This window comes from Podarcis vaucheri (assembly GCF_965113315.1).
Source record: "Podarcis vaucheri genome assembly, chromosome: 2".
Taxonomy (NCBI): domain Eukaryota; kingdom Metazoa; phylum Chordata; class Lepidosauria; order Squamata; family Lacertidae; genus Podarcis; species Podarcis vaucheri.
Window position 1 is genome coordinate 17531651 of NC_138760.1, and position 67874 is coordinate 17599524.

The 67874-nt window shown below is 46.6% G+C and overlaps 1 protein-coding gene and 1 pseudogene across 3 annotated transcripts; both read left to right on the top strand.

Moving 5' to 3' along the window:
* Positions 1-311: 311 nt before the first annotated feature.
* Positions 312-670, top strand: LOC309525866 (small ribosomal subunit protein eS21 pseudogene; annotated as a pseudogene). The gene has a single exon. The product of its transcript is annotated as a small ribosomal subunit protein eS21 pseudogene (transcript).
* A 19946-nt stretch (positions 671-20616) lies between these two features.
* Positions 20617-57275, top strand: SP7 (Sp7 transcription factor). Of its 2 annotated transcripts, XR_014216759.1 has the most exons (3): positions 20617-21022; positions 53560-57143; positions 57186-57275. XR_014216759.1 is itself a non-coding variant. In XM_082212742.1 (2 exons), exon 2 carries the CDS (start codon positions 53722-53724, stop codon positions 54817-54819), a length of 1098 nt encoding a protein of 365 aa, XP_082068868.1. In that variant the 5' UTR covers positions 20617-21022; positions 53560-53721; the 3' UTR covers positions 54820-57275. The 2 variants fall into 2 exon arrangements, 1 of the variants encoding a protein (XP_082068868.1); XM_082212742.1 differs by having other exon boundaries at positions 53560-57275.
* The last annotated feature ends 10599 nt before the right edge of the window (positions 57276-67874 follow it).

Genomic DNA, 67874 nt, shown 5'->3' on the forward strand with positions numbered 1-67874 from the left:
AAGTGGAAAAATTCCTACCAGGCCCCTCAATGGCGACCAACCAAGGTCCATAGCAAGGTCAAAAAGAAAACCTTATAGGGCAGGTAGCAAAGAGGGAGATCCGCGGCCGCGTCCTGCTTTTATAGGGCAGGCCCCACCCCAGAGCCAGCTGATTGGCTGACTAGGGGGTGACACGGCCAGGAATCCCCCCAATTGCGTGGGGCCGTTGCGTGTGTGGAGGGGCCGTGAAGCCCGCAACCCCACCTCCTCCTTAGTGCAGAAGTGGCTTTATCAGCACCACACTCTAACTAACTGAGCTGTCCAGGCTTTCCGGCCTGGGCTTGCGGCGTGTGAGGAGGGATTTCTGGTTGCATGTCACTTGTGGCAAAACCCTAGAAAAACACAATGCAGAACGACGCTGGGGAATTTGTGGACCTCTATGTTCCATGTAAATGCTCTGCTAGCAACTGGATAATTGGTGCTAAAGACCATGCCTCCATCTAGATGAATATTTCTGAGGCTGATAAAGTCACAGGCAGTGTCAATGGCCAATTCAAAACGTACGCAATTTGTGGAGCAATTCGCAGAATGGGGGATTTCTGATGACTCAGTCCTGCGCCTTGCAAAGAACGATGGTATAATATCTAAGAATTTCTAAAGCATGATGAAGCAGCATGATGTGAAATTCGTTATAAAAGGTCCGTATAGTAAAAGCTATGGTTTTCCCAGTAGTGATGTATGGAAGTGAAAGCTGGACCATAAAGAAGGCTGATCGCCGAAGAATTGATTCTTTTGAATTCTAGTGCTGGAGGAGACTCTTGAGAGTCCCATGGACTGCAAGAAGATCAAACCTCTCCATTCTGAAGGAAATCAGCCCTGAGTGCTCACTGGAAGGACAGATCCTGAAGCTGAGGCTCCAATACTTTGGCCACCTCATGAGAAGAGAAGACTCCCTGGAAAGGACCCTGATGTTGGGAAAGATGGAGGGCACAAGGAGAAGGGGACGACAGAGGACGAGATGGTTGGACAGTGTTCTTGAAGCTACGAACATGAGTTGACCAAACTGCGGGAGGCAGTGGAAGACAGAGGTGCCTGGCGTGCTCTGGTCCAGGGGGTCACGAAGAGTCGGACCCAACTAAAGGACTAAACAACAGCAACAGCAAAACTGTTGGAAAGCAAAACAAAAAACAAAAACTGAGCTGTCCAGGCTCCTGAGCTTGAAGACCAGTGGGGCAGACATGCTTAAAACCCCAGATCAGGCAGACTTGGGCCCAGCCCTGACGGAAGAGGCACGACATGGCAGCTACGCATTCTGAGAAGTGGTGTGGCTTCCCAAGCGTTGCTGCCCATGCGCCTTTCGGTTGCCTTGAGCATCTCAGTCGAGGCTGAGGGAAACGCAATGGCTTCACTTCGCAGCAGGGCTTGTTCCCCCCTCCCCAAATCTGCAAATGCCCCACTGAAGCCATTGCTAAATCAAACCCATCCGCCTTGCAAGCTGAGCCGGTTGGCAATTCCCACAGAATGAACATTAGAAGGTGCAGGTAATCGAGTTAGTAGCTGTCAACCCGGCGCTGTCTGCTCCAAATTGGATTCCACTAGAAATCTAATTTACAAAGTATACCCCGCACAGAACACTCCCTTCAATTATATTCCCTTCCCGCGCCACCCGCCCCCCCCCCCGGGCCCCCTACCACCCAAAGATGTACCCTCCACAGTCCTTGCCTCCCTTGGAGAGACCGGAAATTGACAAAGAGGGAGGAAGAAAAGTCTATTCATTGTTGAAACCAGAGAGTCACATTTGGAAAAGCGGACAGAATTAGGGCATATCAGATATGCACATCCCATGCATGGGTTGAAATGCCACATTTTGAAAAATAAGGGACATATCAGAGGTGATTCGGGCATCTGTAATAAAGGAGATTCACTGAGTTGTATGAAACTGCAGAAAACCAATGGCAGAAATGTATTGTAGTCTGCTAAGGGTGCTGGGAATTATAGCTCTGTGAGATGTAAGCGGCAGTTCCCAAGATTCCTTGGGGCAAGCCATGTGATTTAAACGGAGTAGTTGTGATCCAATTCTTGCTCTAGTGTCCTCTAACAAGCCTTGGCAGAGCAGAAGCCTGGGCAATTTTTAGGGGAACTCTAGTGGTAAGAGAAGCAGTGTCATTTACCACTCTGAAACAAGTCCCGGTCGACAAGATGTGCAATATAAACACACACCCACACACCCTGCCTGGACAGAGCTTTGCACAGATGTAAAATTTTCATGAAAGCTGCTGCAATACATTTGTTGTTTAGTCGTTTAGTTGTGTCCGACTCTTTGTGACCCCATGGACCAGAGCACGCCAGGCACTCCTGTCTTCCACTGCCTCCCGCAGTTTGGTCAAACTCATGTTCGTAGCTTTGAGAACACTATCCAACCATCTCATCCTTTGTTGTCCCCTTCTCCTTGTGCCTGGCTGAGGCTCCAATACTTTGGCCACCTCATGAGAAGAGAAGGCTCCCTGGAAAAGACCCTGATGTTGGGAAAGATGGAGGGCACAAGGAGAAGGGGACGACAGAGGACAAGATGGTTGGACAGTGTTCTTGAAGCTACCAGCATGAGTTTGACCAAACTGCGGGAGGCAGTGGAAGACAGGAGTGCCTGGCGTGCTCTGGTCCAGGGGGTCACGAAGAGTCGGACACGACTAAACGACTAAACAACAACAACAACATTAGCAACATGCCATTGAAGCAATAATAGTGAACTAGTGATGGATTTAGACTGAACTCTCCAAACATCATTCAGCCTTATTAGTTGTTCTGCTATGCTACCCCAATGCTATCACGTTGTCTGCAGGGGCTACACTGCAACAAAAGCAGGGCAGAAAATGAAGAATTGGGGGCATAAAAATTAGAGGATTTCAGCAGGAAGTTACAAGAGACACATTGACCAGAAACAAAGCTGCCACTCCGCCCTCAAACGTGTTGAGAGTGGGAAGAAACCAGAAGCTTTTCTTTTAGGAATATTAGGTGCGGAGATACCAAAGGACCAGAAAAAACTGTTTATGTATGTGACCACAGTTGCCCGGATATTGATAGCCCACAGATGGAAGGAAAATACAGTCAGGAAGAATGGCAGATGGAAAAATTGGACTATGCCAAAATGGCAAAACTCACAGGAAGAATTAGAAACCAGGAAGAATCAATTTTTAATAAAAGAGAAAGTATATGATCTATTTGAAAAATTACTGTAAACAATTAAATTCTTTAGCAGGATTGATTTAAAATATGTAGTTAAAATTTTGAACTGAAGAATAGTTAAAAATTGGAATTATAAAGGCGATGCGGGGAAAAAATTATAATGGAAGGATCCACAAAAGGGGGGAGGGAAGTCAAAGGGGATATGTATATTGCTTTCTGCTTTTATTTGATGTTTGTAAAATTGAAATATACAACCATAAAAAAGAGAGTGGGATCACATATAACCGCTTCAGTACCTTCATGAGCACAATTAATCATGAACGCAGAATAAAAAGGACTTCCAACAGTTCCAAATATCTCTTTACTGGCATGGAACAACAGTATCGAGGTAACTGAGATTGGCTCCGCTCGTGGCCCTGGGAGTCGGGTCACCCAAAACACAAGATGCTAAAATAAGAGAGCAAGTTTCCTGCACCGCCAGACTGCGGCTCTGCCCTGTAATCAGCCAAAGGACCTAAATGCTGTGTTTATTTATAACCCTTTCATTTCTCCTCAGCTCACTCCCTTTGGTCGGGTGACCGCAAAACTCTGAATGGACCAAAGGGTCCCATAGGAATCGCTGTTGGTGGCTGCCATCTTGGTTGAAGTTCTAGGCGAAGGGAATGGCAAGAGGTGCTAGGAGACTTATGGAGGATAAGGGCCTCAAGGTCTGATTGGCAGAGTTGTACCTAGGGGCCCTTGTGCCCTTGGCCCCCCACCCCCAGGGGGGGGAACCCCATTTTACTGTGATAGCCACATAGCTAGGCCTTCAACACACTCTTATTTTATTGCAATATAACTAGACTGAGGGGGAAACCACACGGTAGCTGCAATTGGAAGAAAACTGCAGGAGCCTGTGGCCAAACGGCATCAACTTAAGCCTTTAGCATACACAACAGCTACTGGCCTCAGGGGTGCCAGCTTGAATGAAATATTTTTATTAAGTTTTCATTTCACAATATTTAAATACATCCTTATTATTCACATTAATTTTGCTCATACGAGCTGATCAACTTCCCTCCCTCCCGCCTCACAGTTTTCATAATTCCTTTCTAAGACATAGCATGTGTTCCTCTTCCTGTTTATCTTTCAATCATTCCAATTATCGCCTTTTAAAATAAATATAAAAAGGTATAAATCATATACAAGTCTTCTTAAATCAATCCTGCTAGGGTGGTTAATTGTTTGCAATTGTCCTTCAAATGTTGTACAAATTTACCCCAGCTTGATCACGCTGGTTTCGGATTTTCCCGGTCAGTTCCGCCAATTCTGCATATTCCATCATCTTTGCCTGCCATTTTTCTAAGCTTGAATAAAATATTGGAGAGCCCAGGTAAGCCCCTCCTTGCATAATCGATCACAAGGTGAGGTGCGCACACATCATTTGAATGGCAATGCCCGTCAACTTTGGGGGTGCCTGGCCCCTCGGTATTTTATTGGGGAGGCAAATGGATCTCAGCCCCTAGGAGTTGGCTTCTATGACTGGCCTACTCTCGAGTGGTAGCAACTCTGAAGTAACAACTGTTTTCCTCCTTGTGGCAGAGGACTGGGAGCACCCTTCCCCATCACCTCAGGTGAGATGTGGGGCATCAAACCTACAGGCTCTTGTGCAATGAGCCCATTTGTGTCATAATTCACGTGGCAGAGAGAGAAGCTGTGCAACCCTTTCTCTAGCTTAGGAAGGGAACATGGTGCCTGTGGTTTTGATTAGTTAGTGCTTGGTGTGTGTGTGTGTGTGTGTGTGTGTGTGAGAGAGAGAGAGAGAGAGAGAGAGAGAGAGAGAGAGAGACCCGGCTTCTGCTACTTGATTTAATCAGTTAAACAATAAGCAAGGTGCAATGGTTGAAGGGCATTAAGATGTATCTAAAGGGGCCCCTGATGGTTAGGTCCAGTCGCGGACAACTTGTTAGGATATTTCCGTTCCACCTTAAAAGGGTGGCTGTAAGTCACAGAGTCTGCGTATTTCCTGTTTTCACAGGATGTTTCTGTTGTGTCTTTGCTTTTGTTTCACTCTCTGTGCTGGAGACACTGACGCAGGCAGTCATGTCTTTCTTTGTTCTGATCAACGCTGAATAAAACTTGTAAATAATGCTCTCCTGAGTGCGACTTCTGGCTGTGCATTATCTGCTGATAGAGTGTACATGAGCTCTAGAATGTGGCAAGATATTTTCTAGAAACTCATGTCGCTAATTGCTGATACTGCGTGCCTACGGGAGATCGATGGATCGTCCGGCAGACGGCTTGGGGCCATGATGGACTTTGTCTCCCTGGCAGTATCCCAACACAACTCTGGGGTTGCGGCGCTCATCTTGCTTTACTGGCCAAGGGAGCCGGCATTTGTCCACAGACAGCTTCCAGGTCATGTGGCCAGCATGACTAAGCCGCTTCTGGCGAACCAGCGCAGCGCACAGAAACACCGTTTGCCTTCCCGCTGGAGCAGTACCTATTTATCTACTTGCACTTTGACATGCTTTCATGTCAAAGTGCTAGGTTGGCAGAAGCTGGGGCCAAGCAATGGGAGCTCACCCCGTTGCAGGGATTCAAACCGCCGACCTTCTGATCAGCAAGCCCTAGGCTCTGTGGTTTAGACCACAGCACCACCATCCCTAAGATGTAACTAGTCCAAGCTAAATTGTTCTGAGTGCACCCCTTTAAAGTAAAGTGGCCATTCTACTTTACAGAGAGCTCAGTCCCCTGTTTGAAAGGATGTCAGTCCTCTGTTTAACAAAGATTTCTAATTGAAAAGCTACCCAGTCCAGGACCACAAGGCAGGAGAGGCCTTGAAGTTGCCCATGAGCAGTAACTTAGCAGCTGGACAGCAAACTGAGCAGGGAACACAGTTCGCCTGCACAGTCTTCCTCGCTATAACAGAGAGATGCGTTTCTAAAAACTGCATCTATGCATATAAATTAACATATTCAAACCTGTGTCCTCTTTTTCTTTTCTTTTTCCCCATGATGCACGGCCTGTCTTCTTGCTGAAATGTTTTTACCTGAAGGAGCAATCCTGACTTTAAAAATGAATAAGAACTTTCTTCACACCACCAGCATCCTCTGCAAGTTCCTCAAACCGCCCTTAGCTATTTGGGAGATATTCCTTTATTAGCTGCTCTGCTCCCCAACCTCCCATCCATCCTTTTGTTAAGCAGGAATGTCTCTTTGTCATGCATTTTTGCCCAAGGCCTATCTCACCTGTGGAGCCTTTTGTCTTCTACCTCCAAAACCAGGAACCTGTGAGGAGGATGGATTTTCCTCATCCAGGACCTTGTTGCCATGGCGCTAGCACAATGAAGGAGGGCATGGAAAGGGGAGGGTTTGAGTAGAAGGGCCCCACAGCAAACAATGACATCCAAATGTTGCCACAGGAGGTAAGGGAGTCGGTGGTTTCAACTCCTGAGGACACAACCTGAAGAGTTACACTCTCAAGCTAGGTGCAGAGTAAGCATGTCTGTATTATCTTAAGCCTGGATGGATCTACCATGATCAAAGTTTGGTTTGCACTCCAAGGGTGCAACTAGAAATATAAAGGAGGAGGGTTAGTCTAAGGCTTCAAGAAGACCAGCCCCTGCAAGCTCCTTAAATCACACCCATTTAACTTGCCATCTTTGCTGTGCCCATTCTTTCAAAGTAACAATTTAGCTCCAAAAAGACTCAGAACCAGAGACAAAACGGTCCCACGCCTTGCTTGCTCCACCGAGAAAATGGGCCTATTGCAAAAAGCAGAGACATCACCTTGCCAACAAAGGTCCGTATAGTTAAAGCTATGGTTCTCCCAGGAGTGATGTATGGAAGTGAGAGCTGGACCATAAAGAAGGCTGATCACCAAAGAATTGATGCTTTTGAATTGTGGTGCTGGAGGAGACTCTTGAGAGTCCCATGGACTGCAAGAAGATCAAAGCTCTCCATTCTGAAGGAAATCAGCCCTGCGTGCTCACTGGAAGGACAGATCCTGAAGCTGAGGCTCCAATACTTTGGCCACCTCATGAAAAGAGAAGAGTCCCTGGAAAAGACCCTGGTGCTGAGAAAGATTGAGGGCACAAGGAGAAGGGGACTACGAAGGACGAGATGGTGGGACAGTGTTCTCGAAGCTACCAGCATGAGTTTGACCAAACTGCAGGAGGCAGTGGAAGACAGGAGTGCCTGGCGTGCTCTGGTCCATGGGGGGTCACGAAGAGTCGGACACGACTAAATGACTAAACAACAGCAACAATTCAACAGCCATGCCTGAAGAGTCATATCAAAGGTGGACGGTTGCCAAGGAGTACACAAAGAGGGTCTTTGGAAAATCTGTTCCGCTACCTAGAGGATATTTAGAAACAGGCTTTCTTTATCCCTGATCAGAGTCAAGTGGAGGCACACCAAGACACAAACACATGTTTCCCAAAGCTGGTAATTTCTGCCCTCCCTTCCCCACAGGTGGGCGGGGTTTGTGGCACCCAGCGGGGCTCACCTGGGCGGGTGCCACCCACCTGCTTGGGCTGGCCTTTGACCCACCCTCGGCCAGGGAGGACAATGGACGACTGGCCGGGGGTGAGGCTAAGGTCAAAGAAAAGAGACTGACCCTGTTGTCCAAGCCTCTTTTGGTGTTCTTCCTTCCAGGATCACCCACCCACCCTCCCTCAAATTAATAATTTCTTGCCTCCATAATTTCATCCTAGGTCAGCGGTCCTCAAGTTAAAGATACTTTTCCTTACAGGCTAATATTTTGCGTTCCAGGTCAGCGGGCGCTGCTGCGGTCGTAAGATGGTTGCTGTATTCAGAACTGGGAAGGAATTTTCCCTGCATTGGCAGGTTTCACCTTCCCCGTAGCATTTTGTCACAACTTTGGCGGTTTTAGGCCTTGGCAAGGTATCCTTTAGTCTAACATCAAGTTGGGGGGCGATGCATTCATGCTCCCTCCCCATGCGGCGGCGCTTGCAGGGCTCGTTAAAGGGGAAAACCGGGAGTCCCTGGCCCTAGAGCGGTGGCATGTAGGTCAAACTCCTGGGACGAGGTCGGTGGAAGGGCATGCTGTGTACGTTTGCTGGGCTTCAACTGCCTGCATATCCTTAGCCAGGCGGGCTGAGAGGGTTACCTGCCAAAGGCTGTGCCAAGTTTCCCACTTCTGAAGCTCAATAAAGTTGTGGCCAATTTGAACCCATGCTCTGGTCTCTTGTCTCATCATTTGGGGAAAAGGGGTAGGCAGAACAGACAGGGTTTAGCGCGTGTGCCCGCAATTGTAGTTACATACCACCTCTAAACTTTGCACTGGTATTCTGGCACAACCATTAAAAGATGTAATGAATGGGATATTAAACACAGGGAGGGTGCCAGATTCTTGGAAAGACGCCTATATCACACCTATCCTGTATTTAACCCCTGGCAAAATTAGCTAAAATGTATTAAACAAGATCAACTACATGCTGGAAATGTAAGGAAAAAGGGGGCACCTTCCATAAGTGGTGGACTTGCAAATTGGTAAAAGAATTTTGGGAGATGATATACAATGAATGGGGGTGTGTGTGTTTAAGATAACCTTTTCTAAAAAAAAAAGAAAGCTGGAAGCCTTTCTTCTAGGAATTGTAGGTGCTGAAATTCCAAGTGACAAGAAGAGACTTTTCATGTATGCGACCGCTGCTGCCCGGACACTATTAGCCCAGAGATGGAAAAAAGGCAAAGTCCCTACCAGAGAAGATGGAAGATTAAACTGATGGACAAAACTGGAGATGGCAAAACTGACCAGAAGAATTAGGAATCAGGTAGACCAAAATTTCAATAAGGAATGGGGGAAATATATAATTTACCGTACCTAAAAGATTAGTTGTAAACAATTGAAATTATTAGTAGGACTGGAATGATGCTTGCAGTTAAATATTGGACAATGGTTTTATTGGAGATTTAATAGTATTGGATTAATAGAGAAGATGCAGGAGAAAAAAGTTAACATAAGGACCCACAAAGGGGAAGGAGGAAGTGCAAGGGAACTTATGGAAATTATTTTATTTGTTTGCTTGGTGATTGTTTGTCAATTTAAATAAATTTAAATGAATTTAAATGAATAAACTTTGCACTGGTTCCCTTCAAGGACTCAGCAGGGAGGAGGATGGGAACACATTTTGTTGGTTCTGCCTGTCATTGCTTCAGGCTGCACCTACCACTGGCTCTGGCGCCACCTACTGTTGGGCTCCTTGCCTTCTGCCCTAGCAGCACTGTTCGGCTTATTACACCAGCAGTAACTGGGCGGAGAGGAGGCAGAGAGGCTTCAAGAGGGTACCGCCTTGCCCCAGCTACTGCACCAGTGCTAAATCTCTGGACACAGCGCAGATCCTCAGCCTGTTTTTCTTAAATATAAGAAAAAGACTGAATACCAAATAAAATATCAAAGTTATGATTGCGCAGGGAAGAATAATAAAAAGTTAATGTGATTCGGCTTACATGACTTGGAACAGCTGCAGAGATATTAAATACTGGGGCAAGATTGTATTGATTATCTTCATTTTGTTCTGATGTTTACAGAATCTAATAATGATTTTTATAAAGTATCGGGTACATTTTCCTGCCTTATATGGATGCCTTTTGGGAGTTTTGCCATTTCAGCAGTTTTCCAAACCTTGCATAACTGTTCTTTAATACTTAAGTTGGGAGTTTTAGATGTATCCTGTTTTGAGGCCACTGGTATATTAGATTATGTTTAAGTCCCAATCAGATTGTGGTGGTCTTTTATTTATTTATTTTTTTGCTACTCCATCCAGAAGGCCTGGTACAGGATTTGTGTGTGTGTGTACTCCAGTCTTATTTTTTTTTATAAAATGTTTATTGAGATTTTACACAAAAGAAAAACAGTGTGATAAACAATACAAAAAAAACAGACATTCAAAAAAGTAGAAAAAGAAGGAAAAAAATCTTTAAAAAGAAATAATCCATTTTTCAATATCTTTAGGTTCATTTGCTTATTTCCTTGACCTCCTCACACCTCCCCTTTTTGTATTCCCGTTTACAAAGTCCTTTCAGCAAATCCTTATCCTCTTTCATTTATCTTTACTCTATATTCTTAACCTATTATAACTATAAATTCTCATCCAAATAACTATCTATATTTACATATTCTTATAAGCCTTAATACCAAAACCACTTATTTTCAGTCCAACATCACTTTAACATTCATTAATTTTACAGTATTTCTGTAGATAGTTTTTAAATTTCTTCCAGTCTTCTTCCACCATTTCTTCTCCCTGGTCTCGGATTCTACCAGTCATTTCTGCCAATTCCATATAATCCATCATCTTCATTTGTGTGTACTCCAGTCTTAGCAGTGCCACAGTAAATCCTTGGGTTACACCAGTTGGACAAGGATATGATCGTATGCAACGTCACCTTGCGTCATACTGGCTGGGAAATAAACTATGCTGGGGTAGCCAATGGTGTTGCCTCCAGATATTGTTGGACTCCAACTCCCATCAGCCCCAGCCAGCAAGGTCAAAGGCCAAGAAATCTTGATCTTCATCAACAATTCATTGTGGGCTGTCTTTTGGCTCCTTACTGAGACTTGCTTCTTGCTGGCTTTCAAAATTGTATCTAGATACTTAAACAATAGTCGACAATTTTTATACATTTTTAAAATCTGTCTGCATATACAGTCATACCTCATGTTACGTCCGCTTCATGTTACGTTCTTTCAGGTTACATCCCGCGGCGACCCGGAACTACCGGAAAGGGTTACTTCTGAGTTTTGCCACTCGTGCATGCGCAGATGCGCAAAATGATGTCACACGCATGTGCAGAAGCGGCGAATCACAACCCGCGCAGACGCACCGCTGAGGGTTGCACTCTTTTCATGTTGCGAACGGGCCTCCGGAATGGATCCTGTTCGCAACCAGAGGTACCACTGTACAGTGGTACCTCGGGTTACATACACTTCAGGTTACAGACGCTTCAGGTTACAGACTCCGCTAACCCAGAAATAGTACCTCGGGTTAAGAACTTTGCTTCAGGATGAGAACAGAAATCGTGCTGTGGTGGCGCAGCAGCAGCAGGAGGCCCCATTAGCTAAAGTGGTGCTTCAGGTTAAGAACAGTTTCAGGTTAAGAACGCACCCCCGGAACGAATTAAGTACGTAAGCAGAGGTACCACTGTACAAAGATTTTGGAGGGTAGCTGTGGACAAAGTCAAAGAAAGGCCAGACTATAATATTCCATTTGGTCAAACGATACCCCTTCTGTTACTGACTTTCTTTGCTAATGCTGCAATAATGTAAATCCACACAAATTCCTACAATCTCAGTTTGATTTAAAAAAAAACCCAAAACCCTGGAATATTGCTTTACCGATAAAGGAGACTTCTTTTTCAAGCAGCTACTGAAGAAAACAATTTGATTTCTTGAAAAACATTCTCTGGTTACCAATCTTTGCAACAATAATTTTAAAGATAAAGTACAGCCATATGCTTTTCCCCCCTACCCCATGTTGCGAATGCAGTCTGGTTTGGTCCAGTTTATTTTCTTTCTTTCTTTGTAAATATTTGTTGCTCTCAACATTTCAACACCACCAGCAGCCCTCCTCCTGCTTTCGTGAGTTACAGGTTTTCAGTAGCAACATGACTTTGGCTAATAACTTATTTCCTTCTTTTTTACTCCTCCGTGGACTCACATGTGATATTTCCTATGAGTGTGCCTATATCATGCCAGATTGATGCTGCCACCCCAGATGTTGGAGGAAGGGGGTGCGTATTAAACCAGCAAGGCTCTGTGCTCACACACCCTTCCCCCTCCGTACTGCCCTCAGGATGGAGAAGGCAGATCAAACTGATTAGCTGGGAGATAAGCCCATGGAGGAACCAGTTTACTGTTTATCCTTACATCAGTGGATGGGGAAAGAGGTGAGAGAGCAATGGCGAGGTCTCCTTTACCCAAAAGGTGCTAATGCTGCTCAGCAATTCTTCTGCGCTCTGTGCTCTTCTAAACTCCATCTTTCCAGCTCGCAACCACTTTGGGGCTGCCTTCACATGCCACCAGGGTAAGCCATAGTCAATGGTTTATTGTACATGTGCACGTGGTTCCTGGGACGCGGGCGGCGCTGCGGGTTAAACAGCAGAGCCTAGGACTTGCTGATCAGAAGGTCGGTGGTTCGAATCCCCACGATGGGGTGAGCTCCTGTTGCTCGGTCCCTGCTCCTGCCCACCTAGCAGTTCGAAAGCACACCAGTGCAAGTAGATAAATAGGTACCGCTCTGGCGGGAAGGTAAACGGCGTTTCCGTGCGCTGCTTTGGTTCGCCAGAAGTGGCTTAGTCATGCTGGCCACATGACCCGGAAGCTGTACGCCGGCTGCCTCGGCCAGTAAAGCGAGATGAGCGCTGCAATCCCAGAGTCGGTCACGACTGGACCTAATGGTCAGGGGTCCTTTTACCTTTACCTTACATGATTCCTGCTCCAATCTTTCCCTAGCAACAGTGGCGGGTGTGGCGTCCAGCGTGGGTGGGGGACGACAGCCGTGATGGCACCCCACTGGGATCTCGCTGCCGGGGCCGGTATGCTCCCCCCGCACTCCTCTTCCTCCGCCAGTGCCTAGCAGGAGCAACAAACCATGATCCCTGGCTTATCGCTACTTCCGAACCAGAAAACTCCAGAAAAACCAAAGTCAAGTGGCTACCCTATTGTGGTTTGTTGCTTCTGCTCACACTAGGAGAGCAGCGAAACGGAAGCGATCTCCTTGATCACGGTCAAACCATTAGCCATGGTTTACTGCAGGCATCCCCAAACCCGGCCCTCCAGCTGTTTTGGGACTACAACTCCCATCATCCCTGACCACTGGTCCTGTTAGCTAGGAATGATGGGAGTTGTAGTCCCAAAACAGCTGGAGGGCTGAGTTTGGGGATGCCTGGTTTACTGTAACCTGCAAATGGGGCCTTTGTCTCTCAGGTCGCTTACAGACAATCTGTTTATTGAGCAATCCTCCTGTTTCGTTTTGTTTTTTGCGGAGAGGTTTTTACAATGCTGGCTGTAAAGGTTTTAACCGACGTGCAACAAATGAACAGTTGCAACCTGAATTTGCCGGTATGCAACTGAATTCTGCCACATAAGAGCAACAGTCTGGAAGGGGCCTTATTCCAGGACTCCTCCCTTGTCCCAGCCAGACCTGCAACTCCAAATGGAGTCTCTGTCATCCTGGATTTCAAATTCCTTGCCTCCCTACCGTCTCTGCCCTTTTTGACTCATGCAGAAAGCAAAACCAACAAGGCTAACATGTACTCAGTTGCATCCTAACATTTTTTAAATTACATGGTCCAAAGGTATCTACTTAACAGGTACAGTAATGATTTTTTAAAACTATCGAAAGGGTTGTTGTTTATAAACATGGAAGGAAATGGCTTTTTTGTGTCGTTCCGTTGCAGGTCCAGACCAGTGGATTGCATCATCAGCTGTGGGGCACACTTGCATGCTAACTGCTGCTCCCTTCCTGGAGAAAGGGGTTGCAGACAGAGGACCTTACCCATATTTTTTTTAATATAAAAAAAAGATGAGTCAACACACGAAAACTAAATAAGGAAAAATAAAAATAAAAGCCAACCCGCCAGCCAGCAGCAGGAAAACTAAGCACACAGATTGAATGGGATAAATTTGCACAGCGGAAACTCAGAGTCTCAGATATTTAGGCTGTAATCTTAGCCCAGTGTACCTGGGAATAAATAAGCCCCGTTGTATCCAACAGAATTTACTTAGTTAGGATTTACATGGTTAGGATCACACTGTAAACTGCTGTGGAAATGGCATCTTTTAAATATGCTTTTTTGTGGGGCAAGGCTCCTCCAAATAAATCAATGAATGAAAGGGTGGCTAGCAGCATCTTGCCTCTCCCCTCCCAATTCTTTCTTCGCACAGCTGCCCAGACACAGCCTTCCCTCCGAAGAGCCATTTCCAAAGGAAGAATTGGTCCTTGCAGTGGCCAGTGAGTTGTGCTATGGTCACTTCCACACTATACTTCTCTCAAAGTATCCTGGGAACTATAGTTTGTTAAGGGTACTGGGATATTGCAGCTCTGTGAGGGTGAGGAGTAAACTACAGTTCCCAGGATCCTCTGGGGGAAGCCCGTGTGCTCTAAAGGTATTGTGTGGATGTGTCCTTAGTCTACGTGGATTCAAAGCGTTGCTCAGTCCTGGGTAGCCTTCAGCCAGTCACCCTTGTTCAGCCTAAGATACCTTGCAGGATTATTTTGAAGGCAAAGTGTAGGTCTTGTCTGCTGGCATCTGGGATCATTGTAGGCAGGGCAGGATTAAAATACAGTGGTACCTCGGGTTAAGTATTTAATTCATTTTGGAGGTCCATTCTTAACCTGAAACTGTTCTTAACCTGAAGCACCGCTTTAGCTAATGGGGCCTCCCTGTGCCGCCCTTGCATGATTTCTGTTCTCATCCTGAAGCAAAGTTCTTAACCCGAGGTACTATTTCTGGGTTAGCGGAGTCTGTAACCTGAAGCATACGTAACCTGAAGCGTATGTAACCTGAAGCGTATGTAACCCGAGGTACCACTGTACAGCTCAAATATATGTTGCCTTCGGTGGCCGAAGCACAAAACTTTTGTTATGTATTGAAGTTCTCACACAACTTTTATTCGGCTTTTGAGTAAATAGAACACATAATAGTTCAATTCCTTCTTTCCCAAGACGCCACAAAGCTCTCCAGGAAAGTGTTGAGTGGGCAACAAGAGCAGGGAGTGGACAGCCTTTGGACGCAGCAGTGGTAGGGGATTCAACTGAAATGAGTATTTCCCACTCTGTCAACGTGTTCCCTGGGCTGGGTAGTCCCCATCTTTGCCTTCCTGGCTGTGTTCTCTCTCTCTCTCTCTCTCTCTCTCTGTGTGTGTGTGTGCACGCACACAAGCATTTTTTTAAAAAAAAGCTTTAATGTCATGCTGGAAAATCAATTTGAGGTCAGGAGCGCATGCCACTGTGATCTTTGATTTCTTTTTCCTTCCACCAATCACTGCTCTCCCCGCCGCCGCCGTCCCCCCCAACTTCAGATGCACAAAAAACTAAACACTTCCAAATGTTAGCAAAGCGCAGACTCCAAATGACCACAAGAGCTGCTGTATCTTTAATTAGTGGCTTTTCCTTTTCCTAACTAAGGAGAAAATACAAGCAAGGGGAAGGCTCATTGGCTCCACAGCAAGGTCTCCTGTGTCAGGCAGAGGGGATGAGGGCAATCATAAAGAGAGGGGGGAGAGATGAGGGGAAGAAACGTTATATTGGTTAGTGCTGCTCATATATGGCAACTCTGGATAGGAACATCCAAGGGACTTTCAGTTCATGTTAAAATAGAAGGGAACAGTCCCCCAGGAAATTCAGCTGAAACGTGCCAAATATACTACGGAAATTATTATTGCTGCTATGCTACTAATATCCCATGAGTAATCATTATTATTACCTGCGCTGTGAGAAGAGTCAAGTTGGCTCCCCCCAAAGAATCCTGGGAACTGTAGTTTACCCCTCATAGCGCTATGATTCCCAGCAGCCTTAACAAACTACCTTTACCTTTTTACATGCTTTAAATGTGATTTAAAATCCACGGTGCGGGTGTGACTTACACTGGGGAGAATCCCTGCTTGGCCAGGACTTTGCTTAGACCTATTTATTTATTTAAAATATGTATAAGCTGCTTTTAAAGATAAATACCCTCTCAAGCCTCAAAGTAAGCCCCCAAATGCAAGAAAACCGTAGTACTAAAAATGAAAAACAGATAAGAACCATCCATAACACTAAAAACACAGCCAGCCCAATTAAAGCACGGAGGTTCTATAAAGTATCTCTACTAAAACAATGTTATAAATTCAGCAACCTTATAAAGCCAGTTCAAGAGAATGTAACAGAAAATAAACAAGCCTTCAGGACCTTTTCAAAAGACCTGCAGTGACGTAGTCCTCTTGGCAGAGCTTTCCACAAATGCCCAAAGACATACCCTCCAACATTTCTCCGATGGAAATAGGGATGTCCCATTCCATAATTTGACTATGTCTGTCCCACACATCTTACTGGGTTGACCCAGCCACTCTAGGCAGCTTCCAACATATATAAAAATGTAACAAAACATTAAACATTAAAAAAAAACCTTCTCTATACAGGATAATAGGGCGCTGTGGGTAAAACCTCAGCGCCTAGGGCTTGCTGATCGCATGGTTGGAGGTTCGAAACCCCGGGGCTGGGTGAACTCCCTTCTTTCAGTCCCAGCTCCTGCCCACCTAGCAGTTCGAAAGCACCCCTAAGTGCAAGTAGATAAATAGGTACCACTTTATAGCGGGAAGGTAAACAGTGTTTCCGTGTGCTGTGCTGGTGCCGGCTAGCCAGAGCAGCTTTGTCATGCTGGCCACGTGACCCGGAAGTGTCTCCGAACAGCGCTGGCCCCCGGCCTCTTAAGTGAGATGGGTGCACAACCCTAGAGTCTGTCAAGACTGGCCCGTACGGGCAGGGGTACCTTTACCTTTATACAGGATTGCCTTCAGACAGCTCGGGGGTCAGATAACTCCGTACCCCCCAACATTTATCCAATGAAAAAGGGACGTCCTAAGGAGAAAAGGGGGTGCAGGTGGTGCTGTGGGTTAAACCACAGAGCCTAGGATTTGCTGATCAGAAGGTTGGCAGTTTGAATCCCCGTGACGGGGTGACCGCCTGTAGCTCGGTCCCAGCTCCTGCCAACCTAGCAGTTCGAAGGCACGTCAAAGTGCAAGTAGATAAATAGATACCACTTTGGCGGGAAGGTAAACGGTGTTTCTGTGCACTACTCTGGCCACATGACCCGGATAAACTGTCTGCAGACAAATGCCGGCTCCCTCGGCCTGTAAAGCGAGATGAGTGCTGCAACCCCAGAGTTGTTCGCGACTGGACTTAACTGTCAGGGGTCCCTTTACCTTTAAACCATATTTAAAGGCAACCCCATGTAGAGCTCATGGCAGTAGCCCAGCCTAGGTGACACCGGTCCATGGAAAACTGAAGATCACTGGGTAACCTTGGTCCAGTCACTATTTTTTCACAGGGGTGTTGTTGAGGATAAACGGGGAGAACTATGTACAGCACTCATTGGAAGAATGATGGGACATAAATGTAAAAATATCATTTGCCATTTTAGCCTCTCAACAGCCCTGCAATGTTGTTTAGGAGATAGCAATTAGCGGTAGCCCCAAACTACCGAATGAACTAAGAAGCGGCTGATTTGAATTCTAATCTCCCTGTACACTGTGGACAGAGTTCAGCTCTGCAGGATCGATCAATCTATTCCTATTTACTAGAATCTCATGATCCACTGACTGGAGCTAGGCTACATACAGGTACACGCTGCCCCCTCAAAGAATTCTGGGCACTGTCATTTGTTAAGGGCTGCTAGAAATTGCAAGTCTTCTGTGAATTGTTAACGGCAGTGTCCAGAATCCTTGGGTGGAAAACATGCGCTCCGAATGGACTTTAAGGGCATGGCATGTATGAGGTCCCAGGTACAAAACAATGTGCATGTGTGCGTGTGTGCTGGAGCCAGATGTGACCTGCATATACAGGTACAAAATCTACAACTGAGTTACCGCAGATCAAAACCTCTAGCCCAGTTTAGAAGGGAGGAGGAGCCTCTTTGTTGCTGTGACTGTTCCTGAGAGGGTTTTTTTAACGAAAGAAGCCCTTGTTGATTCTCTGCAAATCATGCACCGCCAATCCACCACCACTCAGTTCCCTGAGCATCTTTCTTCTGTGCTTCCCTCCACCACACACCTCCGCCTTCCTATGAAGAAATATGATGTTTGACTTAATACTCTCTTCTAATCTGAACCTAGAGCCTCTTCCTCTTAACAGCTTTTCTCTAGGATGAACATACCCAGAGCGTCTTGTTTGTCTTCAGGCCCTCTGTTCTCCTGGAAGCTCCCTTCTGAATCTTTGGACACATCTTCCTGGAACTGTGATGCCGAAACAGCATTAGTAGCAAAAGCTCCAGGCAGCTGCAGATGACAATTTTTAAACTGGCCTTGCTGCCACACTTTTTTCTTTTCTTTTCCAAACAGACACCCAATGTACATGGATTTAGATCGCACAAACCCATCTTCTACTCTTGTTTTTGCTTTATTATGCATTTTGTGTTCTCATTGTGCATTTCTGTGATCTTCAGATGAGGGGTGGTACACAAATTTAACAGATAATAAAACAATAGTAATAATCCTTCTACTTTGCTTGGCCGAGACCATGGAAGAGTTCAGCTAGAGAGGGTTTCCTCACTCCTGAGATTTTCTTTTCTTTTAAAAAGTTTTTTATTACTAAAGATTTTCTTGTGTAACAAGCAAAGAAAGAAATAAATAAAAGTACATATAGTATCTCCACTTTTGTTTCATAGAGTCTTTTTCACAATCCATTTACATGCAGTATGAGGCTGCTGGAACCTGGGACTCTCTGTACTCAATCTCCTACTGAACAATGGCCCAAGAAATTGCAAAGGTTTCCCTAGAAGGTAGATCAAGCAAAGTTTCGCCTGCTAAGTGTCTCCATATCAAGCTGCTGGCCGGCAAAAAAGAAAAGAAAAAGGAAAAAAAGCCAGCTGTGGAATATCCTTGCCAATCAACACAAACAATTGTATTTGTGCTATGGCATTACTGATTATGCCAAGTGGCTCGCTCAGTCCCAAGGCGGAGAAGATGAGAACATAAAAAGCTGCCTTATACTATGTTGGGCCATTTGTCCAGTTTAGTATCATCTACTCTGATTGGCAGAGACATCATCTTGCCAGCAAAGGTCCGTATAGTTAAAGCCATGGTTTTCCCAGTAGTGATGTATGGAAGTGAGAGCTGGACCATAAAGAAGGCTGATCGCCGAAGAATTGATGCTTTTGAATTATGGTGCTGGAGGAGACTCTTGAGAGTCCCATGGACTGCAAGAAGATCAAACCTATCCATTCTGAAGAAAATCAGCCCTGAGCGCTCACTGGAAGGACAGTGAAGCTGTCACCTGAAGCTGAGGCTCCAAGACTTTGGCCACCTCATGAGAAGAGAAGACTCCCTGGAAAAGACCCTGATGTTGGGAAAGATGGAGGGCACAAGGAGAAGGGGACGACAGAGGACGAGATGGTTGGACTGTGTCCTCGAAGCTACAAACATGAGTCTGACCAAACTGCGGGAGGCAGTGGAAGACAGGAGTGCCTGGCATGCTCTGGTCCATGGGGTCACGAAGAGTCGGACACGACTAAACGACTAAACAACAACAACAACTCTGACTGGCAGCATCTCTCCACACAGAAATCTTCCTGGTCCTTCCTGAAGAATCCTGGGATTAAAGTTAAGGCTTTCTGATGGCTCTCTGTCTTTTAAGAGTGGACAGAGCAGAACAGATTGATGGGCTCAAGGAACAGAAGAGAAAAAAAGGAGAAAACCTGCATTTTGAAATGTTGGAATGGAATTTGTTTATCACCTTACAAGAGCACGTAGGCAATGAGTGAAGTTCTAGGTTCAAGCCTCAGTGTGAGCTCACTGGGTGGCATTAGGCCTTATCTGTAATAAGGGGCTAACAATACTGGTCTACCTCACATGGCTGATGTAAGGAATACAGAAAGGTTGCAGATAATCAGTTATCAGGTGCAATCACAGTGCAACTTTGGCTGAGAGCCCAACATTGCTCACCGATGGAGCCACCTTGCGGAAGCCATGCCTGCTTGGGTCTTGTCACAGCCGGAATGGAAGACTGCCTGGGAATCACAGCTTCACAGCTGCCTTAAAATTCCGCGATGGAAGAAATGTGGGATAATTGATGTACTTAAAAAAACAACAACCCATCTTCGGTGCCAATCGGCAAAAAGATCTACCAAAAGAAATATACAGTGGTACCTTGGGTACCACTTGGGTTACATACACTTCAGGTTACAGACTCTGCTAACCCAGAAATATTACCTCGAGTTGAGAACTTTGCTTCAGGATGAGAACAGAAATTGTGCTCCAGTGGCAGCAGGAGGCCCCATTAGCTAAAGTGGTGCTTCAGGTTAAGAACAGTTTCAGGTTAAGAACAGACCTCCAGAACGAATTAAGAACTTAACCCAAGGTACCACTGTACTATGAATAAATCTGTTTATTATTCATTGGAGCTGCAATCTTAGAATCATAGAATTTGGAGAGTTGGAAGGGACCCTAGTGGTCATCCAGTCCAACCCCCTGCAATGCCCGAATCCTTCCCACAGCCATCCCTGGGTAGATTTGCCACTGGTAGCTTTCTTAGCTACCTGTCCTGCTTGGCCACTCGTGGGCTTCCCCGCTCCCCCTCTTGGACCCTCTTTTTCCTTCTTTACCTTTCCAACTTTTCGCCCTTTGCTCCTTTCCCTCCCTCCCTGTGCTTTTGTTTCCCCATTCTTCTCTTTTTAATCCCTCTCTGTGCCCGCTCCCCTCCTCTTTCTCTCCCTCCAAAGTCTGGGGGAAGGAGGGAGGTGGTGGTGGTGGTGGAGGAGGAAAACCCAATCTGAAGATGTTGACTACATCCCCTTCTGCACCACAGTTCCTCCTCTTTTATTGGATACTAGCGGGTCCTCAAAGGCTCCCAGGCTGTAATTAGAGGGTGGATCTTGTAAAGCAGAGGAGCTCTCTCTCTCTCTCTCTCTCTCTCTCTTCCAACTACAGACCAGCTCTCTCTCTCTCTCTCTCTCTTTTGCTTGTCTCTCTCCTTCCTCCTCAAAACTCCGCAGCTAACCCCTCAGGCTCGGACAGCGATGGCATCGCCAGTGCTGGAGGTGATCTCCCTGCTGTGCGGGATCAGGGGCCCCAGAGAGCCCTGACTTGAAGAAGCAAGAGGGATCTTTTGTCAGACCAGGTGGGAACCAAAACCCAGAGACCTCAAGCAGCTGAGGAAAAAGTAAGGAGTAATTTTACTTCTGTTCCCTCCACCCACCCACCCACCCGTTCCCTCCTCCGTTTCCTTTTATAAATGGGCTTTTGCAGCTTTCTAAATAACGCAACAGGCAGAACCTGGAGTTTAAGGGGTTGGGGGGAAGGTGTGCAATTGTGCACAATAAAAGCGAGAGTCGATCAGAGGTTAGCAAAATAGAATAAGGATGGGGTTTTCCCCCCTGAAATTTTATATAGAGTCCATTTGGTGGTCTAGGGGTACAGCTCTCCTGAACTGCCTAGTATTTGTCATCTGTATTTAGTTTGTCATGAAGGGATACTTGAAAAAAACACAAAAACCAACTATTCCATTTCCTGATATGTGTTTATATGTGTGTTATTTCCTCACCACCAGCAGCACACACACACAAAAAAAGATTAAATAGACTGCAAATGTTTCACCAATCTGATCTTGAAAGAGAGGAGTTTTGTTCCAGAGAAATTGATTCTGTTTTGAGATATCTTTCCCCACCTCCATAGCTTCTGGAGTGAGGATTGAGAAACACGCAGAAGAAAACCAACTGTTCAGCCACTGTATTCACAAATATTTAGGTTTCGGTTGAGGACAGAATCTTAGTTCAGGGCTATTTTCAGATTTTATTGGCTACAGATATTTTCTTTCCCCCCATCCTGCTCTTCTGTTTACAACTTTGTTATTAAGATTTGTGGGTGGCTTAAAAAAAAAAAAAAGATCCAGCCATGAAGCAAAGTAAAGGTTTGGGGTTTGAGGACCTGAAAGAGTTAAGATGATAACAAGCCATTTTAATTAAAAATGGAACTAATGATTGACTGGAAAATAAAACCAGCACTGAGCAGTTCTTTCCCCCCCTTTTTCTAAAGGAACGGCAAGTCGTTTGAAGTTTGATTTTTTTAAAAAAAGAAAAGTTGTGAGCAATACAGTCTGGAAATAGGTGCATTAATAAGGTCATGTTCCACATTAAAGAAAAGCCTAGAGACAGACGCCCCTTCCTTCAATGCTAAAATGTTCAACTTTGGGAAATGGAGAAGAAGGGGCGATGGACTTCATCAAGGTAGTGGCATTTGAACGGCCACGATTCCATTCTTAGATTTTGTCTTAGGTGCTCCAAGTTAAAAAGAACGGCTTGTTTCAGGGAACTAAATAAAATTATCTTGTAAGTATTAGGACTCTTAAGCGATCACTAAAAACATTTTAAGTCCACTAATAAAAATGCACATTTAATCAGCTCTGGCATAGAAGATGGTTCTGTGAAGGATCCTTGTAGACACACACACATTTTGAAATAATGGTAGGAATCGTTGAAACCACTCAAACCATTCAGAAATCTGATTTTAGTTATCAGGATTATGTTGGCATGTTTGGTCCATTTGGCAAAACCATCTCCCTCCTTTCCAGAGGTTATTCTGTGCATTTCAAATAGTACCAATAATCCTTAGCATCTGTACAACAACCCTGTAAGCTTGGCTAGTATTATTTAACCTCTGAGTCGAAGATGGGGAACTGAGGCTGAGTGATAGCAGCTTGCCCAAAATGGACGTAAGATTTAAGCGGGAGTTTTTCCTGTCCCACGCAGATCAGCTCCTCTGCGTCTCTCAACTCTGCAAGGAAGGATTTCTTAGTGCTCAGTTGAGGGAGCAGGCCAAATGTTTAAGTATAAACCAGGAGCAATGCAACAGGAGACGCACAAACTGCGTCTAGAATGGTGATCCATTCTTGGTTCACTGGAGCGCCAGATTACTTGTTGTTGAAGATCATAGTATCTCTGCCGAAACTCAAGCTAATTAAGAGCTGGCTCCAACATTTTGTGGGTACATAGCATGTTCAGCACCTCCAACCCGAAAAGAGCGAGATGCAAAGTGAGGCTGCACTGGATCTCCTGCGAAGTGGAGATGGTACTGTTGTTAGGATGGTGGTCCCTCTGCTGGTCTTGGGGACCTGACAAATGCCCACCATTGCCACCTTCTGTGGCTGCTCCTGTCTTGAACAACCACTGAGGGTTTTTTGAACATCTGGTGTCTTGCACTGCGTCAAGTCTTTGGTCTTTATAACCCCAGAGCTGTCTGCTCTGGCTGGTGGTTTCTCTCAGGCAAGGCTTTCCCCCAGAACTTGCTACCTGACCTGATCACGAGCTGGAGACATGGAGGACATGGAGTACACCTTCCGAGTATCCCTGTTTTCCAGGGAAAGTTCCGGATTTGCAGAAGCCATCTCGGTTTCTGATTTGATCCCGGAATGTCCTGCTTTTCCTTCAGACATCCCTGTTTTCATTGGAGAAATGTTGGAGGGTATGGAGTTATGCAACTCTGAAGCCAAGGAGATAAGTAACTACAGTCATACCTTGGTTTTCAAACAGCTTAGTTCACAAACAACTTGGAACTCGGATGCCACAAACTTTGAAGTAGGTGTTCTGGTTTGCGAACTTTGCCACAGAAACTGAACGTCCGGCACGGCTTCCACTGCTTCCGATTGGCTGCAGGACGCTCCTGCTGCCAATCAGAAGCCGCGCCTTGGTTTTCGAACATTTCAGAAGTCGAACGGACTTCCAGAACACATTTTGTTTGAAAAACAAGTACAACTGTATAAAACTTTTAGAAGATATCTATTTTTTTTTTTAATGTTTAATGTTTTATTATGTTTTTATGCCTGTTGGAAGCTGCCCAGAGTGGCTGGGGAAACCTACTCAGATGGATGGAATATTATTATTATTATTATTATTATTATTATTATTATTATTATTATTCTTGAATAGGGCATCCCTATTTTCATTGGAGAAATGTTGTAGGGTATGTCAATGTGGGTCATGTCCATAGCACACATTTAAAGCGCATAACTTCTCCCATGAAATCCTGAGAACTGTTGTTTGTTACGTGTGCTAGGAATTATCGCTCTTTGACGGGGAAACTAGGGTTCCCAGGATTATTTGTGGAAAGTCATATGCTTGAAATATATGGTGTGGGCGTGACCTAGGGACCATCTATGTGCAAGCACATACTCTTCCAGTGAGCTAGGGACCCTCCCATCGATATTCCCCCATTTCAACGTGAGGTGAGCAATTTACTTTGGAGCAGAGTCCTTCAATAGCAGAAATTGTTCTTTTTGCAAGGGAGTTAACTGGTGGTTGAAAGTGGCTTTGTTCTCTTGGTGTCTGTGGGGCTAAATCAGCCGCTGTGGTAAATTGCCCTTGTGTTAAGGCCGGTTTTGCTTTACTGGAACCAATGGTAGCAATGTGAAGTAGCTTCTCTTCTCTCTGTAATGAACTAGATGGTAAAAAATGAAATCACTGCAATGGAACCAAGAAAACCCTCTGCTTCGATACCGATTTTGGGCAAAACGAGACATTTTACTTATTATCGCACTAATATGCCACCTTTTCTCCAAGAAGCTGAAGTTGGTGTTCATATCTCTCCCTCTCTTCATATCATCTTCACAACAACCCTGTGAGGGAGATTAGGCTGGGAGCGAGTGACCCAGTTAGCTTTATGGCCTAGGGAGGATTTGAAACACTGGTTTCCCAGGTTCTTATTAAACCTGGCATCGTTTTGTGGGTTTTGTGTGGGTTTTGCTGCCTGTCCGGCAGCGTGTGAACTGGTTTGGACTGTGCGATTGGAAGAAGAAGGCCTTTAACCCTTTATGCTGCCACGGTCCTAATCTAACTGGGTGGGTATGCGGTTCCACACCTGATGTTTGCTTCCATCGGCAGCACTCCTGTCAAATTCCTTGTGAATAGGACCCAGTGCCCTCCAGGATAGCACAGTCTGGGTCTGAAGTGTGTCTTGAGGGAAGGGGTGATGGAAGTAGCAGCCCCAAGTGGGGTCTTCTTCCCCAATACAGCTTTGGGATTGTGCCCCACAGAGTGTCCACGAAGCAGTCTTCTCAAAAGCAGCACATCGTTCTAAATTTTGTTTTGCATTCTGCGCCTGGATCCTTCTGGGCAGACTTCCTCAACCTCAGCCCTCCAGATGTTTTGGGACTACAATTCCCATCATCCCTGACCACTGGTCCTGTTAGCTAGGGATCATGGGAGTTGTAGGCCAAAATCCCGAGGTTGAGGAAGCCTGCTTTTGGGATTCCGATGCTAACCACGTGAGTTGCGCAAAACCTTTCAGGTTTCTAGAGATATATGCAGGTTTGATCCTTCCAATTCTACGATTACCGTTGGACACGGGTGGCACTGTGGGTTAAACCACAGAGCCTAGGACTTGCCGATCAGAAGGTCGGCAGTTCGAATCCCCGTGACGGGGTGAGCTCCCATTGCTCGGTCCCTGCTCCTGCCAACCTAGCAGTTCGAAAGCACATCAAAGTGCAAGTAGATAAATAGGTACCACTCCGGTGGGAAGGTAAACGGCATTTCCGTGCGCTGCTCTGGTTCACCAGAAGCGGCTTAGTCATGCTGGCCACATGACCTGGAAGCTGTACGCCAGCTCCCTCGGCCAATAAAGCGAGATGAGTGCCGCAACCCCAGAGTCGGTCACGACTGGACCTAATGGTCAGGGATCCCTTTACCTTTTACCTTTTTATGATTACCGTTGCTGCATCTGCTGGGCTCATCTGCCTGGGAGTTGCTGTCATGGTATTTCTTCTAACTTCTCATGGGTTACTGAGGTCCAGGCGTTCTAGAGCAGTCTTCTGCTGCCCTGCCTTAGATATATGTGGAGGACTCATGAGGAGGGAGAACAGAAAGGGACTGACTCTTGGGGATATCTCTAATTAGGACTAATACCTACCAGCTCCTTTGAATTTACCACTTTCTGAAATGTCCCCTCACGAAAATAAACACTGGTATTATTTTTTGGCTGTAATCTGCCTCAGCAACACGTTGAAGGGCAAGGTAAAATAAGCAACACTGATTTATTTCATAAAATGTACACACCATTTGACTGTAAAAAATAAAACCTCAAAGCAGTTTACAAAAAAGAGAGAACAATAAAATCAATATGTGAAGGGTACCAGTTTTGCCACCCCTATATGTGTAGCCTGCCCTCCCCCAAGGGTCTCAGGGCAGCACACAGTAAAAATTAAAGTACTGTATTTTTTGCTCCATAAGACTCACTTTTCCCCTCCTAAACAGTAGGGGGAAATGTGTGTGCATCTTATGGAGCGAATGCAGGCTGCGCAGCTATCCCAGAAGCCAGAACAGCAAGAGGGATTGCTGCTTTCACTGCGCAGCAATCCCTCTTGCTGTTCTGGCTTCTGGGATTCAGAATATTTTTTTTCTTGTTTTCCTCCTCCAAAAACTAGGTGTGTCTTGTGGTCTGGTGTGTCTTATAGAGTGAAAAATACGGTAATAATTAACCATAAAAATCCAAAACAAAATAAGCCACGCAGTATTGCAAATTTTATAACAATCACAGATAAATCATAAATCACAGATAACAATCACAGATAATTTGCTTCTGCTGATTTATCACCATGTATTTCACTTCTCCTCAAAAGGTCTAGGCAAACAGGTGCATCTTTAAAAAAGCATGCCCAAAAAAATCAGGTTGACCATTTGGTCATTGTCCATTTAGTCTACACACTCCTGAGAGTGATGGTCACCAACCTGGATTAGTCAAATTCATGCACAATAAGGTTATCAATGGCTACTAAATGTCAGGTGCTGTGCTAAGTGTTTCCTTAAGGCTCAGGTTGTGACCATTGGACCACCACCAATCAAATTGCAAGGGGAAAGTGGCTACTTACCTGGTGGAAAACAATGTGGGATCCAGATGCTAAACCACTGCACAGCTGGCATCTGGATGGCTCCCGACTCCTGTGATAGATAGAGGTGCATATGGTGATGAATGGTGCAGAGGAAGAGAAGTGGGAGAAGGCACCTCACTGTCCCTCGATACCGGGGCTTAGCCACACTTACACCTGGCTGTTGCTCCCCACTGCTCCCCACCTGAATCAGGGGAAACTGCTCTTTAGCGCTCAATCGGAGCAAGCAGCAATTTTGATTTTCTCTGGATTGACGTTTGCTCCAATTTAGCACTAAAGAGTGGGTTTTCCCTGGGAAAGGAGCGGAGGGAGGGGGGAACTGCTTGGACCCTTGCCTTGTGGGCACAGGACAAGTGGAAATGCTCACCAAATCAAATTTCCTGGCAATGGCAGCAGTAAAGGTAAAGGGACCCTTGATCATTAGGTCCAGTCGTGACCGACTGTGGGGTTGCAGCGCTCATCTTGCTTTACTGGCCGAGGGAGCCGGCATACAGCTTCCGGGTCATGTGGCCCGCATGACTAAGCCACTTCTGACGAACCAGAGCAGCACATGGAAACACCGTTTACCTTCCCGCCGGAGCGGTACCTATTTATCTACTTGCACTTGATATGCTCTCGAGCTGCTAGGTGGGCAGGAGCAGGGACCGAGCAACGGGAGCTCACCCCGTTGCAGGGATTCGAACCACCGACCTTCTGATCGGCAAGTCCTAGGCTCTGTGGTTTAACCCTTAGGTAATTTTTAGGTGCCTGCCACTGTTTTGTGGAAGGGATTCAGGTGCATCCCGTAATATTTAGGCTTGTGCAATTGAAGCGGATTAAAGTGTTCTGCCTTCTCCTGTAGTGTGCATGGATTGACTGGCTAGAGTCACCTAGAACAACTTCCCTGACCAGACTGCCCCGTGAAACCTTGCTTTCTCCTCATGCACTCTGTGGTCTGAGTTGTATAGGCAGATAATGGCCGTTGGCCCTGTATTTGGGGCCTAGGTTTGACTAGGGAGCCACTGCCATTTTTATCCCTTTCATCTCCTATGATTATGTGATTCTGATGAAGGAAGGAAGACTCTTTGAACTCACTGGGATTTACTTCAAAGGGGACGTGCTTGGAGGATGGGTCAGGAAATCTGATTGAAACTAACTAGATGGTTGAGGTAAACATAGTCCTGGGAATCTGGGCTGCTACGAAGTGATGGTAGAATAAGGGGGGTAATTTGGAGAAGAAAAGAATACACGCAGAGACCTTGTGGGAATTCCTTGCAATGACCACAGTGTTTGGAGACAGACAGAAAGGTTGTGCATCCATAGCAGTGACCAGAAGAGGAATGGCCGCTGGGGGGAGAAGAAATGCCATTGCGCATCTGCAGCAGTACCATCAGTAGTAAAGGTAAAGGTGAGCGGTGGACTTGTAATCTGGTGAACCGGGTTCGATTCCCCGCTCCTCCACATGCAGCTGCTGGGTGACCTTGGGCTAGTCACACTTCTCTGAAGTCTCTCAGCCCCACTGACCTCACAGAGTGCTTGTTGTGGGGGAGGAAGGGAAAGGAGAATGTTAGCCGCTTTGAGATTCCTTAGGGTAGTGATAAAGCGGGATATCAAATCCAAACTCTTCTTCTTCATCAAATCCATTAGGTCCAGTCGTGGCTGACTCTGGGGTTGTGGCGCTCATCTCGCTATATTGGCCGAGGGAGCCGGCGTACAGCTTCCGGGTCATGTGGCCAGCATGACTAAGCCGCTTCTGGCGAACCAGAGCAGCACACGGAAATGCCGTTCATCTTCCCGCCGGAGCGGTACCTATTTATCTACTTGCACTTTGACATGCTTTCGAACTGCTAGGTTGGCAGGAGCAGGGACCGATCAACGGGAGCTCACCCCGTGGCGGGGATTCGAACCGCCAACCTTCTGATCGGCAAGCCCTAGGCTCTGTGGTTTAACCCACAGTGCCACCCTTACCATCAGTAGAGCTGGGCGATAAATCAAGAAATTCAGGTCACTATACTGGTTTCAGACTTTTCCAGCTGCCGATACATTGCAGCTCCCCACCCTCCACCAGCACAGTGCGCCTCACTCTCGTCTCTCTGCCTGCCTGCATTGTGCTAGCGCTGGCCGGGGACCTGTGGTGTATCGGTAGCTCGAAAAGTCCACCTGTGCAAAGGCTGCGCACCTGCTGCCTCTCAGCTGATCTTAGCACAAGGTGGGGGCTTCCTTAAACTGCTATGCTGAGAGTCTGCCCGCCCCCCAGCTGAGTGTTTTAAGGAAGCCTCTCACCTCCAGCTCCTGAGAGCCAGAGTGTGGGGCTTGATCAGCTGAGAGGTGGTGGACATGCAGCCTTCGCAGAATGGGCAGGTGGACTCTTCCTCTTGGTTGGTCACTCCTGGAGCAACTGACTGGCAGGAACAGGTTCCTCGGCCGTACGACTGCCTCCGCCTCCCCCCCCCCAATCCCTCTGGCTTCTGGTTTAAGAAAGCACACACCCCTTCCGGCTGAAGTGTGCCAGATTCTTTTGTGGGGCATCAACTGTGGGGCATGAGAAACTGCCCGCCCCTCAGTTCACCTAGCCCCCATCCTGCTCTTGCTCACGCGAGTCAGAGCAGTACAGCGGTACCTCGGGTTAAGTACTTAATTTGTTCTGGAGGTCCGTTCTTAACCTGAAACTGTTCTTAACCTGAAGCACCACTTTAGCTAATGGGGCCTCCTGCTGGTGCTGCGCTGCTGCTGCACGATTTCTGTTCTCATCCTGAAGCAAAGTTCTTAACCCGAGGTACTATTTCTGGGTTAGCAGAATCTGTAACCTGAAGCGTCTGTAACCCGAGGTACCACTGTACGGGGTTGGGGACATATCTCACCTGCTGCTTCTTTCCTTAAAGTGGTGAAGAAGAGGCCGCCAAGATACATTTCCGATATTGTGATATATCAGCAAATCGCGGTGTTTAGCTGCTGATGTTTAGCGCAGGTGGCGCTGTGGGTTAAACCACTGTGCCGCTTGGGATTGCCGATCAGAAGGTCAGCGGTTCGAATCCCCACAACGGGGCGAACTCCCGTTGCTCAGTCCGTGCTCCTGCCAACCTAGCAGTTTGAAAGCATGCAGTGCAAGTAGATAAATAGGTACCGCTCTGGCGGGAAGGTAAACAACATTTTCGTGCACTGCTCTGGTTTTGCCAGAAGCGGCTTAGTCATGCTGGCCACATGACCCAGAAAAAACTGTCTGCGGAAGCAGACGAACGCCGGCTCCCCATTGTTGTTCGCGACTGGACTTAATTGTCAGGAGTCCCTTTACCTTTATGCAACAATGTTAACAACCAGGTATCACCCAGCCCTAACAGCCAGACACCTTCATCTGCCCCGGCCGCAACAAAACATGTCTGTCCGGGATCAGTCTCTACAGTTGGAGCAGGCGCTTTAACCTTCTAACAGTTTGACTTCATCCACAAAGACACACTCCTCCAGGGTCTCCCAAGATGGATGCAAACCTGGGCATATGGCCATCCTGTCTGGGGCTGATGAAAGTTGAAGTTGAACACCATGTGGAAGGGCATGGATTCCCCATCTCTCATCTTGTCCACTGGATCTTTCCATATTTCAGTATATGTCTATTACGCAGGAGCACAGTTCTTATATATCTGCCTACATAGTTTTTTCTCTTTTGTCCAGAGTGTTCAGCAGTTGATGGCGGCTACAACATCACCCAGATTTAACTGTTCCTAAGAGATTTCCAGCAGAGTAGTCTGTTGTTAAGCTGGCTTTTCTCCTATGGAAGTTAAGCCTGTGTACACGCTATGCATTTAAAGCATATGACTTTCCCCAAAGAATCCTAGGAACTGTAGTTTGGTGCTGGGAATTGTAGTTCTGTGAGGGGTTAAACTGCAGTTTCCATGATTCTTTGGAAAAAGTCACGTGCTTTAAATGTTTGGGGTGCACAAAGCCAAACGCTCCTTTATGGGGATTAATAAAATCAATGCCTGCAAACATAAAAATATATATAGAAAAAGTAAAGAGAGGCCTGCCATTTACGCTGTCTCTTGAGGAAAGAAGCAGAATGACTTTTTAAAAAGCAAAGAAGCAATTGACCTGTGGAACTACTTGTTACAGGGTTTTGTGAGTTCAGAGATATAAAATAGTGCACCAAAGAGACCACTAAAGGTATGGAATATAGGACGATAAGGAACTCTTGACCGAAAATGTGAAGAGACAGAAAGCTGTTCTCAAAAATCCGATTTCTGCAAATGGCAGCAAGCAAAGGGAGGAACAGATCTCTCCCTAAATGTTAACAGTCCATCGAGTGTGATGGATTGTTCAGGCCATCCCTACGAGAAACCCGTCCTGTTGTTCATCCAAAGTGAATTGGAACAGTTGAGCACTGCATAATCATCTCAGTGTGGATCCAAAGAATGCTTTATTTTTCTCAAATAGCTGCCTCTCTCGGCTGCATGGCAAACTGTTTTTGAAATGAAGGGGGAGTTTCGAAAACAATTCGTGATATGGCACGGTGGCCAGCTGTTCAAAGGAAAAGGAGAAAAATAAATTCTGCTGGGGTAGCACAAGGCCCTCGTGTCAACTTAAGATGCTCTCTGGACCCTGACCTGTGTCATGAATACATTCATAGGAATTGTCCGATTTCTCTGCATTTGAGATGTTGCTGTATCTGTGTTGATGGGCAGCTGAAATTGGGAACTCTGTGTCGGATGTCGTGATGTAAAAATCCTGTCTGTTGTGTTGTGTTCTGAATGCCACAGTCTATTCCCATAGGCAGCGGGTCAACTGATTTTGCAAGGCACTGAATGATCAACAGATCCCCACATAGGACCCAGTCTTACGTCTTTATGCACTGAATGATCAACAGATCCCCACATAGGACCCAGTCTTACGTCTTTATGTGGTGCAGTTCTGCAGTGATAAGGTGTTGTTGTTTTTTTGGTCTTTTTAAGTCCAAACAAGTAGTGACTGGCCATTTCCCCCCTTTTCTCGGGGCATCTTCTTGTTGTTCACCTTCCTTTTGATTTCTTGAGATGGAGAGCTCCAGGCTGTTTAGGAGGCCAGAGGTCAGAGCGCAGGTGTGAGTCTATTCTCCTCACCCCACACCCCATCCTATAGACACCTCCCTTTGATCTCTCTCCGAATTTCCCAGCACAAAGAGTCGAAGGAATTCCCCAAGGAGCAATGGCACCATCCCTTCTTGCCAAGATTTTAGAAGTGGGTTTCTCAACTCACGGGTCACAGACCAAATATGAGTCAACAGGATGCGAAAAAGGACGGCGCTTGTTGTGTTTTGTTTTCCCCAATTCCTTGGCTGTGAGAATTCGGCTGGGTTTTCTACGCGGTACCTGACTCCAGAAAAACAAAGATCAGCATTAAGTGGTCTAGATTCCAGCACAATTTGATGATACTTGAATTAAGTTTCATTCAGGGCAATATACTTAAGTAACATCATCTCAAGGAAAGCTACAGTAGGAATTTTTGCGAGGGTTGGCCCCAGTCTTTAGGTTGGGTGACACAGCCTGCCACAGATGGTGGATTTTGGGGGAAGCATTAAAGACCAGCACCTAGACAGCATCTTAAAAAGTAGAGACATCACCTTGCCAACAAAGGTCCGTATAGTAAAAGCTTTGGTTTTCCCAGTAGTGATGTATGGAAGTGAGAGCTGGACGATAAAGAAGGCTGTTCGCCAAAGAATTGATGCTTTTGAATTATGGTGCTGGAGGAGACTCTGGAGAGTCCCATGGACTGCAAGAAGATCAAACCTCTCCATTCTGAAGGAAATCAGCCCTGAGTGCTCACTGGAAGGACAGATCCTGAAGCTGAGGCTCCAATACTTTGGCCACCTCATGAGAAGAGAAGACTCCCTGGAAAAGAACCTGATGCTGGGAAAGATGGAGGTCACAAGGAGAAGGGGACGACAGAGGATGAGATGGTTGGACAGTGTTCTCAAAGTTACAAACATGAGTCTGACCAAACTGCGGGAGGCAGTGGAAGACAGGAGTGCCTGGCGTGCTCTGGTCCAGCGGGTCACGAAGAGTCGGACACGACTAAACGGCTAAACAACAACATTAAAGACCAGCACTTTTTAATGGGGGGTACTATTCTTTACAGTAATCATATTCATGTTTACTCACGAGTACGTTCCACCGAACTCCCAATTACTGTATAAGGAGCCATGGTGTTTTTTTATTACATTTTACTGCCACTGGAGGGGGCACCATATGACTTCTAGCTCAGTCACCAAACTTTCTTGGGCTTTCCTCTCTCTGACGCCCAAGCAACACTCTCTCAATCTGGACTCCAAGCAGCGAGGAAAAGCACACACGCCCTTTTTAATATGAGAAAAGCTCCTCGTGTCAAGTGTGGATTGTGACCTCATGAGACAGTTGGGTATTGAACCTTTCCCAAGGAATTTTTGTTACAATCTCAGAACTGGACATAGAGACTTATTTAATACCTAGACAGAAAGAAGGATATAGGTAGCATGTGAAGTAACCCCTGTCAGTGTAGAGAATGCAGTCATACCTTGGTTGTCAAACACCTTGGTATTCGTCTGTTTTGGCTCCCGAATGTCGCAAACTCGGAAGTGACTGTTCCAGTTTGTCAATGTTCTTCGGAAGCCGAACATCCAACAGGGCTGCCGCGCCTTTCCGAACATTTTGGAAGTCGAACGGACTTCCGGAACGGCTTCCATTCGACTTCTGAGGTACCACTGTACTGAGTTAGGTGGACCTAATGATCTGATTCAGCATAAGGCAGCTTCTTATGAAGAACCTAAGTGGTTTGGCTTTGGTACACAAAATGGCTGGAACCTGGTCAAGAAGAATATGAGTCCTTCTGTACGTTATATCAAGTTTCACCACATTCTGTTTCAAAGTACAGTACAGAGAACATCCTGTGAGGAGACTAGACAATGCAGTCTCATACTAAAACTGCAGCTCTGAGGGAGGATCTGTGTTAGACAACTTGCCAGAAAAAAGGCATAGCATAAATATTGCAGTAAAGTTGCAAATCTATGGCAGGGATAGCCAACGTGGTGCCCTCCAGATGTGTTGGAATAAAGGTGAAGGTAAAGGGCCCCATGACCATTAGGTCCAGTCGTGACCGACTCTGGGGTTGCAGCGCTCATCTCGCTTTATTGGCCGAGGGAGCCGGCGTACAGCTTCCGGGTCATGTGACCAGCATGACTAAGTGACTTCTGGCGAACCAGAGCAGCGCACGGAAACGCCATTTATCTTCCCACTGGAGCGGTACCTATTTATCTACTTGCACTTTGATGTGCTTTCGAACTGCTAGGTTGGCAGGTGCTGGGACCGAGCAACAGGAGCTCACCCTGTTGTGGGGATTTGAACCGCCGACCTTCTGATCGGCAAGTCCTAGGCTCTGTGGTTTAACTCACAGCGCCACCCGTGTCCCCTATGTGTTGAACTATAACCCCACTATTCTTGACCAATGGCTGGGGTTGATGCGCTTTAAAGCCCACAATTTCTGGGCTTTAGCCTAAGGCTTTTCTATATAAGAGCTTGCAAGCTTGAAAGTTCATTTGCTCAAGGGAGAAATGTGGCAAAGTATAAGGACTATAGCTCTAAGAATAGACTACAATTTTTGCATGTAAAAGCCCCAGGTTCAATCCTGAACCTCTCCCAGTTAAAAAGAATGGGAAAGACCTCTGCAGAAGAGATGCAGCAAATCAGGATAAAAGAAGGGCATTTTTTCAGCCAAAATTCCAAGGAACTCAGTTGGGCGCCATTTGCATTCTAAGAGAATGATAGAGGTGTTCATGTTGAGTTACCTCGCTTCTTTTTCTGGAAAAATAACATGGGGTAAATGGTACAAGGGGAGATGGAACAATGGTCTGCCTCTTAAGACAGCGCCTTTTATCTAGGACCTATAAAAAGGAGGTTGTGCTGCCTTTCCTGTTCCTCTGATCAATGATAATAATAATAATAATAATAATAATAATAATAATAATAATAATAATAATTATACCCCACTCATCTGGCTGGGTTTCCCCAGCCACTCTGGACAGCTCCCAACAAAATTAATGACGATGATAATGAAGGGATAAAACATCAGACATTAAAAACTTCCCTAAACAGGGCTGCCTTCAGATGTCTTCTAAAAGTCAGATAGTTGTTTATTTCCTTGACATCTGATGGGAGGGCGTTCCACAGGGCAGGTGCCACTACCGAGAAGGCCCTCTGCCTGGTTCCCTGTAACTTTGCTTCTCGCAGTGAGGGAACCTCCAGAAGGCCCTCAAAGCTGGACCTCAGTGTCCAGGCAGAATGGTGGGGATGGAGATGCTCCTTCAGGTGTACTGGGCTGAGGCCGTTTAGGGTTTTAAAGGTCTACTGCCTAGACCAAGGATGGGGTGTGAGAGAGAGAGATCCGATCTATTGCTGTGTGGCTTGAATATGCCGAATTATACCTGAGCCTCATCAAAGGCTCTCTGAGGAAAGGTTTGCTTGCACTGGAAGTTACCTAATTCTACTCTACCTGCTTTGGATGAGTTGTGCTTTACAAGGCGGCCTATTCCATTTTAAGAATAAAACAATAGTATGATTTGGGTTCCTTTGGCTGAACAGAGTATCTGCATTTGGTTGTCTGCATCTGCTCTGTGTTGTTCTTCCTTATGTTCATATGGTGTATGGATCCCCCCTTTGTTTCTATATAATCTTTCAGAGGACATGTGCTGCTTGCAATACAACTAACATTTCCGTGCCAAATTCTTGCTGCAGAAGCAACTGGGCTTCTCTCCCCACCCCATCAGGTGGGAAATAGATTCACCTGGGCAGATATATAAAGTCCTGATTAGTTCAGTAAGATTTACTCCCTTGTAGGTGTGTAGAAAGGGACGCGGGTGGCGCTGTGGGTTAAACCACAGAGCCTAGGGCTTGTCGATCAGAAGGTCGGCGGTTCAAATACCTGCGACGGGGTGAGCTCCCGTTGTTTGGTCCCTGCTCCTGCCAACCTAGCAGTTCGAAAGCACACATGCAAGTAGATAAATAGGTACCACTCTGGCGGGAAGGTAAACGGCGTTTCTGTGTGCTGCTCTGGCTCGCTAGAAGCGGCTTAGTCATGCTGGCCACATGACCCGGAAGCTGTACGCCGGCTCCCTCGGCCTATAGAGCAAGATGAGCGCGCAACCCCAGAGTCTGTCACGACTGGACCTAATGTTCAGGGGTCCCTTTACCCTTTACCTTTTTACGTGTGTGGAAGTTGCCTTTTAACTTACACTGTTGGAAGAAATATGGAAAAGACTAGTGAAGTAGTAAAGTTTGTGCTTTTCTTTGGAAATTGGGCAGTGGCATATTGGTCTAATTCGTTTTAGCTTAAATGGAAGGGGTCAAGAGGGAAGGGTTTGGCCCACTGATACCCAGGAACCCCTGGAAACCTGAAGCTGGCTCTGCATGCTTCTCTATGTGAAGCGTTTGGAGATTTTGTTGGACACCTGTCAAAACGTCATAAAATCATAGAATTGTACAGCTGGAAGGGAACCCAAGGGACATCTAGTCAAGTCCCCTGCTTTGCAGGAATTCTGTCCACAGCCGTCCCAGGGTGGACTCGAACCGCCAACCTTCTGGTTAACAATCAGACATACCGGCACCACAGAAGGGCACATCGTTATAACATGGATCCAGTGTTCAAAATCCCCATTGTTCTAGGCACATTTTGCAATGGGGAATTTCATTAGCATGAGCAGTTTCTGAGCTCTGGGCTCAGTACTGCGGCTAAGATTTTAGATTAAAACTGCAGAGTGGAAGGAAAGGGGGACCTTTTTCTGCCTCCCCACTTCCAGCTGCTCTCTGAAGACTTGAGAAGAGACCCTCTTAAGACTATTAGGGGAGTGGGCAAGGGAAAGACTAGACCATGTGAAAAATGAACATAATATTTTAGCTACAGTTCATTCATTTTCAGCTTTGTATTCTTGTTATTAAAAAAGCATGCCTAGACATCCTATTGTTGCGCCCATAACCCAGGCTTAAGGTGCCATTTCCCTCCTAGCTTTCATATCTAACACTGCATGGATCCTATCTGAGTCAAGTGGCCATATTTATTTTGGGTAAGTTCCCTGTCTAAAAGGCCCTTGCTGATCCAATCAGTAGGAAGAGCTTGTATCTTCCAATATCCTTCTGTTTGTTGATTGGAAATACAGTGGGGGTTACAGATGCTTCAGGTTACAAACGCTTCAGGTTACAGACTCTGCTAACCCAGAAATAGTACCTCGGGTTAAGAACTTTACCTCAGGATGAGAACAGAAACCACGAGGCGGCAGCAGGAGGCCCCATTAGCTAAAGTGGTGCTTCAGGTTAAGAACGGACCTCCAGAACGAATTAAGTACTTAACCTGAGGTACCACTGTTCTGCTGGGAATTCTCTGTTGGAGATCTTTAGACTCACCCCTGCTACAGAATGATTGTTCCTAAAGGAGACAAATTGACAGTGGAACCACTTATCTGTAGTGCAGACAAAGTGACAAATGGTTCCTTGTGTTCTAGGCAAGAAATTAACTAGACCAGAGGTCACCATTGTGGTGCCCGTGGGTGCAATGGTGCCCTTGAGGTCTTCCCCTGGCCCCCACAAAACCTCTGACACCCCCTCTCACTGCCCTTGCCCTTTTCTCCCTTAAAAGGGGCATAGAACTGGAGGAGGAAGTTGGAAGAGTGACCCACTTCCCCACTTCCTCCTATCTGCTTTTTGAGGCTCGGATTAATTCTCTTGGATCCGACTTTCACCCAGCTCCCTTGGAAAAGCAAAGCAGATTCCCACATAGATAAGATAAGATAAACTTTATTCGCATTAGCCAACGGCCATAGCAACATAAAACAAGCAATGTATACAAATAAAATATATAAATATATATACAGATTAAAAAAGACAGCAATGGGTAAAAACGGCAATCAAATGGCCAAGATTATCGTTCAGATAGTGTCGCTTAATCTCATTGCACCCTCGATAAACCTAGAAACCTTTGCTGTTGTCTGATTATTTTGGTCTGATATAAGAAAGAACAATGTGGCCTCAGATGGGCGGCCTGGGATGGTAAGTAAGAGTGGGGTGATGATCTCATTCCTCAGATCTTTATAAAGGGGACAGGACAGGAGAACACAAGCCACTGTTTCCAGATTGCCATCTCCACAGGGGCAGAGTCGTTCCTCAGTTGGAATCTTTTGGTAGCTGCCCTCAAGTACGGCGGAGGGCATCACATCCAATCTGGCCAGTGTGAAGGCACGTCTGTATTTTGGGATAGTTAATTTATACAAGGACGCGGGTGGCGCTGTGGGTTAAACCACAGAGCGTAGGACTTGCCGATCAGAAGGTCGGTGGTTCAAATCCCCGCGACGGGGTGAGCTCCCGTTGCTCGGTCCAAGCCCACCTAGCAGTTTGAAAGCACATCAAAGTGCAAGTAGATAAATAGGTACCACTCCGGCGGGAAGGTAAACAGCGTTTCCAAGCACTGCTCTGGTTCGCCAGAAGCAGCTTAGTCCTGCTGGCCACATGACCCGGAAGCTGTATGCCGGCTCCCTCGGCCAATAAAGCGAGATGAGCGCTGCAACCCCAGAGTCGGCCACGATTGGACCGAATGGTCAGGGGTCCCTGTACCTTTACCTAATTTATACAAATATACAAACAGGGAATCAATATTTTCACTCTTTCTCTTATGGGGAGAGAAGTGACCAGAGGGTCTGTGACCTTTGGCACTTCCCCCCCAAATCCAGTTGTGCTGATGAGCCTTAAATCTTGGGCGACCCCTGGACCAAACTCTTCATGCCATCCTCGTTTGCCCAAGTGCCTTCATATTTTGTGCAAGTAACTGAGAGTCCTGGCGTTTCTCGCTTCTCCTGGGGCTGAAAGGGGAGACAGCGGTGCTTCCTTGCTTGGCACCAGCCCAGTAGCCAGTAAGATGTGGTAGCCAACCACCTTCCCCAAAGCCATTTTGGCCTACCTCCGGCCCCATTGGCTTGCCTGTGACCCGAAGGGGCTTCTGTTTGTGCTGCAGAAGCCAGCAAGAATCTCCAGTCTGTTTGAACAGGCCACATTTGGCTCGGGAGAAGCAGATTTCGGGAGTGTAAGGCTAGGAATGTTTGCAGAGAATCCCAAGACGACAACAACAACGCCGGGAAATTAAAACGGCGCTGCCAAAATTGTGGGACACCAGACCTGTGTGAATAAGCCTGGCACTGAATGTCCCAGGAGAGTCTGCAACCAGCAGGGCTCTATTGATCTTGTCTGTGGTGAAAGCAAATGGATGTTAATGCCTCCCCACTCCAAGAAAGGCCCTGTCTCCATTTGCTGGTGATCTCGAGTCTGGGATGGGCTTGCTGTCTCCTCTCTCGGTTTTCTCAGAGTCCAGGAATGTCTCCAGGACACTGCAGAAAACCCACAAGCTGAAACCAACGAGCAAAAGTGAACATGACCTTGTTAGAAATGTAAGCTGGTTCTACAGCTATGGGATTTGAAAGAAGGGCATAGCGATGCGGAGGTTGTTGCCAGGTAGCACATCACTCGTCCCAACTCCTCCCAATCATGCCTTCATTGGATCAGTGTTCATAGATTTATTCGTCATTTAAATGCTACTTTCTCTGCCACGATGGTGGTGCGAAAATCAGGGCCTCCTGTGCCTTCAGACAGACCCCAGGGTATGGTTTGAAGGCACTTGAGGCTATTGCCAACTGGATAAGAAACCAGCTGGATAGCTCAGTTGGTTAGGGGATGGAGCTGATAAAGCCAAGGTTGCAGGTTTGATCCCCATATGGGGCATCTGCATATTCCTGCGTTTCAGGGGGTTGGACTAGATGATCCTCAGGGTCCCTTCCAACTCTACAATTCTATGATTTATGATTCTATGAAACAAGCCTTGCTGAAGCTTGGCAGGTCTGGGCCCAGTCAATGCTTGGATGGGCGACCACCTGGGTGCTGTATTTATGCTGCCTTGGGCTCTGTGATGGAAGGAATGTCAAATATAAATGGCAAGGAAAATGTTTAATAAATAAATAAAACATCAAAATCAATCACCAGGGACACTTTTTACAGCTTAAAATTGGTATCAAAATAAACACAGCCCAAAAGACTCCAGCAGAAATCCTGGCCAACCCCACTACCCAAACAGTTCCAATAGTCCTTAGCCAACATGCAGCTCCTTCTGAAAAGTCATGTGACCGGCTTGTGTCAAAAAGCCAGTAGAGACGTAGCCAGAATCGCTTCCGTTGGCACTGGATTCTGCAAAGTAGGTGCTGCTAGAGAGAAAGCATCGCTCCCTAGCGGAGATGGGGGATCTGTATCCTTCCAGACGTTCTTGGTCTCCAACTTGCATCAGACAACATGGCAAATAGCCAGGGGTGATGGGAAGTGGAGTCCACCAACATCTGAAGAGCCACAGTCTCCTGCTCCCTATGGAAGTATCAAGTACCACTGAGAGGTCCCAGAGAATGAGCAGATTTATACTGCTGTCCAACTCTGGTCAAAGACAAGAGGAACCTGTGACTTTTCAGATTTTGTCAGACTATAACTCCCATCATCCTTGATCACTGGTGATGCTGGCTTGGGCTCATGAAGACCAGCCATGCCTGCAGGGCCACAGGTTCCCTGCTTCTGCAATTTCAGCCAAAGCGATTTTAGTCCCCAAACCCTCCTCTGAACTCTGAGGCTGTTTCAAATCGAGTGTTGAATGTGCATCAGTGGCGTAGCGTGGGTTGTCAGCACCCGGGGCAAGGCAAGTAATTTGCGCCCCCTAACCCGTGGATTTTAGCACTCGAGTCTCTTCCGTGCCCCCCCAGATGTTGCGCCCGGTGCGGCAGGCCCCCCTGCACCCCCCACGCTACGCCACTGATGTGCATTGTTTGTTGACTTGGTAATGCCAGTGTGTATTTATTGCTGTGGTTTATCGAAACATTTTGTGAATTGCTCTGGGACTTCTATGGAAAGTGGCACGGAAACTTCATAAATGAAAACGCACCACAATAAATGCTGAGAGAGAGGCAACACCAGAAGATGTGGACTATGAACAACAAAAGAAGGCTGTTGCCTTTGTGTCTTGCTTGTAAGCTTCTCAGAAGTATCTGTTGGGAAGAGAAAGGTAGACAGACCTTTGGTTTGTTCAAGCAGGCCTTTTCTAGTGTTCTTAACACTCAGTCAGTTGGGTCAATATATTGGCTTTAAAAGCTGGGACATGAATAAGTCATTCCTTCACTCTTCCTTTCACACAAACACTAAGCCTCTGACCATAGTTTCCCACTTACACCTGAATCAGGAAAATGTGGGTAGCAGCTTTGGAATAAGCCAGGATATTAATTCAACTTCAAACCATGGGTCAATATCCTATCTGGTTACAAAGCTTCCTGATATAGATAAACTGGGTTAATGGAAGACTTCTAAGTTTGCTGGCACATGCGGTGAAAGGAGGATCAAGTGGGCTGTATGTTTGCCTCCCTACTGATTTGCTTACAGCTTTCCAGAGGACAGGCTGCTCAGTCCAGGTTCGGTTTGAAGAACCCTAAGAAGGGAGCAGTGGTCATCTAGCCCAACCTCCTTTTTGCCCAATGTGGGGCTCAAACAGACAACCTTGAGACTAAGAGTCTCATGCTCTACCGACTGAGCCATCTCACTCACCAATGTTTGGGCACCTGGACAGTAGGCTGAGCAGGAACACAGTTTACCTAGTCACACCTGGTGAGCTGTATTGCATCTCTACTTAAATTTTATTAATTATTTCTAAATGTGCCTCTTTCTATTTAATTTCTATTAAGTATTTCTAAATGTGCACCTATACATATAAATTAGATTTTGCACATTTTATGCAGATTGTCCTCTTTCGGGTTGATGCGTTTCCTAAATAAGTGGCCACGCTAGAACTGTACTACGGTATCTCCTTTCAGGCTATACCCAGCTTACAATGTAAGCCACATTTATGGGTCCCTACTAAGGCCAAGGGACGCGGGTGGCGCTGTGGGTTAAACCACAGAGCCTAGGGCTTGCCGATCAGAAGGTTGGCGGTTTGAATCCCCGTGACGGAGTAAGCTCCCGTTGCTCGGTCCCTGCTCCTGCCAACCTAGCAGTTCGAAAGCACCTGCCAACGTGGCAGTTTGAAAGCACGTCAAAGTGCAAGTAGATAAATAGGTACCGCTCCGGCGGGAAAGTAAACGGCGTTTCCGTGCGCTGCTCTGGTTCACCAGAAGCGGCTTAGTCATGCTGGCCACATGACCCGGAAGCTGTACACCGGCTCCCTTGGCGAGATGAGCGCTGCCACGACTGGACCTAATGGTCAGGGGTCCCTTTACCTTTACTAAGGCCAAGTCTCACTGCGGTGATAAACTTATCCTTCCCCTCACATTTATTTTTCACAGGGACAGGCTCATATAGCCCAGTTTTCCCACCTCACTAGGCCTAAGTTACTGAAAGCTGGTCAGCCAGATGATAGGGCTGTAAAAAGGAATTTGTTGCATTGCCACTTCTATGCTTGCCAAAATCTGCACCCACATTCTGAACAAGCCAGTCTGGTCGAACAAATTGGCCACTGGGTGATTGAGCAATGGGGTGTTTTGATGAGTACATTATCTGCTTTTCACTAAGTTGTTGCTGCGGTGACCGAGGTCACCTGGCAGACTACGCTCCACCCTTAGTTACATTGTCGTTTGAGAACCTTATCTCTAATCCTGGGGTAAACAACTTTATTTTGGCTGATGGTCAAGTTAGGATCAAGTTAGGATTTCTAAGTCAGTGCCATGGGCCCACACTTGACCACACCTCTCTCCCTTCCCCCAGCTCAGCCACCACGGAAAGAGGGAAAGTGTGCACACAAATGTCACTTTTCCAAGGGATCTGGGCAAAAATCAGATCTAGTGAAATGAACCGGAGCTTTGAAAAGCATAGAAATCTGAAAAAGGAAGCAGGAAAGAGTTTACAGTGTTTACATTTCTTCCATTGAAATCAGTGTGGCTTTAAAGAGCATAACAGTCACAGTTGATTTCTCCCTGTGCTAACCTTGCTCAAAAGATTCACTGACAACCCCTGGTTTTTAATTGGTGTGTGTCTATGATGCAGGAGGCGAGCTTGAATGATGAAGCCCATCCGCGTTTTGCCTCACCGTAAAACCTGCTACCTTTTAACCAAAGGTTTTACAAAGTCCGTTTTGCAAAACAAGCCATGTGTGCGCACACCAAAAAGCGCATTTTCCAGCTTATTGTGGGCCCTGTTGACTTGTTATGCTTGGAAAAGACAGCCTACCCTGTCAGCATGACCAGAATCCTCATAAAAACAGCCCCAACTCAGGGAGAAAGAGAGGGAGAAAAGGATGGTGTAAACCACAAATAACGAAATATGAAACATATAAAAACACAGCTTCTAAGATGACAATTTCTCTTCAGGAGCAAACAAATTCCAAGCCAACTACACAACGAGCAGGGATAGAAATTACAGTTCCAGCAGGGCAGGAATCTACTTCTTGACCTCCAGGCAAATCGCTTGCTGGCTTTTGCAATAGAAGGCCTATGACTCATTGCTCATATTTGCTAGGCTGTAGCCCTAGTTCGAAAAGTCCCGAGGCAGTGGAAGAAGTTGCCACTGCAGAGCCTTCTGTCCTGTTCCCTTCCCAGGCTCTGTTGATCACTGTCCTCCCACAGCTGCCACAGGCATTCAAAAGTCCTGCTTGGCTCAGAGGATGGAGGAAAAGTAAACAGTGGGAACCAGGAAGGAATTGTGCAGAAGGCATAGTGATGGCTTCCCACTCAAGGTAAATGCCGGTTTTGTGGATTCCTAGCCTAACCCAGCAGGGCAGGCTCAGATTCTGGCAGGACAGCCTTCGCCAACCTGTTGTCCTTTAGGTGTTGTTGGACTACAACTCCCATCAGCCCCAGCCGTCCTGGCTGATGGGAGTTGTAGTCCAAAACAGCTAGAGGGCACCAAGGTGGTGAAGGCTGTGCTAGGTTAACAGTCTTAAAGAAGAGCTAGTGGTTAAGTACTTAATTTCTTTGACTGAAACAAAAATAAAGACTTGGGTTTGTGCTTATTTGAAAGTCCAGGTCATCTCAGACCACAATGGCCTTCCCTTCTAAATGCAGATAGGTAGGGGCTTCCACAATCCATGGTGGTGAATAGTTGACATATTAGATGTGTCTTCATAGGCTCCAGTGATGAACTCCTTCCACACTAAACAGTCTTTGGTACTGATCCCTGGGGATGCGGGTGGCGCTGTGCCTCTTGAATTTGCCAATCAGAAGGTTGGCGGTTCAAATCCCCACAACGGGGTGAGCTCCCGTTGCTCTGTCCCGGCTCCTGCCAACCTAGCAGTTCGAAAGCACACCAGTGCGAGTAGATAAATAGGTACCACTGCGGCGGGAAGGTAAACAGCATTTCTGTGCACTGCGGTTTCCATCACGGTTTCCGTTACACCAGAAGTGGTTTAGCCATGCTAGCCACATGACCTGGAAAGCTCCCTCAGCCTGAAAGCGAGTTGAGCGCCACAACCCCTATAGCCGCCTTTGACTGGACTTAACCGTCCAGGGGTCCTTTACCTTTTTTTTACTGATCCCTGGCTCAAATTCAAGCATTGCTTGTTGAATGTCAGATCACTTGCTTCCCTTGAGCTACACAGACTTCCTTTTCCATGGCTTACAAGGCCTTCCATTCCTTCTGGGGTGCCCATGTGTTCTACCTTGTGGAGAACAGTCTTCTATTTGAAGGGCTGACAGGGGGGCAGTCCTCTATTTTTCTTTCATTCTTTCTTAACCCCTTACTCTCCAAGCAGTGCACAGTAAGATAAAGTAGACATAAAATCAGCTAAAACTGATCATAACATTGAAAAACTGACTTAAGACACCTGCTGAAGTTTTTTTGAGGCCTTTATTCAGCATTTTTAAGGAGTCCTGTATTTGAATGGCTGCTTGGTTGAAGGCTGTTTCAAAGATATGGAATCCTAAAGAAGGGAGGAGAGCAGAAATGGGGTCTTGAAGTTGCCCATCGACAGCCAACTCAGCAGACACAGAGGTCACACCTAGTCAGCCTTTTCCACTAGGATGTTATACAGGTATTCTAGTACCGTATTTCCCCCCCCTATAGGACGCACTTTTCCCCCTCCAAAAACGAAGGGGAAATGTGTGTGTGTCCTATGGGGCAAATACAGGCTTTTGCTGAAGCCTGGAGAGCGAGAGGCTCTCGCTCTCCGGGCTTCAGGATGCTCTGCGCAACCCTCCAGAGCCTGGCGCCAAGCCGCACCGGCCTCCGGAGGGTTGCACAGAGCTGCCTGCACGACCCTTCGGAGCCCGGCACCAAGCCGCGCTGAGCTCCGGAGGGTCGCGCAGAGCTGCCTGCATTCCGAAGCCTTGGGCGCACACAGCTGTCCGCAAGCCTGGAGAGACTGGCGCGGCTCCCTAGGCTTGCGGATAGCAGGCTGTTCTGGGGGCTGGGGTGGGGGGAAGCTCGGGCTTCCCCCGCACCACCCCCGTGCCTGGGGGGAAAATATATTTTTTCCCTTTATTCCCCCCCCCCAAAAAAACTAGGTGCGTCCTATAGGGCGGTGCGTCCTATGGGGCGAAAAATACGGTGATTATTTCTACATTTGACTCTGTGAATATAAATCAACACATGCAAAATTTATGCAAACATCTCATTTTGGTGACACAAAACTGGACAATTAATTCTTCATTTGACAGCGCAAGGAACTGAGACTCAGTCAGTACCTGACTTGCGGGGATCTGGCTTCCATTCAGCAGTACCTGACTGACCAACAATCTATTAGGGTTCTTCAGGACTGCCGTCACCCAGTTCCTAGGTGCTGATATCCAACAACTGTAGACTGGATCCAAAAGGGATATTCACACATAGTTCTGATTTGATACCACATTGTGCCACTCAGAAGTTGGCATGTGAAGTTTGGATTTCAAATTTTGTTTTGGATAGTGGCATTTGTTATCTCAAAATGTGAGTGTGTTGTTGTACACTTGTCAATCATGTTGTAAAGACCATGAGTTCTTGATTTTTTACCTCTCTATGATTCTGGGATTGTCAGTCTTGGTGCGCAGTATTTAAAGGCATATGAAGATACACAATATGAGGGCAATCAATATTTCTTGTAAGAAGTGCTGGCAGCCAACAATGGCAGCCCTTTGTTAAGTTCTCCCTCTCTCCCTTTGGATGTTTTGCTGTGCTGTCCTGGCCGGGGCTGATGGGAATTGTAGCCCAAAACATCTGGATGGCAGCAGATTGGCAAAGTGCAATTTACGTAGTATTCTGACAACCCATTGGTGGCAGCTAATAGTTGGGCTAGAGAATCACACAACTTAACAATGTTAGGACATAAGGGATTCGTTCCTACATGTTATTTTTTTATGTTGAAACACTTTGGAATGCCTTGTTCTTGTACTTGTGGATAACACATCTAAATCTTTAAACAAACTCTTAGTAATGTCCCAGAGTGTTTATGAACTACGAAAGTGGTGGTGTTGGCTAGTATCCCTGTGGGTCATGACCATCTCCAAAGTACTTTTTGTAAGTTGGAATTGAAATGTCATCTAGTACAGTGTTCATCAACACTGGGTTCCCAGATGCTATTGGACTACAACTCCCAACATCCCTTACCATTGGTTAAGCTGGCTGGGGATGATGGGAGCTGGAGTCCAAAGCAACATCTGGGAAATCAAGGTTGAAGAACACTTATGTAGTCCAGGCAACTCCCAAGAGACTGTGATCTACTCCCACTATAAAAAAAACTGGCAGTGATCTACCCAAGATGGCAGCTAACTGGGCAGCGATCTACCCAAGATGGTGGCTAACTGCCCAAAGTTGTTGAGGTTTTTTTGGGGGGGGGCATAGTTGTTGAGCTTTTTAGAGGGAGAGAGGCCACAGTTTTTTCAATTGATCTACCTACGACACCCCGGTGATCTACCTAGGACAGCCCGGTGACCTACCAGTAGATCGCAATCTACCTGTTGGAGATCCCTGATGGACAAGCTCCTGCTTTGGGACTCTTTTGGACTCTTGGCACCCTTCCCAGGAAAGGGGGAATGAGAGTGGTTCAGCATGTCCAAAGATGTTGCAAACTAGAATGAGATAAGATTCAGCTCTCAGGCCTGCTCTGACAGAGTCTATTCATTAGCTTTTTGAAGCATTCTTGTACTGATAAAAAGTAATGGTTTGCCCTTGCCACAGCATCTTGTGAGAAAAGCAGAGAAGAGCAGAGAAAAGCTGTTTTGGATTTTTAGAAGACAAAATGAATTTTGGACAGTTTGAGGCTTGGGGGGGTGACTTCGGGCCTAGGTGGGGTCACCTGTCCTCACCTCCTACATTTCCTGGGAAGGGTGCCAAGAGTCCCAAAAGAGTCCCAAAGCAGGAGCTTTCTGTTCATGCTCAGAGGAACTCATGGGCAGGACTCCTGAAGGAGGAGAAAGGGGGAGGGAACTGGAAGGGGATATAAACTCTGTGCACATGATTGTGAACACGTGCATGCTTTTGTGAACGATCACACTTGCTCCTTCTACCAGTTCATGGATGGTAGAAAAAAAGCTTTTTCTCTGAAACTATTCCTTGAGAAATGTGAAGGAATATATCCCTCTATTTTTGTGCCAGTGCTCAAGTTAACTCCCAGCTGGTAAAGGGAGTTCTAATGAATAATAATAATAATAATAATAATAATAAATTTTATTTATACCCCACCCTCCCTGGCCAGAGCTGGGCTCAGGGCGGCTAACAATAAAGATTAAAGTAAAAACATAATAGGGGGTGGGGAAACAAAAAAAATAAATAACCAATTTAAAATACAGGTGAAAATGCAATTTAAAATGCAGTCTCATTTTAAAAGTAGCCAATGGTTCACATAAAGGGAGGGAAACATAAGGGTCAGACTGAGTCCAAGCCAAAGGCCAGGTGGAGCAGCTCTGTCTTGCAGGCCCTGCGGAAAGAAATCAGATCCCGCAGGGCCCTGGTCTCATGAGACAGAGCGTTCCACCAGATCGGAGCCACAGACGAAAAAGCCCTGGCTCTGGTTGAGGCTAATCTGACTTCCTAAGGGCCCGGGACCTCTAGGGTTTTGCTATTTATGGACCTTAAGGTCCTCTGTGGGGCATACCAGGAGAGGCGGTCCTGTAGGTAGGGAGATAATGCATTGTACTTATAGTAATGAAGGCAGATTTGAACTAGTATTATTATTTTATTATTTATTGAATCGGGAAGAATCTTTTGTCACGGAAATGTTCTAATTCTAGAAGAGGCTTCTCCTCTCTTGCTCACTGAAAGATTTTCAACACGAGCCATGGTGACGAGATAAAGGGACCCCAAGCAGAGATGCTCTCTAAGCCAGGGCTGGGTCCCCAAAATGCTGTTGAATTCCCCTGTTTGCTCTGGCCAGCAGGACGAATGATCAAACATGTTGGTAGTTGGAGTCTGGCCATATCTGGAGGGCCACAGGTTCCCACCTCCTCTGCTTTTTAAGCCTTTGAGGGATTAACTGAGAACAGAGCGCATCTGATGTGTTTGATGATGATGATGATGATGATGATGATGATAATGTGGTACCGCATGTCGGTCTTGGAAAACTGTGCTCATGTGAAACACCAGACTGAAAAACATAAAGGGGGCAAATGAAGAGGAAGTTGTTTGGGGGAGGCAAAGAGCTTGGTTTAAAATGCCACAACATAATTTAATTAAAAGAAGCCATTAAGCGGGGCAGTGGGGGGAGGGAACCTGGGGAGATTGAAAACAGGAGTTGCTCAGAAGTCGCCATAATAATAAGATGTTCAAAAGCAGGATTTAGATCGCAGGGATGGGTTACGATATAACTTGGCATCCCCCCCCCACACTTACTGTTTGCTAGCACAGAAGTGTGTTTTTGAGCAGAGAGAATAGCTTTGAATAGGATGGTTACTGTTATAGGATTTTGTGCCATTTCCAGCCTCACAAGTTCTGCCGATCTCTGCATTGGCATTAGATGTAACTTAAATATTATTTATCTAGGCTTGCCAGCTTGCAAACCTGAGATTTCCTTCTCTCCTGCTAAACCTGATGATTAAGGCAGAGACGCCGCGGCCTCAGCTTCTCCTGCGTGTTCCTCTTATCCTTCCTTCTTCCTCCACTTCCTGTGGTCAAAACTGACCATACAACAGCTATTGCCTTGCTTGTTTTCTTGAGTTCCTCTTGTTCTCTGGTGTACAGTGATGACTTTACAAATAATGTCATGTAAATTGCATGGTTGTCTTAGTCTGTTCTCATCATTATCTTAAGCCTTGTTCCGAGTCTGTGAAGTTACACTGAGTTCTTTACGCTGAGAGGTTTTTAAAGCAGATGCATATGATTAATTCCCAAGGGCTAACATGAACCACTTATTGCAGAGGTAGAAAACATGGTCCCTTCCAGATGTTGGTGGACCAACTCCCATAAGCCCCAGCCAGCCCAGTCAGTGTTCAAGGGCGAAGAGTGCTGATGTTGACTCTCCCCAACTCAGGTCATATCCACATCATATGGGGAAGGCATGTGACTTCCCCAAAGAATCCTGGGAACTCTACTTCCCATCAGCTGATGAACAGTAAAACTGAAATCACAGCACACAGTGATGCCAGGCATTTGACAGGTCCACCTTCCAGATCCACTATCCACCTTCTAGGCTAGAATCTGATCAGGATCTGGCTGGCAGACCCAAAAAATATTTTCCACTCCTACATTAGAGACTCATGATAGTATAAAATTGTGGAAGTTGCGCTGGTTGTTTATTTGTTGAATTTGTGTCCCGCCCTTCATCGCAGGGCAGAAAACAACAAGGGATAAAGCTGTTTTACAAATCTTAAAAACTATTTTAGTACAAATGCAGACTGGAAAAGGCTGGTTAAAAGAGGAAGATCTTCAGTAGGCAAGTGGAGGGCAGCTGCAATAATGCTAAGTTTCCAGTGTGGTGTAGTAGTTAAGAGCAGTGGACTCGTAATCTGGTGAACCAGGTTCGCGTCTCTGCTCCTCATGCAGCTGCTGGGTGACCTTGGGCTAATCACAAGTCTCTCAGCCCCACTCACCTCACAGAGTGTTTGTTGTGGGGGAAGAAGGGAAAGAAGATTGTTAGCCACTTTGAGACTCCTTAGGGTAGTGATAAAGCGGGATTCCAAATCCAAATTCTTCTTCTTCTACATTGTGTGGAGCAAGTCTCCGGATAAGATGTTATGAGGAACATGCACATTGTTGCGGTGAGAGGTAGGGGAGTGAGACTGCACTTGCTTGTGGTCAGGACACGCATAGGGTTTTCCCATGCCTTCATCTGAAGAGATGCCAGTGGCTGTGATCCCATGTGTGCATGTTCATCTTCTCATTGGCTCCTCGGTCTTTCAGTCTCCTCTGCCCGCCCAGTGGCAACTCTTTTGGTGCAAACTGAGCGATGCCATTCATCCCCAATACCTGATCATCTTCCCCGCCCCATATGGGATTGAGAACACATGCATGAGAGTAAGGAAAGGGCGAGTGAGATGCCTGTAACACCCACTGACAATTATCCTGCACACCATCACCTGTCAAACCTCTCTGCATCACACATACCAAATTCCGTGGCCCTCCTGTCTAAGCATAAGCTGAGGTTCTTTGAGTGCTGGTTTCTCTAAAAGGTAAAGCTAAAGGGACCCCTGACCATTAGGTCCAGTCGTGACCGACTCTGGGGTTGCGGCGCTCATCTCACTTTATTGGCCAAGGGAACCGGCGTACAGCTTCCGGGTCATGTGGCCAGCATGACTAAGCCGCTTTGGCGAACCAGAGCAGCGCACGGAAACGGCGTTTACCTTCCTGCTGGAGAGGTACCTATTTATCTACTTGCACTTGGACGTGCTTTCGAACTGCTAGGTTGGCAGGAGCAGGGACCGAGCAACGGGAACTCACCCTGTTGCGGGGATTCGAACCGCCGACCTTCCGATCGGCAAGTCCTAGGCTCTGTGGTTTAACCCACAGCACCACCCTGCTGGTTTCTCAACCACTCGCCAAATGCCATACTTGTAAGGAGCAGCCATGGAAGCTCGGAGGACATGGCACCCTGGGTAGAACTTCTTCAAGCGGTGCTTTGTGTCAGCACGTCATGTGCAAAATGAAAGTGCAAATGCCTTCAATCTGATGAAGAGGCTCTGGCCTAAAGCCAGTGGTCTCCATCTCATGCTAATGAAGGAGAAGGCACCAATACAAATACTGCGGCTGCGTAACCCACCCAAGAGAAACCATTGCAGCAGTGAACACAGTTGCCCACTGTTAAGATGTGCCAAGCACGCTCTCTCCCAACGTTTGTGGTTCTCCTGAAAGTCTGGCCTTTTGAAATGGAGATATTTTGTATCGGCCTCAGCAACTTAACCTTTGTACCATTTCAACACAGTCTTTTTTTAGTCAATGCATTGGCCGTGACAAGCTTCGCCGTGCAAGACAAATTAACGGAGCCCCCAAACACATTACAGTGGTGCCTCGCAAGACGAAAAGAATCCGTTCCGCGAGTCTCTTCGTCTTGCGGTTTTTTCGTCTTGCTAAGCAAGCCCATTAGCGGCTTAGCGGATTAGCGCTATTAGCGGGCTTAGCAGATCAGCTGTTAAGTGGCTTAGCGGATCAGCTGATAAGCGGCTTAGCAGATCAGCTGATAAGCGGCTTAGCGGATCAGCTGATAAGCGGCTTAGCGGATCAGCTGATAAGCGGCTTAGCGGATCAGCTGTTAAACGGCTTAGCGGCTTAGGGTCAGCTGATAAGTGGCTTAGCCGCTTGGGAAAAGGGGGGGGGGAACCCGCAGGAACTCGCAAGACATTTTCGTCTTGCGAAGCAAGCCCATAGGAAATTCATTTTGCGAAGCACCTCCAAAACAGAAAAGCCTTTCGTCTAGCGGTTTTTCCATCTTGCGAGGCATTCATCTTGCGGGGCACCACTGTATCTTTCCTCTGCTGTTGTTGATCCAAAGTTTTCAAAATACTTCTGTAGTTACTCCCTGTCTTGCAGAACCTTACCATGAGAATTGAGTTGGAGGAAGGGCCAGCGCCAGATTCAGGACTGGTGCCACACAGGGTGCGGAGTTGAGGGGTACAAAACAACAACAACAACAACAACAACAACAACAACCCTATATTTGTATGGGTACCTGCTGAGGAGATCCATAAAAAAGCAACTGTACCAAAATGAATTATTGCGAAAATAAAATTATTATTTTTCTGGTCAGGGGGCGGGGGCAAGAATCCCATAGTACCAAAGTCCACCTCTATATGGGGCTGTAAAATGCAAGTTTATACAAGGTCAGATTATTTGTCCATCTCACCCACGGTTGTCTACTCTGAGTAGCACTGGATCCTGGACCACTAGCAGAGAGTCCTTCCCATCACTTGTCACCCAGTCCTTTATTCCATAGGAGGTTAAAGGGATTAAATATGGAATTAAGTGTGAGACTTTCTCTATGCAAAGCATGCATTCTAACACTAGACTACAGTCCCTTCTTCCCTGTCTTGTAGTCTAGCAACATGTCTTAATGACTGACCAGCCATAGTCTCAGGGAAGTATATAAGCAATGTGTGCCTTATCTCAAGGATAGCGAAATTTTGTCTCTCCAGATGTTGGTGGACTGCAACTCCCATCATCCCTGACCATTGGTCATGTTGGTTGGGGCAGATGGGAGCTTCCCTGTCCCTTCTTTATACCTTACAGTCAATTTTGAAGAGATTACAGTTCAACTAATTGAAAATGGTTTTCATTTAGACAATGTGCTGTGGGTGTTCATATTGTGGTCAATTCTGTCTTAGTCAAGTTGGGTGAATGAAATGAACTTTGTAGGTACATGCTAGAATTAAGAGTCAACAGTTCTTAAAGATTAAATTCATGCATTTGCCCAGACTCATTTCTGATGTCAAAGAGAGACAGACAGACAGACAGACACTGTAATAGTATTTTTCCTTGCTTTTAGAAGCAGGGTTTGAATTTCACCTCTGGCTGTGATGCCACAAGGTGAGATTTGTGAAACAGCCAGAATGAAATGCAAAACTACTTGAATTTCAAGTCTTTTCAAATTTTGTTTCTGGATACGAAATGGGGACCTTTTCCATGATACAGGGCATGAATTTTTCCAATAAACCTAAAAAGGCCCTCCCTTTACTACCACTGTTATGCAACAACTAGGCATTGTATGGAAGCAGATAGTTGTTCCAGACCATATGGTTTACCATCTAATTGAAACCAACAGAACAAAGGGAAGGTGTGGACAGAATTTAACACAGCCAGCAGCCCAGAATAGGAACGGGAAAATTACCTGTTAAGTAATGGTTCTAATTCTCTCGGTGAGTGTTGTTGGGATGTGGAAAACATCTCACAGGAAAGTTGAACCCCATGGCGAATGTAGCTCACAGCTCAGTTCCAAGAAGGGGGAAAGTGACAGAAAAGCCGGTTATCAGCAATTGCAAAAACAACGAGACTAGTTTAATCCAAGTGAAGTTGTGCAAAAACGCCACATGTTTTCATGGCTCATATTTGTTTCAATAGGGTTTGCTCAATGACTTATCAGTATCATCACACAGCCGTCGCCTCGGCTGCCCATTGCTTAAAGCCATAAGCTAAACCAAAGATTTAAACTTAAGATGCTAGTGCAGCTTGTCAAAATCGCAGGTCCTTTGCTCCTACCCTGCTCTTGAGCAAAGCTGTGTGCTAAGCCATGGTTTTATCTGAACCCGGCTCATGGTTTGTTTCTTTCCAAACAAACCATGAGCTGCAGCTAAGGCTTGTTCTTGGCTTACCGTTCCTGCTTTTGGGGAGGCAAACCACAAGCCGAAGTTCAGACATCATGCTGAATAGTAATTTGTTTAAAACAGTAATCACAAACTATATATTCAATTTCCCTTTGCCAAAGATTTTTGCTTTCTTTTTCTCTCTTCCCCACCCCCTTCCCACGTCTAGGAAGAAGCTTCCAATGGCTCCAGCCCCCTGGGAATGTTGACGGACACTTGCCACAAATTGGATTTGACCCTGTTGGGAAAAGCAGAGGGAAAGCTTGGGGAAGAAACCTAAACTTCTGGGTGTGGAGCCTTTTGCTCCAAAAATCTGGAGCGTGGAGAAGGCATGGGAGATTCCTATACGGCCACTTTCCCTAACGGGAATGGACTCCTGTCTCCTTCAGCAAGCCCTCAAGCTTCCACCACTTACAACAATGATTACAGCCCGTTCTCCCATTCCTTCCCAGCCTCCCCAACATCTCAAGACCCATCATCCCTGCTGGTATCCAAGGGGCACCCTTCCTCCGACTGCCTCCCCAGTGTCTACACCTCTTTGGACATGGCACACCCTTATGGCTCCTGGTACAAAGCTGGCATCCACCCGGGCATCTCCACCGCCTCTAGCAACCCCACGGCTTCCTGGTGGGACATGCACTCCAACAGCAACTGGCTGAGCTCCCAGCCCCAGTCAGATGGACTTCAGAGCTCCTTGCAGACCATGCCCAGCCAGGCTCCCATCAGCCCCCAACTGCCCAGTTACACTTCCGAATTCACCACCTTAAACCCTGCTCCATACCCGGCTGTGGGCATCACTTCCTCGTCGCACCTTCTCCCTTCTGGTCAACATGTGCTGCCCCAAGAGATGTACAAGCCCAAGCCAGTGGCCAACAACTCCCTGATGGAAGGCGGGATAGGACTGAAGTCCGGAAGAGGCGGCTCCTTTGGGAGTACGGCAGGCCGGTCGACCTGCGACTGCCCCAACTGCCAAGAGCTGGAGAGGCTCGGGGCCTCGGCAGCCAGCCTGCGGAAGAAGCCCATCCACAGCTGCCACATCCCGGGCTGCGGGAAGGTCTACGGGAAGGCCTCGCACCTCAAAGCCCACCTTCGGTGGCACACGGGGGAGCGCCCCTTCGTCTGCAACTGGCTCTTCTGCGGCAAGCGCTTCACCCGCTCAGACGAGCTGGAACGCCACGTCCGCACCCACACCCGGGAGAAGAAGTTCACCTGCTTGCTTTGCAACAAGCGCTTCACCCGTAGCGACCACCTCAGCAAGCACCAGAAGACCCACAACGAGATGGGGGTAGGGAAGCCCCCTGAGGGCGAAGCAGAACGGGAAGAGGCGGCCGCAGTGGCCAGTTCTCCCAGCGCCGCCTTGCAGGACGGCCTCCCTGGAGACGAGAAAGACGCCACCAGCCCAGAGCAGAGCAACCTGCTGGAGATCTAGGTCGCTGGTGCTGAGTGCATGCTCCGCCTTTGTTGCGTCACACCACCGACCCCCTTCTTTAACGCCTCTGAGTGAAATAATTTATTCCCCAGGGGAAAGCCCAGACGCAGACTTCGTGCCAAACTTCCCTCCCCTTCCAACCCCCCAAACGAACTTCGCTGAGAGATCCATGAAGGTCCACGACTTTGTGGCCAAAGACACAAATATCCAAGCCAAAATCTTGAAGCTAAGTCTCCGGTCATCCTCTGGATGGTTACAACCAAAGCGCGTCCCTGCCTTGGTCTCGGCATGGTCACTCAAGGGAATGGACAAGAAATCTGAAGTCGTGCCATGCAGAGTTGGCCAACTAGCAGGCCAGGCAGGAATAAAGTGGGTTTTTCTCAGGGTATGTATAGGAATCACCTTTCGTCTAGCGTAACCCACTGAGGATTCAGTTTGAATCACCTCCTCTAACTTTGTGCAGTGAGCAGCAGTCTTGCAGCAGGTGGAGAGAAGAAGACAGTGAGAGGTCTGGAGCAGCTTTGAGACTAAGGTGGAATACCTGTCTCCACAGAACATAACCCTGGTCCAGAGCTCTTAAAGAGGCAAGCGCAATCTCTAGCTCAGGACATGGCAAATAGGCTTAATAGGTCCAGATTCGGAAGGGGCTGCTGTTCCTTTAAGACTGGCAAGCTAGGGCAAATTCCACTAGAGGCGGCTTTTCAGGTACACTGCAGCACTGATAAGAAAAGCCATAACTGGTGACACTCTTAAAGGTACAGAAGCCATCTCCGAGTCTGGACATGCAGTTGACAGCGGGACTAATGGGAAATAGAACTGACTGGTGGAGCATGAATAAATTTGAAGCCCTTTTATATGCAGTTGGGAGCCATTGGTCGGGGATTTGTACAGGTAATGGGAGCTTTGCCATTAAAATCCCATTCAATTTAAAATGAAGCATGTTGCTCTTGGGCAGTAGCAGGCAAGTTCAGAGGACAGTTTTGTAGGGAGACGGATGGGCATCCATTTACACAACCATCTCTCCTTTCTTCACACACAACAAGGGCTCCATCGCTCCCTCTCCTGTCAAGGCAAGTCTGGCAAAGGCCATAGCAGAGTGTTGGTGGTATAACATCGCTCCAGAGACGGTGCCTGCCTTTTGCAGGTGCCAGCCATGCCTTTGCTTCTGGTTTAGAATGCATGTACCAAGCTGAGGACCATGGGAGTGGAAGCCGTCCACATGGATAAGAGACTATATTCAAACAGTTGGTGGATATGGCGCCATGCTGTTAAAAATGGGACTCTCCATTGAAATCCAGAGAACGTGGAAATTTCCTCTGATGCGCTCTGCTAGATGCACAGAGGTAAAGAGGGTTGGAGAGGAACAAAGGCCAACCACTCTGTAGAAGTCAAGAAGGGGCAAGTTGTCCCGCAAAGGTGCTACAAGACCCTTGGAGCTCCCTCTCCCCATGTATTTAATCTAGAAGTATATTTATGCCTTAAATTATGATGACAAATTAACAGAGGGAAGGAGGCAACTAGGTTCTCCAAGAGGCCTCTGTAATGTGAGGCATCTGTTATCTTATCAGGGTAGTCTCTCTGTTAACTGGGGGACTTGCTCTGGGCAAAACAGCATGATCTATAACTTGCTCGGTTTCTTTTGTTTTTTGTTCGCTTCGTAAGGTGAAAAAAATGGGAGTATTTATAATCTTGAAATGCTTTTTTGTTTGTTTGTTTAAGTTCTGTGTCGTTTTTTTACGATCCATTGGGATTTTGAAAACCCCTTGTTAATATCAGAAATACGGAGCCAGATTTTCAATTTGCTAAGTGCACATATTTCGGGGGAAAGGGTTTAGTTTGCTTTAAGACCTCTGGCTTAATCATCAGTGATGGGGAGCCACTGGCATAAGCCCCTATTTTGGGGGGGGGGGCAGAGCTGGTCTAAGACATTTTGCCGCCTGTGGTGAAGAACAGGACCGTGTCCCACATTCCACGTTCAGAAGCTGATTTGACTGGCAGGTGAATCTTATTTCAGGGCTGATGATGAGCCTTCACCATACCTGAGGCTCAGCAGGTTAATTTTGGGGGTGTAGGACTGGCCATAAGGCATACACAGCTGACCTCCAGCAGAACACAGTGGTCAGAAGTAACAAACAGGGGATATCTTTGACATATGCCACCTCTCCCTGCCCAACGGCATGGCCAACTCTGATTTGGGGACAGTGCCTTTCTGTGGACGCATATTGCTGAACTGCTTCCATTTCCCTTAGATCAGCCTGCCGTTTCAGGGGCATTGGAAGTACGACACATTTCAAAGAGGCTGCCATGGAAAATGGCATTCCTGTGTTTGCCACTTTTCTCCTGTAACATTTGGGCACCTTTTTCAGGTTGTGACTTTATGTTGGGTGTTTCTTCCCACATTGTTCATTGGCTGGAAGAGGGTACACATCATCTGATAGTGTCAGCATGCCTAAACATTCTTGTGTAAGGAGAGAGGTACACTTACCGGTATTTCAGCAACAGAAATAAAATTTTTTTTTTTTGAAAAAACTACGTTTTGCCTGCTCAGTGGCACATCTCACATGGATTTTTTTTTTTTAATAACAGTTTGGACTTTGCTTGTTTTTAATTTAATTAAGAATAAAATATAAGCTATGTTGTGGGGGAAGCTTAAAGAAACTCGATTCTTATGTTTGGAGGAAAGCACAATCCAGTGCTTCTGTACCACAATTCCAATAAAATTGCACTCCTAAGGCTTGCAATGTGGCTATTTATGGGTTGGGCCTTTAACAGCCTCACAGTCATGCTGGGTAACCCTGAGGTCTACTATTATTTATTTTTAAAAGCTGCCTTTCAGTCGCAAAACAAGCAGGAGAGTTACAACACACCATTCGAAAATCACATAATAAATCAAACTTGCAACTCACAAGATTAAAAGGGGAAAGAGTCACCGTAGTGGATCTTCCTCTGCAGGGCACAGCTGCAAAGTTTGTTGTGACTTTTAGGAAAGGGATGCACAAGAAGCACACCTATTGGAGCATTACTGGCCAGTTTCCGGTGAAGCACCTGGGGTCTGCCGGTTGCTAGGGCTTCTTCAAAGGATGCTGGACTAAGTGAGGCATGTATCGGGATGTTTGTAAGAAGACTTCGCACTCGGGATCTATTAACACAGACTAGGCATGCCTCAACTGTTTAAGAGCTGCTTAATAGTGCGGCATTCATTCTTGCTTTGTAAATTTAAGGCCACAGGGATTCTAGAAAAGAAGACTACACGATACTGAAGTCCCCTCGCCCCTGATCTATGGTATTCTGTCAGTTCACAATGGGCAAGTCCAGGGGTCAGCAACCTTTTTCAGCCGTGGGCCGGGTCCACCGTCTCTCAGACCATGTGGTGGGCCAGGCTATATTTTTTTTTGGGGGGGGGGATGAATGAATTCCTATGCCCCACAAATAACCCAGAGATGCATTTTAAATAAAAGGACACATTCTACTCATGTAAAAACATGCTGATTCCCGGACCGTCCACAGGCCGGATTGAGAAGGCGATTGGGCTTCATCTGGACCCCAGGCCTTAGGTTGCCTAAGCAAGTCCCAGTTGCCTGGCAAGTCCCAGTTCTTCTGCACATGAACTGAGTGTGTACCCTTATACATGCCCCCACAATCCCCTGAAATACAGCGACATTCAGGGCCAGACATGTACAGATTCCTTGGTAGATGTTCAACTTCCAAGGTGTCTAGCAAATTGGGGTGAGTGCACAAAGGAGAAAACTTGAATGCCAATTTTATTTTTTCATGACTTTGAAATTGGGACAAAAAGGCATCCTAAATGGGACAGGGGACGCTGCTGTTTCTTAAGGGATGGGTGGGGGCAGACAGCAGCTGTCGTCCCGGCACTTTTTGGAGCTTTAAAAAAATAAATAATGGTAGCAACTACATTGCCTCATTAGCCTGAGAATCCGTCAGCTTGCCTGTAGGTAACCTCAGTGACTATGAGGTAGATACTGCCTCCGGAGGTCAGCCGGGGGGCCATATGGGATTTTCCTGCGTTTAGTTCCCATAGCGGAGAAGGAATCACACTCCCGCAGGGCAATCATCGCAAAGCCCCCAAACTGTTGTTTGGGAAATGGTGACTACCAGAGATCCCAGCCCCCCTTGGAACAAAGGCCTTCTGTCAGCAAGGCTTTCGCAAAGGCACAATGGACCTTTGTGAAGAGACAAGCTCCCGTCAGAAGGAGCAGCAATTACAGCTGACACCAGCCAGCCTTGACTTTAACTCCTTGGGATTCACTATATTGTCCAAGCCCAGCCTAAAGGGAATATAAGATGCTCCGCAGGTCCTCTTCCTCATAAGTGATAACTGGGCGCCATTCTGGCGCCATTCTGACAGTTGTGTTGCTGTCTGAAACCATCTTTAAAAGGATGGAAGAAGGGTCTTCAGCTATTCTGGGCCAGTGGGCACATTTGGAACTCTGAGAACGTGCCATGGACACTTACAAATGGCTGCTGTGGACATGGGCCCATTCACAATATGGCGGTGCCCATTTCGCAGAATCGTGGTGAGGCCAAAAGGTAAGTAACTTGCCCAAGAGCCTGGGTATAAAGCAGATGTGAGGTTCTGAGCCCCAAAGCACAAAATCACTTCTCTGAACTTACATCAAATAGGAAGATCATTCTCAAACCAACTTTCCCCAAACAAAGGCCGCCCCCTGTGAAGTCTGTTGTGCTAGCGGAATAGAAGCATTGGCTATGACCTAAGCCAGATTTCTTCCTCACCTCCGCTGATGTTTCCTCACAGTTAAAAGCACTGCTCCTCAATGACTGGTTCTACATAGTATGTCAGATGTTACAAGTCCAATATACAAAGCCCGTCATAAACTATGAAGCGATTCCGCACCAAAAAAGTACACACTTCTCTTCCCCTCTTTTCCTGCAGCCTGATCTCTACTTCTTTAGATGCTGAGACAGATCTGGGGAAAGCAAAGTGGGAAAGTCTACTGAAAGCCGATCAAGAGGAGAGCACAATACCATTACCAGCAGAAAGGCACTGCAAGATTTTTACTGGGTTCATTTTAATTATACTGTACATCCAGGATACTTCCATGTGGCTCACATATAATATGGTTCCAGCTGAAGATTTTGCGAAAACAGGTTCAATTTCTGGCTACCTCTCCCTTGTTTATTTTGGTTTTCATTAAGAGCAGATGAAGACCCTTGCTAGATATGACCAAGATCCCATCTAGTCCAGTATCTGCAGTAGCCGTTCCAACAGGATATACAGTACAGTTGTACCTTGGAAGTCAAACAGAATCCATTCCGGAAGTCCGTTCAACTTCCAAAACATTTGAAAACCAAAGCACGGCTTCTGATTGGCTGCAGGAAGACCCTGCAGCCAATCGGAAGCCCCACTGGACGTTCGGCTTCCAAAAGAACGTTCAAAAACCAGAACAGTCACTTCTGGGTTTCGATCGTTCGAGAGCCAAAACGTTCGAGAACTAGGCTGATCAACTTCCAGGGTATGACTGTATATATAGGAAAGGGAGAGAGATGGGACTGCAGAACCTGTCGGTCAGCCCTGCTGAAAGGCTAGCAACTCATTTCAAGAACTGAGTAAACAATAACTAGTGTATGAGTTTGCTCTTTTCCTCCTCACTCCCAACCTTTTTTCCTTTTGTGTCGTGTCTTTTAGACTGTAAACCTGAGAGTAGGAAAGGGCTGTCTCATCACTGATACTTGTAGACTGAAAAGCAGGATAAAAATGCTTTGGTGCATTAACGAATTCATCAATTAATATAAATTAAGGCCATAGCCCTCTCCTGCTGTCACTCCCAGCTGCTGGCATTCTGTCTCTGAACGTGAAGACTTCGCGTAGCTTCCCTTGCTAATAGCCACTAACAGACCTACCCTTCATGATATTTTTTTTCCTGGTCCCCCTTTGAATCATTCTCAGGTTGCAACACGTACAAACTTACATGGGGGGAATTCACACTGAACTCCAGCAGAAAACAAACTGCCTTGGAAAGTAGTGGCCTTTCCTTTGTTAGAGGTTTTCAAGCAGAGGCTGGATGATGACCACCTATCAGGGATGCTGTAGCAAAGGAGTTCCTGCATCAGAAATAGCGGGTTGGACTAGATGACCTTTGAGTTACCCTCCCACTTCTATAATTTTATGTCCTATTTCTGAGTACACATAGGACTGCAGCATGAGCCGGTGGATTCCAAAAAACATGCATTGTGTGAAGTGCTTTATTTTGTCTTTCCTGGATGTACAGCACTACCAACTGATTTCACTGGGTGATCCCATGCCCACTAAATTCTGTTGGCAGGTATATAAATTAACTTGGAGTTTTCATCCTAACATTTTGTAACTGCTATTAGTACAACACATGGGAATAAAGGAGGTGGTGAGGCTTTTCATGGAACTGAAGAGACTTCAATGAAGGTGAATTTTGTTGAATGTTTAGGGAGGCTTTTAATGCTTGATGTAGTACAGTATTTTAATATTTTTTTTGGAAGCCGCCCAGAGTGGCTGGAGAAGCCCAGCCAGATGGGCGGGGTATAAATAATAAATTATTATTATTCAGGGCACATGGAAAACAGCCATATTTCAAAAAGTAAAATGCCCCAAAAGTTTTTGAGATTTTTTTAAAGACAAGCCCCAAAGTTTTTTTTTTTTACAAAAACGCAAAAAGACATGATTTTTCCAGTTTCACTACCTTCCACCTTTCAAATCCCAGTAATGTCTGGGAAAATATGCCACCACTAGCAGGGTGGAGGTTCAAATGTACTATAGCATGGGTAGGCAAACTAAGGCCCAGGGGCCGAATCTGGCCCAATCACCTTCTAAATCTGGCCCGTGAACGGTCAGCATGTTTTTACATGAGCAGAATGTGTCCTTTTATTTAAAATGCATCTCTGGGTTATTTGTGGGGCATAGGAATTCATTCTCTCCCCCCCAAAAAAATAGTCTGGCCCCCCACAAGGTCTGAGGGACAGTGGACCGGCTTCATGCTGAAAAAGTTTGCTGACCCCTGTACTATAGTATTGGGGGTGTGTGCAATTTTTCCACTGTTCAGGACTGCGTCAATTTGCCCCCATGTGGCAAAAACAAGAAATCTAAGTATGCCAGGTACTGAAACCAGGGGAGCCGAATTGCATGCACATTTCACAACTCTACGGCTTTTACTCAGAAGTAAATCCCCTTGAGTTCAGTGGGACTTAAGGGTAAGGGTAAAGGGACCCCTGACCATTAGGTCCAGTCGTGGCCGACTCTGGGGTTGTGGCGCTCATCTCGCTTTATTGGCCAAGGGAGCTGGCATACAGCTTCCGGGTCATTATTAAGCCACTTCTGGCGAACCAGAGCGGCGCATGGAAACGCCGTTTACCTTCCCGATGGAGCAGTACCTGTTTATATGTACTTGCACTTTGACATGCTTTCGAACTGCTAGGTTGGCAGGAGCAGGTACTGAGCAACGGGAGCTCACCCCGTCACGGGGATTCAAACCACCGACCTTCTGATCGGCAAGCCCTAGGCTCTGTGGTCTAACTCACAGCGCCACTTTAACTCACAGCGCCGCTTTGGGACTTATTTCCAGGTAAATAGTTATAGGATCACATCTTAAATTCCTCTTAATCTTAATGTTTCCTTTACGCCATTGGACAGTAGCAACCTTACTTAAGATGGGCTGTGCCAGTAGCATTATAACTGCCTTTTGAAGCAAGATTAATAGATAGGGAGAAGGAATGAAAAGGACAGAACCAGGCAGAAAGAGTAAAGGTGACAGCAGAATTAAATAAATGAAACAGGGGTCACATGCTGCAGACTGGGATAAAATTTGGAAAAAATTAAGTCCGCTGGTTCAGTCTTTAACCTGAGCTCTCCTTTTGCCTCCTTTTTCTGGACACAATCCTGCCAATACCTCTCTTTGGTCCAGATCCTGGAAAGTTTTACCAACTTTTTGGCTAGCTCATGCCCACGCAGTCACATGTCAATGTAACAACACGGGCAAAGAGGCAAAAACAAACAAACCAGGACATGTTTATTTGAGGCTTCCAATCTACAATGGGAATTAAGTCTCTGACATTCAGACGTGCCCCCAAATACTACCCAGTTCCATGGGGCAAAAGTGTGGGGGAAAACGCTCTCCCTATAGTGGCAGGCTTGCCAATTTTTAATATTTGTTCTGTCCCTTCAGAGTGGTGGTCTAGAAATCTATGGCTTTTGCATGGCGAATGTAGCCTTCTGTATAAAACTGGAATCACATCCATTTGTTCTGCCCATTTTTAGCCTCAGGTCCCTCTGGCATGTTGTCAACCTGGAATATTGCCCATCAATGCAGACCCCAGGTGAAATAATAATAATAATAATAATAATAATAATAATAATAATAATAATAATTTATTTATACCCCGCCCTCCCCAGCCAAGACCGGGCTCAGGGCAGCTAACAACCAATAATAAAAACAAGTTTATCGAAATACAATTTAAAAGAATTAAGATACAACACTAAAACAATTAGAGAGCAATCTCTTCACAGGAGGAGAAAGGAAAAAGAAAGAGAGGGAGGGAATCAAACTGATTCTGCGCCAAAGGCCAGGTGGAACAACTCTGTCTTACAGGCCCTGCGGAAAGAGATCAGGCTGGAGCCAGTGTTGAAAAGGCCCTGGCTCTGGTTGAGGCTAATCTAACTTCCTTAGGGCCTGGGACCTCTAGGGTGTTGCTATTTATGGACCTTGAGGCTCTCTGTGGGGCATACCGGGAGAGGCGGTCCCGTAGGTACGAGGGTCCTAGGCCATGAAGGGCTTTAAAGGTCAAAAGCAGCACCTTAAATCTGACCCTGTACTCTACCGGGAGCCAGTGCAGTTGGTAAAGCACTGGGTGAATATGCTCCCATGGCAGAGACCCCGTGAGGAGCCTCGCTGCAGCATTCTGCACCCGCTGGAGTTTCTGGGACAGCTTCAAGGGCAGGCCCGCGTAGAGCGAATTACAGTAGTCAAGCCTGGAGGTGACCATCGCATGGATCACTGTGGCCAGGTCGGGGCGGGAAAGGTAAGGGACCAACTGCTTGATGCGGCGAAGGTGGAAAAATGTCACCTTGGCTGTTGTTCCCCACTCCTATTGTAGGAACAGGGACAACAATCTTTGAAAAAAACAGTCCTATAACACATTTCCGCGAAGGATCATAGAATTGCAGAGCTGGAAAGGACCGCAAGGGTCGTCTAATGCAACCCCCTACGATTCAGGGATCTTTTGCCTAGTGTGGGGCTCAAACACACAACCCTGTGATGAATAAGAAGAAGAAGAGTTTGGATTTGATATCCCGCCTTTCACTCCCTTTTAAGGAGTCTCAAAGCGGCTAACATTCTCCTTTCCCTTCCTCCCCCACAACAAACACTCTGTGAGGTGAGTGGGGCTGAGAGACTTCAAAGAAGTGTGACTAGCCCAAGGTCACCCAGCAGCTGCATGTGGAGGAGTGGAGACGCGAACCCGGTTCCCCGGATTACGAGACTACAGCTCTTAACCACTACACCACACTGTAGTGCTTTACCAACTGAGCTATCCCTGGCCTTTAAGGGAAGTTGCTCTGGAATGCAATGGAGCGAATGGCATGGCAGCAAGGCCAGTTTGCAAAATTAAAAAGAGCAAACTGGCAATCGTGCGCAACGATGAAAAGGGAAATTGTCCTGGTTTTGAAATCTGTGCAGGGCTTTTGGCCAGAAACCCCAATAAGCGGGAGGACAACAAGCCACAGCAGAGCTGGTTTACTACAGTTTACACATTGCTATATAATACGGGGGGGGGGGGTGAGAGGGGGAGATAAGATCCTGATGCTTAAGAGTCTAACATTACCAAACTGCACCGCCTGATAAAATGCTTCCCTCGCACCTCCAGAAAGAAGCCTCTGGCTTAAGGCATCTGCTGCCTGCAAACGCCGCCCAGCCTCCCTCTGGGGCGAAGTCTCCCATGGCAGTTCCAGCAGCCTTTAAAGCGCTCACCAGAACGACCTCTGCGTGGACCACCCACCATTAATGTACAGTAGCCAGGCGCAGCTGGGAGCACATCTGTTCTTCCTTTGCCTTATGCGAAAACACATGGCCACGTGCAGCCCTCGCCTCTAACCCCACGGAAGCCCTGAGCTGGAAGGAAATCGGTACATCGTCAAGGAGTCCAACCCACGGCCTTAAGACAGGATATCCTAGCTCTAAAGCATCCCTGACAGATGCCTGCCCAGTTCCCTGCCCCCAGCCCAAATTCTTGAGGAAAAGAAGGCACAGAAACTCCCTAAGCAGCTTCCAATTCCATTCCACGGGATAAACCCTGCTAATAATAATAATAATAATAATAATAATAATAATAATAATAATAATATTTTTTATTTATACCCCGCCCATGTGGCTGAGTTTCCCCAGCCACTCTGGGCGGCTCCCAATCAAATGTTAAAAACAGTACAGCATTAAATACAATGGTACCTCGGGTTACAGATGCTTCAGGTTACAGACGCTTCAGGTTACAGACTCCACTAACCCAGAAATAGTACCTCGGGTTAAGAACTTTGCTTCAGGATGAGAACAGAAATTGCACGGCGGCAGTGGGAGGCCCCATTAGTGGTACCTCAGGCTAAGATTGGTTTCAGGTTAAGAACAGACCTCCAGAACGAATTACTGTAAGTTCTTAACCCGGGGTACCACTGTATTAAAAACTTCCCTAAACAGGGCTCCCTTCAGATGTCTTTTAAAGATAGGATAGCTGCTTATTTCCTTCACATCTGAAGGGAGGGTGTTCCACAGGGTGGGTGCCACTACCGAGAAGGCCCTCTGTCTGGTTCCCTGTAACCTCACTTCTCGCAATGAGGGAACCGCCAGAAGGCCCTCGGCGCTGGATCTCAGTGTCCAGGCTGAACGATGGGGGTGGAGACGCTCCTTCAGGTATACAGGACCGAGGCCGTTTAGGGCTTTAAAGGTCAGCACCAACACTCTGAATTGTGCTCAGAAACGTACTGGGAGCCAATGCAGATCTCTCAGGACTGGTGTTATGTGGTCCCAGCGCCCACTCCCAGTCAACCGTCTAGCTGCCGCATTCTGGATTAATTGCAGTTTCCGGGTCACCTTCAAAGGTAGCCCCACATAGAGCGCATTGCAGTAGTCCAAGCGGGAGATAACTAGAGCATGCACCACTCTGGCGAGACAGTCTGCGGGCAGGAAGGGTCTTAGCCTACGTACAACAACAGGCTTCTTCCACAACACACAACACCCTAATATTTATACTATGTACAGTATTTACTAGGGTGGAGCTCCATCGCGCTTTTTTAAATAGGATGTTTTGCAAAAGGGGGAATAATTTCAGTGACATGCAAACACGGGTGGAAGCGTCTACTGCCCTTAAAGCAGGAATAGGGAAACTCCATCTCTCCAGGTGATGCTACACTACAACTCCCATCATCCCTGACCATTGGCCATGCTGGCTGGGGCTGATGGGCAGTGGAGTACAACAATATCTGGCAGGCCACGGTTTCCTTGCTTTAGAGCAGTGGTTCCCAAAGTTGGGCCTCCAGCTGTTTCTGGACTACAGCTCCCACCATCCCTTGCTAGCAGGGATGATGGAGATTGTAGTCCAAAAATAGCTGGAGAGTGTTTTTGCTTTAAAGTGTCATGGTGACACTGTGAAGGAGGAGAATTGACAAAAGAAAAGGAAGGATTGCAGTTTTGCAGCAAAATAAAGCAGGTCCTCCCCTCCCTCAAAGGCATGGGCAGGCAAACTAAGGCCCGAGGGCTGGATCCGGCCCAATCGCCTTCTAAATCCGGCCCACGGACAGTCTGGGAATCAGTGTGTTTTTACATGAGTAGAATGTGCCCTTTTATTTAAAATACATCTCTGGGTTATTTGGGGGACATAGGAATTTGTTCTCCCCCCCAAAAAAAAAATATAGTCCGGCCCCCCACAAGGTCTGAGGGACAGTGGGCCGGCCCCCTGCTGAAAAGGTTTGCTGATCCCTGTACTATAGTATTGGGGTGTGTGTGTGCAGTTTTTCCACTGTTCAGGACTGCGTAAATATGCCCCCATGTGGCAAAAACAAGAAAAAGTTTGCTGACCCCCTGCTCTAAGGGGCATCATCGGACTTAAATCAAACTTAATGCACTCCCCTGCCCCTTTGTCCAAAATGGAACTTCTCAGTGTGGAAAATGGAAGCTTCTGAAAACTTGGTTCAACCCTTTCACCTATCTTTCTGCATTTTACCCCTTCTTGTCTGACCCATATGGCAAGTTATTTCTTTGAAGAAATGTTTGGACACTGTCAGATCCCTCCTCCCACCATCGCACAGATCATCCGCAAGGATTGTGGGAGATTTGAGGTCAAATCTAACGATGCATATTCTTGCGAGTTAGCATATAAAGGAGCTGATAGGCTCCTTGCTGACAGGCGGATTCCGACCATAGAAACATAATTGGTAGAGAAGGCCCTGTGTGACGTCATTTCCCCTTCTCTCTTCAAAGAAGTATTTCCTGTTCCTTCCCTCTCTCTCTTCCTCTTCGACCAGCGATGGGAGCAAACATATATCCAGTAGACTGAGGCTGCTTATACTGTAGATATAAGGATTTCGCCTGCATTTATTTTGCTGCTGCTGCTGCTGCTAACAAATGCATGACTGTGAGTAAGTAAATTGCATTTTTAAACTTACTTATTAGTCTGTCGTCTGATTCTTTGTTACATGGGATAAGAAAGGGGGAGCCAGCTTACTTCACAGCTGGACTTAATTAAAAGAAGGCGTCACAGCCGATTCCTCTGCTTTCAACTTTTCTGCTAAGGAGGGGACTTTGAACTTTGCTCAGCCCCACATTTTAAACAAAGTGGTAAGCTGATCTGTTTGCATGATCAACCCACACATGTGGGGGCCAGGAGGGATAAATTGCAATTCATATATTCTCTCCCACCTATTAAAACTCATCTCACAAGGAGAGGCTGCAGCTCACTAGCAGATTACGCACGTTACATGCTAAAGTTCCCAGGTTCAAGCCCTAAAATCTGTAGGTAGGGTAGCTAAAGAATCCTGTCTCGAACCCTGGAGAGCCACTAGAAAACAC

Excerpts from the sequence above, each read along its gene's own strand:
- SP7 (XM_082212742.1), top strand. The coding sequence starts at position 53,722 with ATGGGAGATTCCTATACGGCCACTTTCCCTAACGGGAATGGACTCCTG.